The sequence below is a fragment of the Ranitomeya variabilis genome, chromosome 1 (assembly GCF_051348905.1).
Source record: "Ranitomeya variabilis isolate aRanVar5 chromosome 1, aRanVar5.hap1, whole genome shotgun sequence".
Lineage (NCBI taxonomy): Eukaryota > Metazoa > Chordata > Amphibia > Anura > Dendrobatidae > Ranitomeya > Ranitomeya variabilis.
In genome coordinates, this window is record NC_135232.1 from 610,591,453 (window position 1) to 610,663,541 (window position 72,089).

General features: G+C 48.2%; 1 protein-coding gene and 1 long non-coding RNA gene across 9 annotated transcripts; one reads left to right on the forward strand and one right to left on the reverse strand.

Moving 5' to 3' along the window:
• Positions 1-32,054: 32,054 nt before the first annotated feature.
• Positions 32,055-60,387, forward strand: TPM3 (tropomyosin 3). 8 transcript variants are annotated; one of them, XM_077260601.1, is made up of 9 exons: positions 32,055-32,168; positions 32,238-32,363; positions 49,079-49,212; positions 50,375-50,492; positions 50,567-50,637; positions 51,689-51,764; positions 52,362-52,424; positions 52,512-52,581; positions 59,632-60,387. In XM_077260601.1, exons 1-9 carry the CDS (start codon positions 32,055-32,057, stop codon positions 59,712-59,714), a joined length of 855 nt encoding a protein of 284 aa, XP_077116716.1. In that variant the 3' UTR covers positions 59,715-60,387. The 8 variants fall into 8 exon arrangements, with proteins under 8 accessions (XP_077116716.1, XP_077116717.1, XP_077116721.1 ...); XM_077260602.1 differs by lacking the exon at positions 51,689-51,764 and adding an exon at positions 52,000-52,075; XM_077260605.1 differs by lacking the exons at positions 32,055-32,168; positions 32,238-32,363; positions 51,689-51,764 and adding exons at positions 45,902-46,111; positions 52,000-52,075; positions 52,671-52,749.
• LOC143809852 (uncharacterized) lies at positions 42,837-43,437 on the reverse strand. Its single transcript, XR_013222508.1, has 3 exons — positions 43,283-43,437; positions 43,123-43,192; positions 42,837-43,041 (listed from the first exon to the last, which is right to left on the reverse strand). It is a non-coding gene; the product is annotated as an uncharacterized LOC143809852 (long non-coding RNA).
• Positions 60,388-72,089: the final 11,702 nt, after the last annotated feature.

Sequence of the window (72,089 nt, forward strand, 5' to 3'; positions counted from 1 at the left end):
TACTGAGCCGCTGCTGCAGTATGTGTCCCTATTACTGCACCTGATACCCCAATACAGAGCCGCTGCTGCCGTATGTGTCCCTATTACTCCCCCTGATACCCCAATACTGAGCCGCTGCTGCCGTATGTGTCCCTATTACTCCACCTGATACCCCAATACTGAGCCGCTGCTGCCGTATGTGTCCCTATTACTCCCCCTGATACCCCAATACTGAGCCGCTGCTGCCGTATGTGTCCTTATTACTGCTCCTGATACCCCAATACTGAGCCTCTGCTGCTGTATCTGTCCCTATTACTGCACCTGATACCCCAATACTGAGCCGCTGCTGCCGTATGTGTCCCTATTACTCCACCTGATATTCCAATACTGAGCCGCTGCTGCCGTATGTGTCCCTATTACTGCACCTGATACCCCAATACTGAGCCGCTGCTGCCGTATGTGTCCCTATTACTGCACCTGATACCCCGATACTGAGCCGCTGCTGCTGTATGTGTCCCTATTACTGCACCTGATACCCCAATACTGAGCCGCTGCTGCCGTATGTGTCCCTATTACTGCACCTGATACCCCAATACTGAGCCGCTGCTGCCGTATGTGTCCCTATTACTGCACCTGTTGTGCCTCTGATACCCCAATACTGAGCCGCTGCTGCAGTATGTGTCCCTATTACTGCACCTGATACCCCAATACAGAGCCGCTGCTGCCGTATGTGTCCCTATTACTCCCCCTGATACCCCAATACTGAGCCGCTGCTGCCGTATGTGTCCCTATTACTCCCCCTGATACCCCAATACTGAGCCGCTGCTGCCGTATGTGTCCCTATTACTCCACCTGATATTCCAATACTGAGCCGCTGCTGCCGTATGTGTCCCTATTACTGCACCTGATACCCCAATACTGAGCCGCTGCTGCCGTATGTGTCCCTATTACTGCACCTGATACCCCGATACTGAGCCGCTGCTGCTGTATGTGTCCCTATTACTGCACCTGATACCCCAATACTGAGCCGCTGCTGCCGTATGTGTCCCTATTACTGCACCTGATACCCCAATACTGAGCCGCTGCTGCCGTATGTGTCCCTATTACTGCACCTGTTGTGTGGTTCTCTGTGCCCTATAAATTCTAAAGTACCCTTATAATATAGCAATACTGCGTGCAAGTGCCCTAGAAAACAGTGCCCATATTTTGCCCCCTAGAAAGTAATATTGCCCTGTATGCCTCTTTGATAGCCACAGTAACCTGAGTTCCCCTATAACAATAAGTGCCCACTTTACATTTAATAATGTCCCGAGTCTCCCCCCTGTACAGCTCCCCTATACACAGCATGATGCTTTCTTATACACAGTATAATGCCCGTCATTGTATAGTACCACCAACACATTATACTGACCCCTTAGTAGCCCCCAAACTGTTTGATGGCTCCAACAATGTAACTCCCACACTGTAATCTCCATACTGTATGATGGCCCCCTAGATAGCCTCCATATACAGTAGCATAATGCACCAAATAGTCCACAATATAGTATAATGCACTCCCCATAGGCAGACTCTATAGCATAAGGCAGCCACCATAGGCAGACACTGTAATAAGGCAGCACCCCCATATATAGGCAGACCCTGTAATAAGGCAGTGCCCCCATAGGCAGACTCTGTAGTATAAGGCAGCACCCCCATAGGCAGACCCTGTAATAAGGCAGCACTCCTATAGGCAGACCCTGTAATAAGGCAGCACCCCCATAGTCACACCCTGTAATAAAGCAGCCCCCATAGTCAGACCCTGTAATAAGGCAGCAACCCCATAGTCAGACCCTGTAATAAGGCAGCCCCCATAGTCAGACCCTGTAATAAGGCAGCACCCCTGTAGGCAGACCCTGTAATAAGGCAGCCCCCATAGTCAGACCCTGTAATAAGGCAGCCCCCATAGTCAGACCCTGTAATAAGGCAGCCCCCATAGTCAGACCCTGTAATAAGGCAGCCCCCATAGTCAGACCATGTAATAAGGCAGCCCCCATGGTCAGACCCTGTAATAAGGCAGCCCCCATAGTCAGACCCTGTAATAAGGCAGCCCCCATAGTCAGACCCTGTAATAAGGCAGCCCCCATAGTCAGACCCTGTAATAAGGCAGCCCCCATATTCAGACCCTGTAATAAGGCAGCCCCTATAGTCAGACACTGTAATATGGCAGCACCCCTATAGTCAGGCCCTGTAATAAGGCAGCACACCTATAGTCAAACCCTGTAATGAGGCAGCCCCCATAGTCAGACCCTGTAATAAGGCAGCCCCCATAGTCAGACCCTGTAATAAGGCAGCACCGCTGTAGGCAGACCCTGTAATAAGGCAGCCCCCATAGTCAGACCCTGTAATAAGGCAGCCCCCATAGTCAGACCCTGTAATAAGGCAGCCCCCATAGTCAGACACTGTAATAAGGCAGCCCCCATAGTCAGACCATGTAATAAGGCAGCCCCCATAGTCAGACCCTGTAATAAGGCAGCCCCCATAGTCAGACCCTGTAATAAGGCAGCCCCCATAGTCAGACCCTGTAATAAGGCAGCCCCTATAGTCAGACCCTGTAATATGGCAGCACCCCTATAGTCAGACCCTGTAATAAGGCAGCACACCTATAGTCAAACCCTGTATTGAGGCAGCCCCCATAGTCAGACCCTTAATAAGGCAGCCCCCATAGTCAGACCCTGTAATAAGGAAGCCCCCATAGTCAGACCCTGTAATAAGGCAGCCCCCATAGTCAGACCCTGTAATAAGGCAGCCCCTCCATAGGCAGACCCTGTAATAAGGCGGCAGATCCCCATAGGCAGACCCTGTAATAAGGCAGCAGCACCCATAAAAAAAAATAAATACTCACCTCTCTTCTTCCTGGCTCCTGCGCTACTCCCGCTGATCTCCTGACAGCGGGTGCCGGGCAGTGACGTAATCACGCCCGCTGTCAGTGTCGGCGACGTCAGACGCCGACACTGACAGGGGGATGATGGGAGAAGGAGCACAGCGCTCCTTCTCCCATCATTGCGATCAGCTGTATCGGCTAAATGCCGGTACAGCTGATCTTCCGGTGACGGCGGGGGGCCCACTGCTGGCACCGGGCCCCCCCGCCTGCTCAGGGGCCCCATAGCGGCAGAGCAGGGAGATCGATTCTCCTTGCTCTGCCGCAGAAGGTAACTGTATCGGCGCGCTGCGCACATGCCGATACAGTAACAGGAGCGTAGCTCCGGGTGGGCCCCCTCAGAGCACCGGGCCGGGGGCGCCCACACCCTCTGCCCCCCCCCCCCCCCCCCGGTAGAGTTACGCTACTGCAAGACTACAAAGTTTAGATATTTCTTTAAGTTTCTTCTTTTTGTTTTATAACTGTTTTGCATATTTGTATGTAACTTTTTATTCCCATATTTTTATATCCTTTTATTGTAAGCACTGTACCTTTTCTATTAAAGTTTAAAACTTTGATGGGTATGTTCTCCCCGTGTTTGAGTGGGTTTCCTCCGGGTAATCTGGTTTCCTCCCACATTCCAAAGACATACTGATAGGGAATTTAGATTGTGAGCCCCATTGGGGACAGTGATGATAATGTGTGTAAACTTTAAAGCGCTGCGGAATAAGTTAGCGCTATATAAAATAAAGATTATTATTTTATTATTTATTTAATAAGTTTGAACCCTGTAGGCTCTAAAAGAATCCATAGCCTTAGAGTGTGTGATCTGGTGATTGGCAGAAAGTAGCAGTAGTTCTTCCGGGACTCATCGCCCGGTGTGTTCGGTGAGTGGTGGCAGCTTGTGCGAAGCAGGGTAGTGTGTTCTGTGTCGGGGTGTGATTTATGCTGGCATTGCAGCATAGGCCAGAGGTTGAATGCTGGACTGGGTGAGAGGAGATAGATTAACCCTTACAGGTGCAACCCCAAGTCATGTGCTGAGAAGTAGGTATGTGACATGTAGTTTCAATGACTTGCAGATCAGTGACATCTCCATCCAGTGATCTCCACGATCCACACACTTTGTGCTGCAGAACGTGCCGTCACATGAGAGAGCAAACAGTGATGTCACGTCTGATCTCTGGTGATGGATAGGAGGCATTCTCAGTGATGTCACCGCTGATCTCTAGTGATGGATAGGAGGCATTCTCAGTGATGTCACTGCTGATCTCTGGTGATGGATAGGAGGCATTCTCAGTGATGTCACCGCTGATCTCTAGTGATGGATAGGCGGCATTCTCAGTGATGTCACCGCTGATCTCTAGTGATGGATAGGCGGCATTCTCAGTGATGTCACTGCTGATCTCTGGTGATGGATAGGCGGCATTCTCAGTGATGTCACCGCTGATCTCTAGTGATGGATAGGCGGCATTCTCAGTGATGTCACCGCTGATCTCTGGTGATGGATAGGAGGCATTCTCAGTGATGTCACTGCTGATCTCTGGTGATGGATAGGCGGCATTCTCAGTGATGTCACTGCTGATCTCTAGTGATGGATAGGAGGCATTCTCAGTGACGTCACCGCTGATCTCTAGTGATGGACAGGAGGCATTCTCAGTGATGTCACTGCTGATCTCTAGTGATGGATAGGAGGCATTCTCAGTGACGTCACCGCTGATCTCTAGTGATGGACAGGAGGCATTCTCAGTGATGTCACCTCTGATCTCTAGTGATGGATAGGAGGCATTCTCAGTGATGTCACGTCTGATCTCTGGTGATGGATAGGAGGCATTCTCAGTGATGTCACTGCTGATCTCTGGTGATGGATAGGCGGCATTCTCAGTGATGTCACCGCTGATCTCTAGTGATGGATAGGAGGCATTCTCAGTGATGTCACTGCTGATCTCTAGTGATGGATAGGAGGCATTCTCAGTGATGTCACCTCTGATCTCTAGTGATGGATAGGAGGCATTCTCAGTGATGTCACCGATGATCTCTAGTGATGGATAGGTGGCATTCCAGTGATGTCACGTCTGATCTCTAGCGATGGATAGGAGGCATTCTCAGTGATGTCACCGCTGATCCCTAGCGATGGATAGGAGGCATTCTCAGTGATGTCACCCCTGATCTCTAGTGATAGATAGGAGGCATTCTCAGTGATGTCACCGCTGATCTCTAATGATGGATAGGAGGCATTCTCAGTGATGTCACCGCTGATCTCTAGTGATGTATAGGCGGCATTCTCAGTGATGTCACCGCTGATCTCTAGTGATGTATAGGCGGCATTCTCAGTGATGTCACTGCTGATCTCTAGTGATGGATAGGAGACCTTCTCAGTGATGTCACCACTGATCTCTAGTGATGGATAGGAAGCATTCTCAGTGATGTCACCGCTAGTGTTGACCGATACCTTCCGATAGCGAGAAATATCGGATAGGATTGGATCGGACCGATACCCAAAAAATATCGGATATCGCCGCTTCCGATACCGGAAACCAATGCAAGTCAATGGGACACAAATATCGGAATGAAAATAAGCCCTTTCTTTCCTTGTAGCTTAATTCTACATGAAGGAAAACAACTAAGAATAATATAGAATGTATTGGGGGAGGTGGAGGAGACATTAACCCCTTTCTGACATTGGAAGTACTATCCCGTCGAGGTGGGGTGGGCCCGTATGACCACCGACGGGATAGTACGTCATATGCGATCGGCCGCGCTCACGGGGGAAGCGCGGCCGATCGCGGCCGGGTGTCAGCTGACTATCGCAGCTGACATCCGGCACTATGTGCCAGGAGCGGTCACGGACCGCCCCCGGCACTTTAACCCCCAGCACACTGCGATCAAACATGATCGCAGTGTTCCGGCGATATAGGGAAGCATCGCGCAGGGAGGGGGCTCCCTGCGTGCTTCCCTGAGACCCCCGGAGCAACGCGATGTGATCGCGTTGCTCCGAGGGTCTCTTACCTCCTCCTCCCTGCAGCAGGCCCAGATCCAAAATGGCCGAGGCGTCCGGGTCCTGCAGGGAGGTGGCTTCACAGCGCCTGCTCAGAGCAGGCGACGGGAAGCCTGGAGGAGCTGTGCACGTCAGATCGCCGATCTGACAGAGTGCCGTGCAAACTGTCAGATCAGCGATCTTACACTATAACATGATGCCCCCCCCCCCCCCCCCCCGGGGCTATGTTATAGTGTAAAAAAAAATATATTCACATGTGTAAAAAAAATGTAAATATTTCTTTATCTAAATTAAAAAAAAAACAATAAAAGTACACATGTTTAGTATCGCCGCGTCCGTAACGACCCGATCTATAAAACTTTCCCACTAGTTAACCCCTCCAGTGAACACCGCAAAAAAAAAAAAAAAATACGAGGCAAAAAACAATGCTTTATTATCATACCGACAAACAAAAAGTGGAATAACACGCAATCAAAAAGACAGATAAAAATAACCATGGTACCGCTGAAATCGTCATCTTGTCCCGCAAAAAACGAGCTGCTATACAGCATCATCAAAGAAAAAATAAAAGTTATAGTCCTCAGAATAAAGCAATGCAAAAATAATTATTTTTTCTATAAAATAGTTTTTATCGTATAAAAGCGCCAAAACATAAAAAAATGATATAAATGAGGTATCGCTGTAATCGTACTGACCCGAAGAATAAAACTGCTTTATCCATTTTACCAAATGCGGAACGGTATAAACGCCTCCCCCAAAAGAAATTCATGAATAGCTGGTTTTTGGTCATTCTGCCTCACAAAAATCGGAATAAAAAGCGATCAAAAAATGTCATGTCCCCGAAAATTTTACCAATAAAAACATCAACTCATCCCGCAAAAAAACAAGACCTCACATGACTCTGTGGACCAAAATATGGAAAAATTATAGCTCTCAAAATGTGGTAACGCCAAAAATATTTTTTGCCATAAAAAAACGTCTTTCAGTGTGTGACGGCTGCCAATCATAAAAATCCGCTAAAAAACCCGCTATAAAAGTAAATCAAACCCCCCTTCATCACCCCCTTAGTTAGCGAAAAATTAAAAAATGTAAATTTTTTTATTTATTTCTACTTTCCCATTAGGGTTAGGGCTAGGGTTAGGGTTAGGGCTAGGGTTAGGGTTGGGGCTAGGGTTAAGGCTACAGTTAGGGTTGGGGCTAAAGTTAGGGTTAGGGTTGGGGCTAAAGTTAGGGTTAGGGTTTGGATTACATTTACGGTTGGGAATAGGGTTGGGATTAGGGTTAGGGGTGTGTCAGGGTTAGGGGTGTGGTTAGGGTTACTGTTGGGATTAGGGTTAGGGATGTGTTTGGATTAAGGTTTCAGTTATAATTGGGGGGTTTCCACTGTTTAGGCACATCAGGGGCTCTCCAAACGCGACATGGCGTCCGATCTCAATTCCAGCCAATTCTGCGTTGAAAAAGTAAAACAGTGCTCCTTCCCTTCCGAGCTCTCCCGTGCGCCCAAAAAGGGGTTTACCCCAACATATTGGGTATCAGTGTACTCAGGACAAATTGGACAACAACTTTTGGGGTCTAATTTCAACTGTTACCCTTGAAAAAATAGAAAACTGGGGGCTAAAAAATAATTTTTGCGGAAAAAAAAAGATTTTTTATTTTCACGGCTCTGCGTTATAAACTGTAGTGAAACACTTGGGGGTTCAAAGTTCTCACAACACATCTAGATAAGTTCCTGGGGGGGTATAGTTTCCAATATAGGGTCACTTGTGGGGGGTTTCTACTGTTTAGGTATATTAGAGGCTCTGCAAGCGCAATGTGACGCCTGCAGACCAATCCATCTAAGTCTGCATTCCAAATGACGCTCCTTCCCTTTTGAGCTCTGCCATGCGCTCAAACGGTGGTTCCCCCCCACATATCGGGTATCAGCGTACTCAGGACAAATTGGACAACAACTTTTTGGGTTCAATTTCAACTCTTACCCTTGGAAAAATACAAAACTGGGGGCTAAAATATAATTTTTGTGGAAAAAAAAGAATTTTTATTTTCACGGCTCTGCGTTATAAACTGTAGTGAAACACTTGGGGGTTCAAAGCTCTCACAACACATCTAGATGAGCTCCTTAGGGGGTCTACTTTCCAAAATGGTGTCACTTGTGGGGGGTTTCAATGTTTAGGCACATCAGTGGCTCTCCAAACGCAACATGGCGTCCCATCTCAATTCCTGTCAATTTTGCATTGAAAAGTCAAATGGCGCTCCTTCCCTTCCGAGCTCTCCCATGCGCCCAAACAGTGGTTTACCCCCACATATGGGGTATCAGCGTACTCAAGACAAATTGGGCAACAACTTTTGGGGTCCAATTTCTTCTCTTACCCTTGGGAAAATAAAAATTTGGGGGCGAAAAGATCATTTTTGTGAAAAAATATGATTTTTTATTTTTACGGCTCTGCATTATAAACTTCTGTGAATCACTTAATGGGTCAAAGTGCTCACCACACATCTAGATAAGTTCCTTAGGGGGTCTACTTTCCAAAATGGTGTTACTTGTGGGGAGTTTCAATGTTTAGGCACATCAGGGGCTCTCCAAACGCAACATGGTGTCCCATCTCAATTCCAGTCAATTGTGCATTGAAAAGTCAAATGGCGCTCCTTCGCTTCCGAGCTCTGCCATGCGCCCAAACAGTGGTTTACCCCCATGGGGGGGTATCGGCGTACTCAGGACAAATTGTACAACTAGTTTTGGGGTCCATTTTCTCCTGTTACCCTTGGTAAAATAAAACAAATTGGAGCTGAAATACATTTTTTGTGAAAAAAAGTTAAATGTTCATTTTTATTTAAACATTCCAAAAATTCCTGTGAAACACCTGAAGGGTTAATAAACTTCTTGAATGTGGTTTTGAGCACCTTGAGGGGTGCAGTTTTTAGAATGGTGTCACACTTGGGTATTTTCTATCATATAGACCCCTCAAAATGACTTCAAATGAGATGTGGTCCCTAAAAACAAATGGCATTGTAAAAATGAGAAATTGCTGGTCAACTTTTAACCCTTATAACTCCCTAACAAAAAAAAATTTTGGTTCCAAAATTGTGCTGATGTAAAGGAGACATGTGGGAAATGTTACTTATTAAGTATTTTGTGTGACATATCTCTGTGATTTAATTGCATAAAAATTCAAAGTTGGAAAATTGCGAAATTTTCAAAATTTTCGCCAAATTTCTGTTTTTTTCACAAACAAACGCAGGCAATATCAAAGAAATTTTACAACTATCATGAAGTACAATATGTCTCGAGAAAACAGTGTCAGAATCACCGGGATTCGTTGAAGCGTTCCAGAGTTATAACCTCATAAAGGGACAGTGGTCAGAATTGTAAAAATTGGCCTGGTCATTAACGTGCAAACCACCCTTGGGGGTAAAGGGATTAAAGGCATAGAGGTTTAGCCCAATCAAATGGAATAGCAGGAATTAAAAATTTTTTTAAGACGTTCGGAGTTACAAAGATATTGACTATGTTAAGCTTTTTTATATTTTGTCAGATATTTATGTTTCACTACTTCCATGCTCTTCACCTTCTTTTTTACGTCTCCCACACTTTCTGCTTCATCATCCTCAGGGGGATATTCCTGCCATCTTATCAGATATTGGAGCCGATTCCTGCGAATCCTGGAATCAACAATCTCCTCCACCACAAATTGTTCTTGCCCATCAATCACCCCAGGCTGCGGAGGTGGCACAACACGTCCCTGAAAGGTATTAGGAGATACAGGCTTTAGTAAAGATACATGAAAAACTGGGTGTACCTTAATAGTCCTAGGCAGCTTCAGCCGGCAGGCCACAGAGCTCACAATACCGTTGATCTTGAAAGGGCCAATTAATTTCTATCCAAGTTTTTGTGAAGGAACGCTTAACTTCATTTTCTTAGTTGCTAACTACACGGAATCTCCTACCTTGAACATGGGTGCAGGTTTACGGAATCTATCAGCCGATCTCTTATAACGTTCTTGAGCTGTGGTCAGGGATTCCTTCAGAACCTCCAGATTTTGCCTCATCGCAGTCAGCCTTTCCTCCACTGCCGGAACCGGAGAATTAATTGGAGACCTAGGTAAGATACACGGATGATAACCCAGATTGGCAAAGAAAGGTGTAAATTTAGTGGAGGCGCTCTGAGAATTGTTATATGAAAATTCGGCTAACGGCAGCAACTCCAACCAATCATCCTGGAGATGGCTGACATAGCATCTTAGATATTGTTCCAGCGTCTGGTTGGTACGCTCAGTCTGACCATTTGCCTGGGGATGGTAAGCGGAAGAGAGACAGACATTAATATTGAGTGCAGAGCAAAACCCCTTCCAGAATCTTGAAGTGAACTGCACTCCACGGTCAGAGATGATCTCATCCGGAACCCCATGCAACCGAAAGACATTCTGTAAAATCCAGTTCACTGTATCTTTAGCTGAGGGGAGGCCGGTGCACGGAAAAAAATGAGCAGCTTTAGTCAGGCGATCAACTACCACCATGATTGTATTCATGCCCCCTGATGTAGGCAGCTCCACAATAAAGTCCATTGATATAGACCCCCAAGGGTGGGACGGAACAGGTAATGGTAGTAGAAGACCCGTAGGTGCCACATGAGGAGTCTTGTAACGAGCACATACCTCGCAAGAGAGAACATAGTCCTTGGTATCCTTCAGGCAAGTTGGCCACCAGAAGAATCGGCTCAGGAACTCTTGTGTCTTCTGTACCCCCCTGTGACCAGCCAACTTGGAGTCATGTACCAACTTGAGGATCTGCAGACGGATGACCTCAGGGACGTAGATACGTCGATCTCTGAACCACATGCCACCCTTAAAGACAAGATTAATATCCACAGGTGGGTTGGCCAGAAATACATCACCATCATAGGCCTCCCTGCACTCCTTCCACAAGTCCTGATCGTGGATAACTCCGATGAAATTGGCATCAGATAGAATGGTCTTGGACGGGGCTCCAGGTACGGAATCCGCAGCATGGATTCGGGATAAAGCATCAGCCTTCCCATTACGACAACCTGGACGGTACGAGATAACAAAGTTAAATTGATTTAAAAATAAGTTCCAACGAGCCTGACGAGGGGAAAGACATCTAGCGGATCTAAGGAACTCTAAATTGTGATGGTCAGTTAGCACTATGATCTGTTGTGCAGCTCCTTGCAGATGATGCCTCCATTCTTTGAAAGCCGCTATAATAGCCAGCAATTCCTTGTCTCCCACGTCATAATTCTTCTCTGCTGAGGTTAGTCTACGGGAAAAGAAAGCACAAGGATGTAGCAGACCCTTCTCTCCAGTTCTTTGGGAGAGAATAGCCCCCAAAGCATTATCAAAAGCGTCCACTTCCTCAATGAAAGAAAGTTTTGGATCTGGGTGTATCAACAGCGGTGCTGATGTGAAACAGATCTTAAGCCGATCAAAAGCTTTTTGAGCCTGTGATGACCACTTAAAGGGCTTTTCCTTCTTTGTCAAGGAAGTAATGGGACGGACAATATCAGAAACATTTCGAATGAAGAGTCTGTAGAAATTTGCAAAACCAATAAAACTTTGGACCTCCTTAACGTTCTTGGGTACCGGCCAGTCAAGGATAGCCTAAATCTTACCAGATTCCATGTTCAGCCCCTGGGGAGAGATGATATAACTTAAGAACTGTATCTCAGAACGATGGAACTCGCATTTCTCCGGCTTAATATACAGATGGTTCTCTTTCAGACGTCTTAAAACAGTTTTGACATGTTCTTCATGTTCCTGTAGAGAGTCAGAAAAGATTAGTATATCGTCCAAATAGATCACTACAAACTGGTCCAACAAATCTCTAAAAATGTCATTAGCAAGGTGTTGAAATGTTGCAGGGGCGTTACAAAGCCCGAAGGGCATCACAACAGATTCAAAGTGTCCATACCGGCATCTGAATGCTGTCTTCCACTCATCCCCTGGACGAATACGCACCAAATTATAAGCCCCACGAAGATCCAGTTTAAAGAACACCTTAGCATGGCGGACTCTTTCCAGTAATTCGGGAATCAGAGGCAAAGGGTAACGGTTTCGTACGGTTACCTTATTGAGTTCCCGATAGTCAACACAGGGTCTCAGGGTCCCATCCTTCTTTTTTACAAAAAACATAGGTGCCTCTGCTGGTGAGGAAGAAGGACGTATGAAGCCTTTGGCAAGATTTTCATCAATATACTCCTTTAAGGCTTGAAGCTCAGGTGCCGCCAAAGGGTATACATTACCAAAAGGAATAGCTGCCCCAGGAAGCAACTCAGTGGGACAGTCATAATGCCTGTGTGGAGGAAGCTGATCTGCATTCTTCTTGTCACAGATGTCAGAGAACTCTTTATATGCTGGAGGTAAAGAAAATACCTGTACATGTGGTTCCGTAGCCGTGGACTCAGGGACAACTTCTGTTAACGCTGAGTTGCTCCTTGTTGGAAAGATAATCTCCTTGGTCTCCCAGTTGATAATTGGGTTCTGAGAACGCAACCAAGGAATGCCTAAGATCACAGGAAAATGAGGAGAAGAAATTAGCAAGAACGAAAGTTGCTTCTGATGATTAGGCTCCAACAAAATTTCAAGGGGTACGGACTCCTGATCCACAGGCCAAGAGATTAAAGGTGACCCATCCACTGTTTCCATGGTAATTGGAGAGGCTCTTTGCTGAATTTCAATACCATGTTCCTTGGCAAATGCGATATCCATGAAATTGCCACCTGCACCAGAGTCAATCATAGCTGCACTGGAAATCCACTGTCCTGAACACAGGATCTTAATAGGGGAGAACAGTGAGAGTTCTTTTCCTTAAGCTCCTTGGGGGGTGAAGTCATAGAAAGTGAATGGAATACAGTGTTTAAAGGCAGGCTACATTCAGAGATGTCAGATTCATCATCACAGTTGTCATACTCCCCTACTGCTGCTAGCATCTTGTTAGGCCGTCTAGGACACTTAGCACAATTGATCAAGAAGTGGTCAGACTGGCCGCAGTAGAAACATAGACTTTCACGAAGGCGATGCTCCCGACGCTTATTGATCTCGCGCCTCTGAAAGGAATCAATTTGCATGGGCACCTCCTCCACCTCCCGAGATGTTTTACCTGCAGGCTCTTTGGAAGGAAGGGAAAAGTTAGAAATACGGTTATATGCAGCAAACTTCTCCTGCCTACGCTCAGTAAGGCGAATGTCAATGCGCATACAATGCTGTATAAATGTCTCTAGCTCTTGTGGTGACTCAGAGCGAGCTAGTTAATCTTTAAGAATACTAGACAGACCCCTTTTAAAAATAGGCAATAGTGCATAACTGTCCCAATTGGTATCTACCACCAATCTCCTGAATTCAGTAGCATACTCAATAACAGAACGTTTTGCCTGGCGTAAAGACAATAAAGCAGATTCAGTGGTTGCACAGCGATTAGGATAATCAAACATTAATGCCATAGCGGCCAAGAAATCATCCAAGTTATTTAACAGTGAGTCACGAGACTCAATCATCGGATTCGCCCAGGCGAGCGCTCGTGCGGTCAGCAGCCTTATTACACACAATACTTTGGATCTATCATTAGGAAAACGGTCAGCATGCACATCAAAATATAGCATACATTGATTCACAAAGCCACAAAATTTGTCGCGATCAACATTAAATCTGGATGGGGGCTAGCTGGTGGAGGTTGCCCAGAGGGAAAAGTTGCTTGTGCAGCTATTTGCGTGCTTATGTCCTGAAAAGCCCATGCATACTGGGACTCTATGCCAGCAAGTTTGTTTTCCTGGGCTGCCATGCGGGTGCTTAAGTCCTGCAAAGTCTGTCCACACACTTGTTGATTGAGTTCAAAGCTTCCAAACTTCTTTTGCAGACCTTCCACATCTTTCTGCAGTGATCTAATTATGGAAAACACCTGCTCTAGTCTGCTTTCTGCAGTCATTGTTCCAGCAGTCTCCTTTTTGTTTTTAGGCTAGAGTATCCTGTAATAATTATAGGGGATAACTCAGGAGACTCTTTGTGTGGAACAAGACAACTACAGGACACAGTTTTATAAGTGGTAAAGTCTATATTATCACACGGTGATTCAAACAGGGGCAGAGAGAAACTCAAGTCCACAACACTTGGTGCAAATATCAAATGCAGCTCAGCAGTCTATAGGAAACTTCAGAGGAAAATGCAATCACACAGAAAGTCTATGAAGCACAATTATTCTTGAGGATACTTGACACGAATAAGTCCTTGCTTAGTCCAAAACCCAGATAGATATGCTTATAAGGCAGTTCAAATAATATCTTAGCTCAACCAGGGAGGTCTGGGTAATAGTCTCAGGTTCTTGCAGAGCAGAAACAGCTTACATGTCCAGCAAATGCAGATGGAAGCAAACACGAGCAGCAGATGAAGGAGTATTACTGGAACTGGTGTATGCAGCAGGAACTCAGAGCAGAGTAGCAGGATAACCCCACAGGTTCACAGGAGCAGGTATATAGCCAGGGAGTCACCAGAGGTCAGGAGCTGGATGCAAGGCAGAATACTCTAGCACAGACTGAAGGTTGGGGTGGAGTTTTATAGCAGGAAGACACAGTGCACATGAGACCAAAGACGCCATCTTGGAAAAGGGCAGTAATGGACAAAAAGGTAATAAAAAATGTTCAGAGTCCTGACACAAGTTTAAAATCAGTAGTAGTATGAATGTGGACAGAGCAGGAGAAATTGCCAGACACACAGCAGGGGATCAGCTGACGTTACTGAACCCCAATAACACTGGAGCATGTGTTGACTGTGCAGACGGCACTTCTGAGCAGCAACTGGCGGTGTTGGAGCCCAGGGTAAATACTAGAAACAGAGTGGAGGCAGAGGTCTAATTGGAGCAAGTTTAAAATCAGTAGTAGTGTGAATGTGGACAGAGCAGGAGAAATTGCCGGACACACATCAGGGGATCAGCTGACGTTACTGAACCCCAATAACACTGGAGCATGTGTTGACTGTGAAGACGGCACTTCTGAGCAGCAACTGGCGGTGTTGGAGCCCAGGGTAAATACTAGAAACAGAGTGGAGGCAGAGGCCTAATTGGAGCAAGCTTAAAATCAGTAGTAGTGTGAATGTGGACAGAGCAGGAGAAATTGCTGGACAAAGCAGGGGATCAGCTGACGTTACTGAACCCCAATAACACTGGAGCATGTGTTGACTGTGAAGACGGCACTTCTGAGCAGCAACTGGCGGTGTTGGAGCCCAGGGTAAATACTAGAAACAGAGTGGAGGCAGAGGCCTAATTGGAGCAAGCTTAAAATCAGTAGTAGTGTGAATGTGGACAGAGCAGGAGAAATTGCCGGACACACAGCAGGGGATCAGCTGACTTACTGAACCCCAATAACAATGGAGCATGTGTTGACTGTTGAGACGGCACTTCTGAGCAGCAACTGGCAGTGTTGGAGCCCAGGGTAAATACTAGAAACAGAGTGGAGGCAGAAGCCTAAGTTTAAAATCAGTAGTAGTGTGAATGTGGACTGTTATGATCCGGTGACCTTGGAGCCGCATGAAAACTTTCTCTGGAGTCGGTGGAACCTGTCCTGACCGCAAATCCTGAACTAACACCGCAACTAGAAGTAGCTGTGGGGTGTGCCTAACAAACCCTAGACACCTCGACACAGCCGGAGGACTAAATACCCCTATAGATGGAAATAGGAATGCTATCTTGCCTCAGAGCAGACCCCCAAAGGATAGGCAGCCCCCCACGAATAATGACTGTGAGTAGGAGAAGAATAGACACACGCAGGTAGAAAACAGGATTTAGCAAAAGAGGCCACTCTAGCTAAATAGGAAAGGATAGGACAGATTACTAGGCGGTCAGTATTAAAACCCTTCCAAAAATATCCACAACAGATAATACAAAAAGTTCCACAATCTAACTAAAGACATGGAACGTATATCTGCCACTCCAGAGAATCCAGCAAGACTGAGAAAATACTGACACAATCTAAGCTGGACAAGAAAACACAAAGAATAGCACTGAATTGTGAAGCACACAGCATGTGTGCCACAGGAAAAAAAAAACAGACACTTATCTTTGCTGATTTGGCAGAATGACAGGAGGAACCAGGCAGAGGAACAACACCTCCCAACAACAATTGACAACTGGCAAGGACTAATGAATCCTGCACACCTAAATACCCCAGTCAGAACTGCAATCAGCAGACACACCTGACCAGGACTGAAACCCAGGGACAACTGCATTACCACCTACTACCACCGGAGGGAACCCAAAAGCAGAATTCACAACAGTACCCTCCCCTTGAGGAGGGGTCACCAAACCCTCACCAGCGCCCCCAGGCCGATCAGGACGAGCCAGATGAAAGGCACGGACCAGATCAGCAGCATGGACATCAGAAGCAAAAACCCAAGAATTATCCTCCTGGCCATAACCCTTCCATTTGACAAGGTACTGAAGCCTCCGCCTCGAAAAACGAGAATCCAAAATCTTCTCAACCACATACTCCAACTCCCCATCAACCAAAACAGGGGCCGGAGGATCAACAGAGGGAACAACGGGCACCACATATTTCCGCAATAAAGATCTATGGAAGACATTATGGATAGCAAAAGAGGCCAGAAGCGCCAATCGAAAAGACACCGGATTAATAATCTCAGAAATCCTATAAGGACCAATAAACCGAGGCTTAAACTTAGGGGAAGAGACCTTCATAGGAACATGACGGGAAGACAACCAAACCAAATCCCCAACCCGAAGCCGGGAACCAACACACCGACGACGGTTAGCAAAACGTTGAGCCTCCTGAGATAACACCAAATTGTCCACCACATGAGCCCAAATCTGCTGCAACCTGTCAACCACAGAATCCACACCAGGACAGTCAGAAGGCTCAACCTGCCCAGAAGAAAAACAAGGATGAAAACCAAAATTACAAAAAAAAGGCGAAACCAAAGTAGCCGAACTAGCCCGATTATTAAGGGCAAACTTGGCCAATGGCAAAAAGGCCACCCAATCATCCTGATCGGCAGACACAAAGCGTCTCAAATAAGTCTCCAAAGTCTGATTAGTTCGCTCGGTCTGGCCATTTGTCTGAGGATGAAATGCAGAAGAAAAAGACAAATCAATGCCCAGCCTAGCACAAAAGGCCCGCCAAAACCTAGAAACAAACTGGGAACCTCTGTCGGACACAATATTCTCCGGAATACCATGCAAACGAACCACATGCTGAAAAAACAACGGAACCAACTCTGAAGAGGAAGGCAATTTAGGCAAAGGCACCAAATGAACCATCTTAGAAAACCGGTCACAAACAACCCAGATAACCGACATCCTCTGGGAAACTGGAAGATCAGAAATAAAATCCATAGAAATATGCGTCCAGGGCCTCTCAGGGACCGGCAATGGCAAAAGTAACCCACTAGCATGGGAACAACAAGGCTTGGCCTGCGCACAAGTCCCACAAGACTGCACAAAAGAACGCACATCACGTGACAACGAAGGCCACCAAAAGGACCTACCAACCAAATCTCTGGTACCAAAAATACCAGGATGACCAGCCAACACAGAACAGTGAACCTCAGAAATCACTCTACTAGTCCATCTGTCAGGAACAAACAATTTCCCCACAGGACAGCGGTCAGGTCTATCAGCCTGAAATTCCTGAAGAACCCGCCGTAAATCAGGGGAAATGGCAGAAAGGACCACTCCTTCTTTCAGAATGCCGACCGGTTCAAGGACCTCAGGAGAATCAGGCAAAAAACTCCTAGAAAGGGCATCAGCCTTAATATTCTTAGAACCCGGAAGATCCGAAACCACAAAATCAAAACGGGAAAAAAACAAGGACCATCGAGCCTGTCTAGGACTCAGCCGTTTGGCAGACTCGAGGTAAATCAAATTCTTATGATCGGTCAGGACCACAATACGGTGCTTAGCTCCCTCAAGCCAATGTCGCCACTCCTCAAACGCCCACTTCATAGCCAACAACTCCCGATTGCTGACATCATAATTGCGTTCAGCAGGCGAAAACTTGCGGGAGAAGAAGGCACACGGTTTCATCAAAGAACCAACAGAATCCCTTTGAGACAAAACGGCCCCTGCCCCAATCTCAGAAGCATCAATCTCAACCTGAAACGGAAGAGAAACATCTGGTTGGCGCAACACCGGAGCAGAAGTAAATCGGCGTTTAAGCTCCTGAAAGGCAGAGACAGCCGCAGAGGACCAATTTGCCACATCAGCGCCTTTTTTCGTCAAATCAGTCAAGGGTTTAACCACGCTGGAGAAGTTAGCAATGAACCGGCGATAAAAATTTGCAAAACCCAAAAATTTCTGAAGGCTCTTCACGGATGTGGGTTGAATCCAATCATGAATGGCCTGAACCTTAACCGGATCCATCTCCATAGATGAGGGAGAAAAAATAAAGCCCAAAAAAGAAACCTTCTGCACCCCAAAGAGACACTTAGACCCCTTCACAAACAAAGCATTGTCACGAAGGATCTGAAATACCATCCTGACCTGTTCCACATGAGACTTCCAATCATCGGAAAAAATCAAAATATCGTCCAAATATACAATCAAGAATTTATCAATATAAGTCTGGAAGATATCATGCATGAAGGATTGAAAAACAGATGGAGCGTTAGTGAGCATGGCATCACAAGGTATTCAAAATGGCCTTCGGGCGTATTAAACACAGTTTTCCATTCATCACCCTGCTTAATACGAACAAGATTATATGCCCCCCGAAGGTCAATCTTCGTAAACCAACTAGCCCCCTTAATCCTAGCAAACAAATCGGAAAGCAAAGGTAAAGGGTATTGAAACTTGACCGTGATCTTATTCAAGAGGCGATAATCAATACAAGGTCTCAAGGAGCCATCCTTCTTAGCAACAAAAAGAAAACCTGCTCCCAACGGTGAAGAAGATGGCCGAATATGCCCTTTCTCCAAAGACTCCTTAACATAACTCCGCATGGCGGTATGTTCAGGCACAGACAGGTTGAAAAGTCGGCCCTTAGGAAACTTACTGCCTGGAATCAAGTCAATCGCACAATCACAGTCCCTGTGCGGTGGAAGGGAACTGGACTTGGGCTCATCGAATACATCCTGAAAATCAGACAAAAACTCTGGAATTTCAGAAGAGGAAGAAGAGGAGATTGACATCAAAGGAACATCATTATGAACCCCCTGACAACCCCAACTAGTCACAGACATAGATTTCCAATCCAACACAGGATTATGTACCTGCAACCACGGGAAACCCAGCACGATAACATCATGCAAATTATGCAACACCAGAAATCGACAATCTTCCTGATGGGCTGGCGCCATGTGCATGGTCACCTGTGTCCAAAACTGGGGCTTATTTTTAGCCAAAGGTGTAGCATCAATCCCCCTTAAAGGAATAGGGTTCTGCAAAGGCTGCAAGGGAAAACCACAACGCCTGGCAAACTCAAAATCCATTAAGTTCAAGGCGGCGCCTGAATCCACAAACGCCATGACAGAAAATCATGACAATGAGCAGATCAAGGACACCGATAACAGAAATTTAGGTTGTACAGTACTGATAGTAAATGAACTAGCGATCCTTTTTGTCCGCTTAGGGCAGACTGAAATGACATGAGAAGCGTCGCCACAATAATAACACAACCTATTCTGACGTCTGAATCCTTGTCGTTCCGTTCTAGACAAAATCCTATCACACTGCATTGGCTCAGAACTTTGTTCTAAGGACGACGCCACAGCGCGCACAGTTTGACGCTCCGCAAATGCCGATCAATCTGAATGGGCAGAGACATAGAATCACTCAGACCGGAAGGCGTGGGAAACCCCACCATAACATCTTTAACGGATTCAGAAAGACCCTTTCTGAAAATTGCCGCCAAAGCATCATCATTCCATTTAGTCAACACAGACCATTTTCTAAATTTCTGACAATACAATTCTGTCAGAACAAATAAATGATCCACAATCAATATGTGCTAACTTCACTATAACACCCTATCAGTATCATCCTAAATGCCAGAATTGGTAATGACACCGAAAAAGCACACCAAATTCCAAGTATAAAATATAATTTTTATTAATCCCATCTAAAATTACAAATACAACACAGATCTTAATAAGAAAACCAAATTATCTCAGATTGTGAGGGACCCAGATGATCACTATTCACATGCAGCATATGGTACAAGCAAAAATATTATTGTCTGAAAGGGCTATAAATTGTCACCCAATATAAAACCACTCTATACAGACTGTCTCGCAGCCTAATAGGGGTAGTGGGTTTAAGCCCAATAACTACCTGGTTAATAGCTATCCGGAGCGTATGAAACATCTATCAGCAAGCAATATATTAACCAGAACGGCAAGAGCACAAATAAAATATGCAAAGCGCTTGACTTACATAGCTCAGTGAAGAGTCCCGGTCCCTCCAACCCCGATGCGCGTTTCGTCAACACTTCTTCAGGGGGCGTGTCAGGGTAGAGGGAAATCCGGTCTCTTATACTAGCTCCTATCCAATCAGCGTGCCAAGTGCTGCAGCGTTCACAGGTCGTCTAGGCAACGTAGCGCATCGGTCTGTTCCCCCGCCGCAATGAAGTGACTCATCATCCCCGGTCAAGACACCGCCAGAACACGTGGTAGCTATAACCATCCACGTGTCTAGCAAACGCCTAAAGAGACCGGAGATTTCCGAATCCACGGTCGGAGAGAACTAGACCAAAGCGCTCACCCAGACAAGATCGAACGCCGCAGACTAGCCGCAGCCAATCTTGATGAAAAATATATTTATACATAGCCATTATCAATTGCTTTATAATAAATAAAAATATAATCTAAGTGATATAGTAACCCCAAAACTAGACTAAATTAATGTGATAAATATACATGTCAAAAACTGCATAATATAGTAGTGCAAAATATATAAGTTCAGTGATATTTAAACATAACACTATATCAAGTGACCATGAATTACATTTATAAAAATTATTCTTATATTTACAACAAGAATAACAGCGATACTTATATAATAGGTAGTTATTGGGCTTAAACCCACTACCCCTATTAGGCTGCGGGACAGTCTGTATAGAGTGGTTTTATATTGGGTGACAATTTATAGCCCTTTCAGACAATAATATTTTTGCTTGTACCATATGCTGCATGTGAATAGTGATTATCTGGGTCCCTCACAATCTGAGATAATTTGGTTTTCTTATTAAGATCTGTGTTGTATTTGTAATTTTAGATGGGATTAATAAAAATTATATTTTATACTTGGAATTTGGTGTGCTTTTTCGGTGTCATTACCAATTCTGGCATTTAGGATGATACTGATAGGGTGTTATAATACAATTCTGTCGCCTCTTGACCCTGAGACAGGGCCAACAAGGTTTTCTCCGCTTGATCCACAAAATTCGGTTCATCATATAATAATCCTAAAGCCTGAAAAAAGGAATCTACATTAAGCAAGGCCGGATTCCCAGATTCCAGGGAAAATGCCCAATCCTGTGGATTGCCACGCAGCAGGGAGATGACAATTTTAACCTGCTGAATGGAATCACCGGAGGATCGCGGTCTCAGAGCAAAAAACAGTTTACAATTGTTTTTAAAACCCCAAAATTTGGACCTATCACCAAAAAACAAATCAGGAGTAGGAATCTTTGGCTCTAAAGCAGGAGTCTGAACAATATAATCAGAAATATCCTGTACCCTAGCAGCAAGCTGGTCTACACGAGAAGCTAATTCCTGAACATCCATGCTGGCACAAGACTCCTCAGCCACCCATAAATAAAGAGGGAAGAGAAGACAAAACAGACTGCAAAAAAAAAAATGGCTCAACACCTTTCTTCCCTTCTTCTGAGATGCATTTAACTCATTATTGGCCAGTTGTACTGTTATGATCCGGTGACCTTCGAGCCGCATGAAAACTTTCTCTGGAGTCGGTGGAACCTGTACTGACCGCACATCCTGAACTAACACCGCAACTAGAAGTAGCCGTGGGGTGTGCCTAACAAACCCTAGACACCTCGACACAGCCGGAGGACTAAATACCCCTATAGATGGAAATAGGAATGCTATCTTGCCTCAGAGCAGACCCCCAAAGGATAGGCAGCCCCCCACGAATAATGACTGTGAGGAGAAGAATAGACACACGCAGGTAGAAAACAGGATTTAGCAAAAGAGGCCACTCTAGCTAAATAGGAAAGGATAGGACAGATTACTAGGCGGTCAGTATTAAAACCCTTCCAAAAATATCCAAAACAGATAATACAAAAAGTTCCACAATCTAACTAAAGACATGGAATGTATATCTGCCACTCCAGAGAATCCAGCAAGACTGAGAAAATACTGACACAATCTAAGCTGGACAAGAAAACACAAAGAATAGCACTGAATTGTGAAGCACACAGCATGTGTGCCACAGGAAAAAAAACCCAGACACTTATCTTTGCTGATTTGGCAGAATGACAGGAGGAACCAGGCAGAGGTCCAACACCTCCCAACAACAATTGACAACTGGCAAGGATTAATGAATCCTGCACACCTAAATACCCCAGTCAGAACTGCAATCAGCAGACACACCTGACCAGGACTGCAACCCAGGGACAACTGCATTACCACCTACTACCACCGGAGGGAACCCAAAAGCAGAATTCACAACAGTGGACAGAGCAGGAGAAATTGCTGGACACACAGCAGGGGATCAGCTGACGTTACTGAACCCCAAAACACTGGAGCATGTGTTGACTGTGCAGACGGCACTTCTGAGCAGCAACTGGCGGTGTTGGAGGCCAGGTAAATACAAGAAATAGAGTGGAGGCAGAGGCCTAATTGGAGCAAGTTTAAAATCAGTAGTAGTGTGAATGTGGACAGAGCAGGGGAAATTGCCGGACACTCAGCAGGGGATCAGCTGACGTTACTGAACCCCAATAACACAGGAGCAAGTGTTGACTGTGCAGATGGCACTTCTGAGCAGCAACTGGCGGTGTTGGAGCCCAGGGATTACAATTCAGGTGGTAGAAACATGAACACAACAGGAGACCTGGATACTGTTGCCAACCAATTATTTAATCTGGAAGAGGACTGGCAAATTCCTGCGAGATCCAGGCCTTGTTCATTTTCAGAAAAGTAAGCCGGTCAACGTTATCGGAGGATAGTCGCATGCGACGGTCTGTTAGTACACCACCTGCGGCATTAAAGACGCGTTCCGATAATACACTAGCAGCAGGGCAAGCCAGCACCTCCAATGCATACTGGCTAAGCTCTGGCCATGTATCCAGCTTAGAGACCCAAAACTTGAAGAGAGAGACCCAAAACTTGAAGGGAGAAGAGCCGTCTGGGAGTACAAGACTGTACCGAGACAAGTACTGAGAGGGCAAGACATGTAGTCTGTCACCATCTGACGGAAACGTTGCCTCCTGCTGACTGGAGCTGTCTGTGATGGTGTAGATATTTGTGGCGGGGACACAAAACTGCCACATTTGGGCCATACTGGTCTTGCCTTGTGCTAAGGCTGCTTCTGCTCCCTCTTTGTGCAGAGCTTCCTCCACTGCCACGATGCACTGAGCTGCTTTGAAAAGCACTAGCAGCACTGCTCCCGGGTGGAATGGAGAACATGATGGAATGCACCAGTGTGTCTTGGTACTCCCGCATTTCCGGTTCATCAGTGTTATGAGGCTTTGTAAGTTGTCCCAGTAGCGAGGATCTAGGAGGGTGGACACCCAATAATCAGCCGTGTTGACAATGTGAGCGATGCAGCGGTCGTTTAAATCAATCATGAAATCAACCATGTGCTGCAGATTGCCAACTGGCCAAGAAATGCTGTCCCCTGCTTGAGGCGTGATCTCTGCCTGCTCTGCATCACCCCACCCTCGCTCTACATACTGACTACTAGAGCATTGTGTACCTCCCTCCTCTGGACAGATGTCTTCCTCCTCCATTGACTCCTCCTCACAAAGTGTCCCCTGCCTAGGCCTTTGTGAGGAACCACGTTGCGCAGACGGTCCAGAAGCAGATGGCATTTGTGACTCCTCATCCTCCACCTCTTCCAAAACCTCCTCCCTTAGTGCTTGCAGTGTTTTTTCAAGCAGGCAGATAAGGGGGATAGTCATGCTGACTAGTGCATTATCTGCACTCGCCATCCACGTGGAATCATCGAAGGCACGCAAAACGTGGCAGATGTCCTTCATAGAGGCCCACTCAGTGGTGGTGAAGTGTGAACGGCGCGCAGTGCGACTTGTTTGCTCCTGATGTAGCTGGTACTCCAATACTGCTGCCTGCTGCTCACACAACCTCTCCAACATATGTAACGTTGAATTCCACCTGGTGGGTAGGTCACATATGATGCGATGTTCCGGAAGGCGGAATCGGCGCTGCAGAGCTGCAATGCGCGATCTTGCCATGCTGGAACGCCGCAAGTGAGCGCACTCATGCGGACCTTGTGCAGCAGTGCATCAAGATTCGGATAGTCCCTCAAAAAACTCTGCATGACCAAGTTGAGCACATGTGCCAGACATGGGATGTGAGTGAGGTTCCCTAGGCCCAGAGCTGCCACCAGATTTCTGCTATTGTCACACACTACCATGCCTGGCTGGAGATTCGCTGGCACAAACCACACGTCGCTCTGCTGCTTGATGGCATTCCAGAGCTCCTGCGCTGTGTGGCTTCGATTCCCCAAAGAAATTAATTTCAATACAGCCTGTTGACGTTTGGCCACGGCTGTGCTCATATCGGTCGTAACAGGTAAGCGTTCACGGGTCCTTGTGGAGGTAAACCGTGACGGCTCCTACAGTGCTGATTCAGAGGAACTGGAGTATGAGGAGGAGTCAATGTGTACAGACTTGATTCCGGCAATCCTTGGAGTTGGCAGAACACGTACAGCGCCACTCTCAAGATCTGTACCCGGCTCCACAACATTTACCCAATGGGCAGTGAGGGAAAGGTATCGTCCCTGTCCATGCTTACTGGTCCACGCATCGGTGGTCAGGTGGACCTTGCTACTGACGGCGTTTCGTAGCGCATGTTTAATTTTTCCCTCCATATGCTTTTGAAGGGCAGGGACGGCTTGCCTGCTGAAATAAAAGCCGCTGGGCACGTTGTATCGTGGGACTGCCAATGCCATGAAGTTACGGAAGGTGTCAGTCTCCACCAGCCTGAATGATAGCATTTCAAGGGACAGTAGTTTTGCAATGCCAGCATTCAGAGCCTGTGCTCGGGGGTGGTTTGCCGAGTATGGGTGCCTTTTCTCCCATGCCTGTGCTACCGATGGCTGTAGACTGGCCTGGGAGTGTGAGGATAACAGGAAATGTGGTGCTGTGGGTGGAATGACACTGTGTCTCTGTACAACAGTGCCAGAGGTTCTTCCATGGCGATCCTGTGAGGAAGCCGAACCAGCTGTGTGTGAGCTGGAGGAAGAGGCTACAACACGAGCTGAAGTGGTGGTAGGTGGCACTGTAGGTTGGCCTAGGTCTTCAGTGTGTCTTTGTAACTCCACCACATGCTTGGTCCGCACATATTTCCACATATTTGTGGTATTGAGGTTGCTGACACTTTTCCCTTTTCACTTTCTGATTACACAGCTTGCATTTGACAAAGCAAATGTCATCTGCAACTGTGTCAAAAAAGGACCAGGCACTGCAAGTCTTGGGAGCGCCCGTTTTGGGTTTTGGAAGATGCATGCTCCCAATGGGTGCCGAAGTGGAGGCTACAGGCAACACAGTCTGCCCCCTCCCTTTCCCTCCTTTTTTGGCCGTTCGGGGAATCTCTTCCTCAGAGCTGCTCCCACAACCTTCCTGTACCTCACGCCATCATGGGTCAAGGACCTCATCATTTACACTACCCTCTTCAAACAACTGCTTCTCCTGGGTAGTCTCGACAGCACAGTACGCACCAGAAAGTGGCACCTGAGTCTCATCATCAGATGCGTACTGAGGTGTGGTGACCATAGGCACTGGCCCACCCGCCTCTTTAGATTCAGAGAGACAAAGCTGTTGCGCATCACTGCATACTACCTCTTCTACAAATTCTAGAATGCTGCTTGGCTGGCTCCCTCTTTCCAAGCGAAGAGATTCAGAAAACAGAAGTAGAGATGGCTCCTATCCAGGGCTCCCTGACTGCCTGGGCAATTTGGCAGGTGGTGAGGAGACAGGTGGGTGCTCTTCAGTGCTCAGTACCTGAGAGGATCTGGAACTAATTGAAGTCGATGCGTTAGCTGCCATCCATCCGACAACGGCTTCAATTTGGTCCTCCCGCAGCAGTGGGCTACGGCGAGCTCCTACAAAGCTGCACATAAAGGACTGTTCCCTGGTAAAACTGGGGGATGCTGAGTCACTCGTGCCCGCAGCAGGCACAGAATCCCCACGTCCTCTCCCTGCAGAAGCTGCCTTCTTCGTCTTGGTAGACTGATAAAGATAGGCAGAAAAGTACTAAGGGCTTAGTGTGCTTATTCCTGAACAGCTGCTAGCAGGTATAAGAAACACTAATTTTATAAAGTGTGGACTAGACTTTAATATGAGCTAATGTGGCCTACACAACTGTAAAGTGGAGTGTTTGGTGAACTTTATTTCCTTTTTTTTCACAAAAAGACACTGGATGTGCCCAAAGATGTAAAACAGATGGTATCACAAACTTTTTGCAGCTATTACAATGCAGGAAGGTAATCTACAATGCAATAGATGAGGCTCCAAAAAATAGGCTAATACTAATCTGGCTGGGGCTGCAGGGCACACTAATAGGAGAAATCAGGAAAAATGAGCAGCACTAATGCAATAAAGGACAATGTATGAGGCAGTGACGAACGCTGAGTGGACTACAACCGGAGGTGGCTGCAGAACACACTACAGCGTGAGCTGCACTCACACACAGAGACCTCGCAGACAGCCGTGAACAGTGCAGAGAACTGTACACTAGCGCTGCAAGGCTGCAGAAAGGCTCCTCTATCTACTCCTATATAGTGTTTGTAAGCAATCTAGCTGGATACGGATGGAATCACACTAATAGGAGAAATCAGGAAAAATGAGCAGCACTAATGCAAAAAAGGACAATGTTTGAGGCAGTGACGCACGCTGAGTTGACTACAACCGGAGGTGGCTGCAGAACACACTACAGCGTGAGCTGCACTCACACACAGAGACCTCGCAGACAGCCATGAACAGTGCAGAGAACTGTGCACTAGCGCTGCAAGTCTGCAGAAAGGCTCCTCTATCTACTTCTATATAGTGTTTGCAAGCAATCTTGCTGGATACGGATGTAACCACACGAATAGGAGAAATCAGGAAAAATGAGCAGCACTAATGCAAAAAAGGACAATGTATGAGGCAGTGACGCATGCTGAACGGACTACAACCGGAGGTGGCTGCAGAACACACTACAGCGTGAGCTGCACTCACGCACAGAGACCTCGCAGACAGCCATGACCAGTGCAGATGGAGCGCCCCCACGCAAGGGCAATGGGGTACTCAGCACCGGGTCCTTTGGTTCTCAGCGGGGATGTCACGGTGGCCCGACCCGGTCCGTGGCCCTTTGAGGGACGTCCAATAAAGAAAGGAGTTTTTATGGTTTTAGGAAAGGTCTTTAAAGGGGAAGTGTTCGTGATGCCACCTGTGGTATTCGGTCGGGGTGACCGACGCTGCTTAGGGGTCCGCTGGTTTGATGTTATGGCAGCTTGATGGTATACCTTCCCACAGGTGAAGTGTATCCCCAGGGCTTCCCAGAGTGTAGATGGTGGATGGTGTGAGGCGCAGTGAATAATGAGGACACAAGGTTGCAGTCTCTCTACCTTTACTGAAGGCTTCAGTGTCCTCAGTCCAGGGCACCGGATCACAGGGTAGGCAGAGTCCGGCCGGTCTAAAGGCAAATCCAGAGTCCTCTTATCCAGGTGGAATTCAATAGCCTTCCTATGCGCACAGTAACACAGTAGGTCCCTACTTGCATAAGCTCCAATAAGGTCCTCACTGTTATTACTCTTCTCACTGTTCCCTGTGGTCGGATAGAACAAAACACGTATGACTGGTGGCCTGAGGCTTTTTATAGGGACCCTAGAGACACCCCGGCCCCCACAAGTTGCCACCGTGTCTCCTGTGTACAAAGGTCGGGCAGCCAGCGTAGAATCAACTGTCCTGCCAGTCTCTGAAGTAAAGCATAGAGATCCTTACTCCCTCGGTATTCTGGCCACCGGTATTCCTGCGCTGCAGAAGGAGGCAGCCTCTCACAGGACAGAACTCCTTCTGGTTTCCTCTACTTTTGCTATGACTTCGTTTCTCACTCACTGCAATACACTTCTCTTCAATATCTCTTTCTTAGGATGCTGCCGCACGTGGGGCAGGCGCAGCTCCGTGGACCCTCGTCCTCCCCAGACCGCAGTCTGGATCTGACTGGAACTCGCTCCAGCCAGCTTGGTCTGGAGACCTTTCTCTCTCGGTCCCCAGCCAGGAACTCCCTAACTTTCCCTCCAACTACCAGTTTTACCTGTGAGGAGTGGCCTAGTAAATAGAACCTTTTGCTCCCCCTGGTGGCTGGAGTGTGAAGTGTGTTGTGTGTGGTTGTGATACCTGGACAGAAGATCTCCTTTATTGCCTTCGGACGTAATATCACTCCCCCTGGTGGAAGAACAACATTACTGCAACGACCAGGATTCTGGGGCGCTGCACAGAGAACTGTGCACTAGCGCTGCAAGGCTGCAGAAAGGCTCCTCTATCTACTCCTATATAGTGTTTGCAAGCAATCTAGCTGGATACGGATGGAACCACACTAATAGGAGAAATCAGGAAAAATGAGCAGCACTAATGCAAAAAAGGACAATGTATGAGGCAGTGACGCACGCTGAGCAGACTACAACCGGAGGTGGCTGCAGAGCACACTACAGCGTGAGCTGCACTCACACACAGAGACCTTGCAGACAGCCATGAAAAGCGCTGCAAGGCAAAAGAAAGCTTTTCATACAGCGGTTGCTAAAGTAGCCTGGGTAAAGCACAATGAAGCAAATCGCTAGCTCAAACTGTCCCTCAGAGTCAGAACAACAGCGTCCTGTCCCTAAGTAAATTCACAGCAGAGTGAACCCAAAATGGCGGCGGCGACTTTTATAGTGCATCATGACACCATTTCAGCAGCCAATCACAGCCATGCCATTAGTTAACATGCCTAACAGGATGTGCCCACACTTCTTAGGATCCTCATTGGCTGAATGAAATAAAACTGGCTCATTGCATTATGGGAACTTCCGATTCCGGTATTCGATATTCTAAATGTATCGGAACTCAGTATCGGAACTCTGATACAGCAAATATAGGTCGATACCCAATATTTCAGTATCGGAATGCTCAACACTAGTAGTGGGATCCCTATGAATCACCCTCACTAAACTGGTGATTGGACTCGCTCTGACCCTCGGTGGCTTTTGAGCCCGCCCCTGAGGACGCTCCGAGTCAGATGCAGAGTCCAAGCGGGAATTCCCACCCTACACTGACAAGCTGTCAGGAAAGCGCACGGTGCAGTACAGGCACTGCAAATAGACGCTGTACGTGTGCTAAGTGTGCAGGTACCACTGTCGGGCACTAGGTAGCTTCCACCAATCGCGAACATCCATCAACACAAGGAATGGGAATGATTAAGGAGCTTTCATCCATCGACAGACATACATCTACACACACACGTAATCAAGTTTATACTAGCGCATGACCTTCCTAGTGGTCCAATAGGAGCTGCTACAGGACCTGAGCATGTGACCCCCGACCTCCAATGAGAGGTTGTCCCTTGGGCATGCTCAGTAGAAGAAAAGCAGGATTTAGGCCCAGACTCACCGCTGATCTCTAGTGATGGATAGGAGACATTCTCAGTGATGTCACCGCTGATCTCTAGTGATGGATAGAAGGCATTCTCAGTGATGTCACCGCTGATCTCTAGTGATGGATAGGAGGCATTCTCAGTGATGTCACCGCTGATCTCTAGTGATGGATAGAAGGCATTCTCAGTGATGTCACCGCTGATCTCTAGTGATGGATAGGAGGCATTCTCAGTGATGTCACTGCTGATCTCTAGTGATGGATAGGAGGCATTCTCAGTGATGTCACCCCTGATCTCTAGTGATGGATAGGCAGCATTCTCAGTGATGTCACCGCTGATCTCTAGTGATGGATAGGAGGCATTCTCGGTGATGTCACCGCTGATCTCTAGTGATGGATAGGAGGCATTCTCAGTGATGTCACCCCCAATCTCTAGTGATGGATAGGAGGCATTCTCAGTGATGTCACCGCTGATCTCTAGTGATGGATAGGAGGCATTCTCAGTGATGTCACCGCTGATTTCTAGTGATGGATAGGTGGCATTCTCAGTGATGTCACCGCTAATCTCTAGTGATGGATAGGAGGCATTCTCAGTGATGTCACTGCTGATCTCTAGTGATGGATAGGAGGCATTCTCAGTGATGTCATTGCTGATCTCTAGTGATGGATAGGCGGCATTCTCAGTGATGTCACCGCTGATTTCTAGTGATGGATAGGTGGCATTCTCAGTGATATCACCGCTAATCTCTAGTGATGGATAGGAGGCATTCTCAGTGATGTCACTGCTGATCTCTAGTGATGGATAGGAGGCATTCTCAGTGATGTCATTGCTGATCTCTAGTGATGGATAGGCGGCATTCTCAGTGATGTCACCCCTGATCTCCAGTGATGGATAGGAGGCATTCTCAGTGATGTCACCGCTGATCTCTAGTGATGGATAGGAGGCATTCTCAGTGATGTCACCCCCGATCTCTAGTGATGGATAGGAGGCATTCTCAGTGATGTCATCGCTGATCTCTAGTGATGGATAGGCGGCATTCTCAGTGATGTCACCCCTGATCTCTAGTGATGGATAGGAGGCATTCTCAGTGATGTCCCCGCTGATCTCTAGTGATGGATAGGAGGCATTCTCAGTGATGTCACCGCTGATCTCTAGTGATGGATAGGAGGCATTCTCAGTGATGTCACCGCTGATCTCTAGTGATGGATAGGAGGCATTCTCAGTGATGTCACCGCTGATCTCTAGTGATGGATAGGAGGCATTCTCAGTGATGTCACCCCTGATCTCTAGTGATGGATAGGAGGCATTCTCAGTGATGTCACCGCTGATCTCTAGTGATGGATAGGAGGCATTCTCAGTGATGTCACCGCTGATCTCTAGTGATGGATAGGCGGCATTCTCAGTGATGTCACCCCTGATCTCCAGTGATGGATAGGAGGCATTCTCAGTGATGTCACCTCTGATCTCTAGTGATGGATAGGAGGCATTCTCAGTGATGTCACTGCTGATCTCTAGTGATGGATAGGAGGCATTCTCAGTGATGTCATCGCTGATCTCTAGTGATGGATAGGCGGCATTCTCAGTGATGTCACTGCTAATCTCTAGTGATGGATAGGAGGCATTCTCAGTGATGTCATCGCTGATCTCTAGTGATGGATAGGAGGCATTCTCAGTGATGTCACCCCTGATCTCTAGTGATGGATAGGAGGCATTCTCAGTGATGTCACCGCTGATCTCTAGTGATGGATAGGAGGCATTCTCAGTGATGTCACCGCTGATCTCTAGTGATGGATAGGAGGCATTCTCAGTGATGTCACCGCTGATCTCTAGTGATGGATAGGAGGCATTCTCAGTGATGTCACCGCTGATCTCTAGTGATGGATAGGAGGCATTCTCAGTGATGTCACCGCTGATCTCTAGTGATGGATAGGCGGCATTCTCAGTGATGTCACCGCTGATCTCTAGTGATGGATAGGAGGCATTCTCAGTGATGTCACTGCTGATCTCTAGTGATGGATAGGAGGCATTCTCAGTGATGTCACCCCTGATCTCAGTGATGTCAGTGCCGATCTCTGGTTTCCCTCTGGTCGCTGTTTGTCCTCTGCTCTCTGTGCCCATGAGCGGGTGGGGGTGGGTACAACTGGTCTATCGTGTACAGGGGATATTTGTGGCACTGACTGTTGGGGGGACAGTGGATCGGTGACAATGGTTTCATCATATCTCAATAATCCCGTCCATCATACCAGCCCCATATTATCAGCTGCCGCATGTACCCTGAGGCCCAAATATAGAGGTTCTCCCGAGAACAATGCTGGAGCGAGGTCTGGGGTGGGTCTGCTCTGCGGCCAAGGATGGGGGTTTCTGGCTAATTTATAATAGAGCACAGATAGCTTCTGCGTCCATATGAGAGACCACCACAGACCCCAACATGGAAGGCATCAAGAAGAAGATGCAAATGCTCAAACTGGACAAGGAGAATGCTCTGGACCGGGCCGAGCTGACAGAGACTGAGCAAAAGCAGGTGGAGAGCAAGGGCAAGCAGGTAACAAGGGTGTGAGTGGATGGCCCTCCGGACCCCTCACCTGTCCACTGACCTCTGTGCCCCTCACAGCTGGAGGACGAGCTCCTGTCCATACAGAATAAGCTGAAGGGAATGGAGGAAGAGCTGGCCAAGTACTTGAAGGCCCTGAAGGATGTCCAGCAGAAGCTGGAGGTGGCCGAGAAGAAGGCAGCTGATGTACCTACTGGCCTGGGAGTTTCTTTACACAACCGTGCATTATATACAGTAGCGACCAAAAGTTTTGCTTTTTTTTTTTTTTAAAGTGTGATTACTTCTGTCTGGTTGTTATGATGCCATGTTCCTGTTGATTTTTGTAAACCGGAAGCGAATGGTTGTCAGCTATAGGGATGAAAATTGTGTTTGACATTATTTTATCCCTTTATGTGTTAGTTCTCAACATGTGCTGGGCCAAATGTTTTGCATATTTTCTCATGAGTTGTCAAATTTTGCCTACTTTTTTTAATGTTTGTGTATTTTTGCTTAACTCATGGCAAAGACAAAGCCAAATTTATCACTAGATGTCAGGAAGCTTATTATTCTGTGAAGTCAGGCAAAAGCCAAAAAGAGGGAACTATGGAAGTCAACTGCTCTCAAAGTCAAGAGTCATGTCACGTATAATAAAGAAAGAAAAAGAAGGTTATGGAACAGCAGACAAACCTAGAAGTGGATAACCATGGAAAACATCCTCCAAAGTTGATCACATTATTAAGAAAAAGTCAGTATCTGATGTCCATAAAGCGATGTACAGATTTTACACAAAATTAACAAAGAATCTGGGGTGAAAGAGAGTCATCAAACTGTGGGGCGACAGCTAAGAGCAGTAGGGTTGAATGTATGTGTAGCGCCCCCACTGCCGCAGGGCCGAGGGGTACCCGGTACCGGGCCTCTGGGTCTCTGCTCTGGGGTTGTCACGGTGGCTAGACCCGGTCCGTGACCCTGCTGAGGGGCGCCCAATGAAAGGTGTGGATGGTGGTGGTAGTGCGGTGCAGTGCTGGTCACAGTAAATAACGAGGACACCAGGTTGCAGTCTCTTTACCTCTTTACTGAAGGCTTCAGGATCCTCAGTCCGGAATACGGTTAACCAGGCTGCGCAAGTCCGGCCGGTCCGATGGCATCTCCAGAGTTCCCTTTGCAGGTGGAATCTGTGCCTACCTTCTAGCGCTTGTGTGTTGCGGTCCTCCCCTGCTGTGCTTACGGGATAGTCCCCACAACTGTTGTGTCTTTTTCTCGTGTTCCCTCACAACTCGATTCTGATGTTCTTCTTCGTCCCCCAGATGATATGGCTAGGACGCACCCGTATGACGGGTAGGCTCGGAGCTCTTCCTGGACCCTAGTGTCGCCGTTCTCCTGTTGTTGCCCCCTGTGTCTTCGTAGGTGATTTGTGTGAGACAGCCCGCCTATAGCTGACTGTCCCGCCGTAGGTTTCAAGTATTGCTTGGAGCCTAGTACTTCCTTGGCGTTCCGGCCACCGGCTACGCGCCTCAGTAGGATGTTGCCTCGTCTTACAGCACGACTCCTACTGGTAGTTCTCCTTGTTGCGTTGATCTCGTTTCTCACTCAGCACAATATACCTCGCTTCTTGTCCTTTCTTAGGGCACCGCCGCTATCTAGTGCAGGCGCGGTCCCGTAACGTTCTCTCTGTTCGCTAGGCCTCTGTCAGGATCCCACCCCTGACAGGGACCCCCCTGAGTCTCTCCCCGCAACACCCTCTGCCACAGGGTGTTGCCTGTTCGATTCCCAGTCAGCTTCTCCCTAACTTCCTATCCAACCCCCAGTTTTACCAGACTGTGAGGAGTGGCCTAATACATAGCACCCTTAGCTCCCCCTGGAGGCCAGACTGTGAAGTGTATTGGTGTCTGTGATACCTGGTCAGGTGAACTCCTTCAGTGCCATCAGACGTACCATAGCCCCCCTTAGCGGCGGAGCATCAGTACTGCAACGACCAGGACTCTGGGGCGCTGCATATGCATTCCAGTCAAGAAGCCTTTCATCTCAGCAAAGAACCTGAAGGTCTGACTTGAGTTTGCCAAGGCACACAGAAAATGGAAGGCAGATTGGTCTAAGGTGTTGTGGTCGGATGAATCCAAGTTCAATCTGTTTGGTAGTGATGGCAAGCATTATATACACTGCCCAATTGGAAAATGTACTGATGTAGGGTGTTCTGCCTTTCTCCAAGTATGATGCGGTGTGGATTCTAGCATACGGCTAAACCGTCATCCATTTCCTCAGTAAACAGACTGTATAGGTTCTTAAGTCTATATTTATTGAGATGGTGAACGATGAACAACAATAGTAGATGATATTGTGAGATATGCGATATAATGGATGATCAGGTAAAAACTATAAAGGAAATAACAGTGCATCAGTAATTGGCACATTACAGCATGTTACAGGATGCAATAACATAAATAACAGAGATTAGAGGACTAACACTGAACACAGGATAAGACAGATACACAGTTATAATGGCTACCCTAGGGCAAATTCAGGCTGTCAGCATTGTATTACTTTATACTACACACTCTGCTACACAGTGCCTCACCGGAATACGCTTATCAAGAGCAATGATCTGCAGGAAAAGAGCCATGAACATGTGTGTAAGACTCAAGGTCCGGGGGAAAATGGCTACCCTTGCCCGGGAAACCAGAGGGGCGGTTCTAGTCAGAACACAGGCTTAAAGGGAACCTGTCACCCCGAAAATCAAAGATGAGCTAAGCCCACCGGCATCAGGGGCTTATCTACAGCATTCTGTAATGCATTCTGTAATGCTGTAGATAAGCCCCCGATGTAACCTAAAAGATGGGAAAAAGAGGTTAGATTATACTCACTGTTGATTATACTTATACTGTCCGGTCCGGGGCTTCCTATCGTCATAGGATGACGTCCTCTTCTTGTGTTCACGCTGCGGCTCTGGTGCAGGCGTACTTTGTCTGCCCTGTTGAGAGCAGAGCAAACTACTGCAGTGTGCAGGTGCCAGGAAAGGTCAGAGAGGCCCAGCGCCTGCGCACTGCAGTAGTTTGCTATGCTCTCAACAGGGCAAAGTACGCCTGCGCCGGAGCTGCGGCATGAAGACAAGAAGAGGATGTCATCGTAAGAAGATGGGAGGACCCGGACTGCGACGGCCTTCGTATCGGATCCCCCCCCCAGGTGAGTATAATCTAACCTCTTTTTCTCATCTTTCAGGACACATCTGGGGCTTATCTACAGCATTCCAGAATGCTGTAGATAAGCCCCTTATGCCGGTGGGCTTAGCTCATCTTCGATTTTGGGGGTGACAGGTTCCCTTTAAAGCAAAATGCTCCTGGATACAGGAACAGGATAAATGTGTACCTAATGACCTCTAATGGTGACAACTGGTACTACATTGTGAATTAACTTGCTGCACATTAATGGGCAGAACATAAGGTACCTAACACCTTCAGGTAAACATGGTGGTGGCAATGTCATGTTATGGGCTACTTTTTTTCATCTACAAGTGCCCCTCTGCATAGAATCAATGGAAATATGAATGCTACCATGTACAAGGATATACTGGAGAATGTAATGCTGCCACATGGTAAAATCAAAGTAGGCAGGGGCTGCAAAATCCAGCAAGACAATGATCTTAAGCACACATCCAATTTAGTAAAAAATTGGTTAACTAAGAAAAATATTTGCCTGTTGCAATGGCCAAGCCAGTCACCTGAATTACATACACCCTTTGGCCATATGCACACATTGAGTATTTGGTGAGTTTTTTACCCCAGTATTTGTAAGCCAAAACCATGAGTGGGACAGACAGAGGGAAAGCATAATAGAACCATTAGCACCCTTTCTGCATTTATCACCCACTCCTGGTTTTGTCTTACAAATACTGAGGTAAAAAACTCACTAAATACTGAATGTGTGCATTTGGCCTTTAGAGCACCCTTGGGATGAGTTAGGGTGATGAGTTGGGCCCCTTCCCAGAGCAATAAAGATTAGTGATGACTGATGAGCGAATATACTCGTTACTCGAGATTTCCCGAGCACGCTCGGGGGTCCTCCGGGTATTTTTTAGTGTTCGGAGATTTAGTTTTCATGACCGCAGCTGAATGATTTACATCTGTTAGCCAGCATAAGTACATGTGGGGGTTGCCTGGTTGCTAGGGAATCCCCACATGTACTTATGCTGGCTAACAGATGTAAATTATTCAGCTGCGGTGATGAAAACTAAATCTCTGAACACTAAAAAATACTTGGAGGACCCCCGAGCATGCTCGGGAAATCTCGAGTAACGAGTATATTCGCTCATCACTAAGGCTAGTTTCACATTTGCGTTTAAATCCGCAGCGTTTAAAACGCATCCGCAAGTGGTGGAAAAAATGCATATAAACGCGTATGGAGTGGCCCCCAGACGCAGGGCAGCAGGGTACTCGGTACCGAGTCCCTTGGTCTCGGTTCTAGGGGTGTCACGGTGGCCCGACCCGGTCCGTGGCCCTGCTAAGGGGCGCCCAATTAAAGGTGTAGGTGAGAGTTTGTCAAGTGTTCGTGACGCCACCTGTGGTATTCGGTCAGGGTGACCGACGCTGCTAGGGGTCCGCTGGGGTGATGGAGTGGCAGCTAGAGTGTAACTTCCCACAGGTGAAGTATGTCCCCAGGGCTTCCCTTGATGAGTAGATGGTGGTGGTGTAGGTCGCAGTAAATAACGAGGACACAGGGTTGCAGTCTCTTTACCTCTTTACTGAAGACTTCGGCATCCACAATCCAGAGCACTGCTAACAGGGCTGGCTGAGACCGGCCGGTCCGAAGGCACATCCAGAGTTCCCTTTGCAGGTGGAAATCAGTACCTACCTACTAGCGCCTGGGTGTTGTAGTACCTCCCTGCTGAGCACCACGGGATAGTCCTCACAACTCTCGTGTATGTTTCTGTTCTCTCTCTCCGTCCCCCAGATGATATGGATAGGACGCACCCGTATGACGGGGTAGGCCTGGAGTTATTTTATAGGGACCCTAGAGACGCCCCTCTCCCACAATTGCCTCCGTTGTCTTGATTAGGTGTAAAGGTGAGACAGCCAACCTAAAATTAACTGCCCTGCCGTTGGTTTGAAGTAATGCATAGAGTCTATTACTCCCTCAGCGTTCCGGCCACCGGCTACGTGCCTCAGAAGGATGTTGCCGATCTCGGGGCACTACTCCTTCTGGTTTTATCTCCTTTGTGCTGTGATCTCGTTTCTCACTTCTCCACAATATACTTCGCTTCGTGTCCTTTCTTAAGATGCTGCCGCAATGAGGTGCAGGCACGGCTCCGTAACGATCTGTCCTTTTGCTAGGCCACTGTCAGGATCCCACCCCTGACAGGGACCCCCCTGAATCTTCCCAAGTAACGCTCTCCTCTCACTAGATGTTACCTGGGCAAAACCCAGTCAGCTTCTCCCTAACTTCCTATCCAACCCCCAGTTTTACCAGAGTGTGAGGAGTGGCCTAATACATAGAACCTTTTGCTCCCCCTGGTGGCCAGAGTGTGAAGTGTAATGTGTGACTGTGATACCTGGTCAGGTGAACTCTTTTAGTGCAATCAGACGTACCATCACTCCACTTAGCGGCAGAGCGACGTTAGTGCAACGACCAGGACTCTGGGGCGCTGCACGTACAAATGCGGCATTTTTTAGACGCATGCGGTATCGCATGCGGTTAAAAAAACGCCGCGTTTGTACGCGTTTATATGCGTTTTTTCCTGCGTTTGCGTTTTTGGTGCGCATGATGTGAAATTTCACAAGAGAAAAATCTAGACAACCAGATACCGCCAATGGGACTACAGAGGGCGTGTATTATGGAATCTCTATATATAGACCCTAGGGCTACTGAAATCTTAACAGTTTGCTAAGGTATCCTGTGTCATGATGGATCTTCGCATGGAGAGCTTTTATTTCAACCTGGATTTAAGCATCAAGCTGTTTCTTGCCTGTGCATTTGCTTGGGAGCAAGACAGAAATCGTGAAAGATGGAGAAGGAGACATCGTAGGCGTTTTTGGAGACACCCCATTATCGAACTACGTGAGAGCCGTGGAGCCTATCACACGCTGTATGGCGAGCTTAATGCCAACCCGGAGAAATTCCATGAATACACACGAATGTCGCAAGACTCGTTCCGGGATTTGCTTGCTCGTGTCCAAGGAGCCATACGGAGACAGGACACCCAGCTCCGTAGAGCGATTCCACCGGAGGAACGTCTGCTGGTTACATTAAGGTACGTTCCAAATCTAAAACAATGACAGTCCAAATTTTGTGTTTTCTGACATGTATGTTTTGGGTATTTTCCTTTCTTTCTTTAGCGTAACCACACCATAAATAGAATAGTTTGCAATTTTTGGGGGGTTTCTTTTTCTTACAGATTTCTGGCAACCGGAGAGAGTTTATTATCCCTCCACTTCCAATACCGGCTTGGAATATCCACCCTGTCCGGAATAGTTGCGGACACATGCCGGGCTTTGTGGAATGTACTCCGGGATGAGTTTATACCCCTACCCACCTTGGACATGTGGCTTGAAATTGCGGAAAAATTCTGGAGTGTGTGTGATTTCCCCAACTGTTTAGGAGCGGTGGATGGAAAGCACATTCACATTATCAAACAAGCCAGAACAGGATCGGAGTATTTCAACTACAAAAAATATTTTTCTGTTATGCTCATGGCAATAGCCGATGAGAACTGTCGCTTCATTGCCGTGGACACTGGAGCTTTTAGCCGTGGCAACAATTCCCAGACTTTCAAGAACTCGGATATGGGCCGCCGTGTGTATGGCAAAAATTTCAATTTTCCACCGCCACAACTTCTCCTCAACACTCAAGGTCCACCGATGCCATTTGTTATGGTTGGGGATGAGGCCTTTCAGATGTGTGAAAACCTACTGAAGCCCTACTCCAGTCGGGACTTGAACCACACTAGAAGGATCTTTAACTACAGACTGACCAGGGCCCGAAGAACAGTAGAGTGTACCTTTGGCATTCTGGTCTCTAAATGGTGCATTCTTGCATCAGCCATAAATCTAAAAGTGGAAACAGTCGACGAGGTGGTCAAAGCCTGTGTGGTTCTGCACAATTATATAATGGCTAAGGAGCAACCCAACATTGAACTGGATGAACCAGTTGTACACCCACTGCCCGATTTCCAGCATCATCCGATGCGGTCAACTGCAGCAGTTGGTCACATGCGGGACCAATTTGCTGCCTTTTTTGATTCAGATATTGGACGTGTGTCATGGCAGGACAATGTTGTGTAAATGTCCTTTTGTAATTCGATCTGAACCAGTAATTTTCTGCAATGATAATAATATTTCTCATTAATAAACTTTATTTTTGGTTGTGTTGACCGTGTCTCCTATGTATTTCCTCTACAAACCAAGGCTGTCCTAAAACTAGCAGTATTTGGTCTGTATTTAATATCAGTATTTGTAATCCAAAACCAGGAGTGGGTGATAGAGGCAGAGGTGCTAGTTATTATATTAATATCAGAATTTACTTCGAATTGTTCCACTCCTTGTTTTTGGCTTACAAATACTGATATAAAACAGTGGCCACATATTGCTAGTGTGGCAGCCATGTTGCTTTATTGGTAAGCTTGTTGACGTCATTGCGTCCTGATTCTATTCTGCTGTATCCATTGGACACAAACTGAAAAGACAATGAATGTCACACTGAAGAGATCTATACTCATCAAGTCAGGTGTCAGAAATAATGAATTCATGATGCTCATATAACAGCTTCATGAATTCACTATTTCTGACACCTGTGCAGGTGAGCATAGATATGCCGTGTGTGATCACCATCGTCCCTTCAATTTGTGTGTAATAGATTATGTACAAAGAAGAGAAAATGGTGGTTATACAAGGCAGTTCTCTACTCACCAGGTCAGGTGTCCCAACTAATGAGTTTTTTTTTACACCTGACCTGTTCAGTAGAGGTCTGCACTGTATTTCCACCATTTTCTCTTCAGACTGCCACACTAGTCACAGACTAAGCAGAAAGAAGAGATTATGGAGATAATACATCTAATATTTTTGGGCCTACCTCATATCTGTATACTAAAGACACACAAAGCTGCAGTCTTTTTTTTATAACTACTGGAGATATGATGTGGCCCAAAAAGTAAGTGTGTGGCGAAGTTTCTTAGTTGGCGCACGGTGAGTGTTGCCGGTGGCGATAGATACAATAAACCAAACCTAATTTGGGCAAATCAAATTGTATTTATTTTTTTACAACCAAAAAACTTTATTTAACTGCGCCGGCTTGGGGTAGAGTGATGTAAACGTGGAGTGTGAAGCACTGAGGCCTGGCTAACCGTGGACGACGCAGAGGTGGCAGGAGAAGGGGCTATGAAACTACTGGGGTCTGGTAGTTCGGGGATGGGGCTTGACACATGAGAGGCTTGAGACGCACTGGAAGGGTGAGACAAACCTAACATTACAGACACATTGGGAGGTGAAGGGGGAGGAATACTAAGAGTCCTCTGGTTTTTTTTTTGTGTGGTTTTTTTTTTGGTTTGCCTGGTTGTGGGAGGTCTTGGTGGGCTCATATGGCGTGGCGTGGTGGTGGGTGACCTTTCAGGGTCCGGCTGCACCATGCCAGAGTCCATAGTGCTCGTAGATCTTGCAGCCATGCCAGAGTCCATAGTGCTCGTAGAGCGTGCAGCCATGCCAGAGTCCATAGTGCTCGTAGAGCGTGCAGCCATGCCAGAGTCCATAGTGCTCATAGAGTGTGCAGCCATGCCAGAGTCCGTAGCGCTCGTAGATAGTGCAGCCATGCCAGAGTCCATAGTGCTCATAGAGTGTGCAGCCATGCCAGAGTCCATAGCGCTCGTAGAGCGTGCAGCCATGCCAGAGTCCATAGTGCTCGTAGAGTGTGCAGCCATGCCAGAATCCATAGTGCTCGTAGAGCGTGCAGCCATGCCAGAGTCCATAGTGCTCGTAGAGCGTGCAGCCATGCCAGGGTCCATAGCGCTCGTAGAGTGTGCAACCATGCCAGAGTCCATAGCGCTCGTAGAGCGTGCAGCCATGCCAGAGTCCATAGCGCTTGTAGAGTGTGCAGCCATGCCAGAGTCCGTAGCGCTCATTGAGCGGAAGGCCATGCCAGAGTCCATAGCGCTTGTAGAGCGGAAGGCCATGCCAGGGTCCTGCTGCATCGTGGTGGCGGTACGGAAGGCCATGCCAGGGTCCTGCTGCATCGTGGTGGTGGCGGTACGGAAGGCCATGCCAGGTTCCTGCTGCATCGTGGTGGTGGTGGTATGGAAGGCCATGCCAGGGTCCTGCTGCATCGTGGTGTCAGTGGAGGAGGTCCAAGCAGGAGCAGTGGTTGTCATGGTGGTGGCTGTGGGATGTCCAACTGCACTTGGCATGGTGGTGGTGCTGTAGTGGTGTCCGGCTGTGGAAGGAATTGAGGTGGCCGTGCAGTGGTATGCAGCAGAGGTCGGCATTGAGGTCAATCGTGACAGTGAAGGCACAGGTGGATATGCCGACACTGTCTGCTGGAAATACCGACTCTGCTGCATAGCCTGCACATAAGCAGCATTGCAGGCCTGCATGACACTCAGCTGGAGATCAGGAGTAAGGTGTTCCGACATGCCCTGCTCAATTTGGTTAAAAAAATTATGTGCTGGCCTCTGGAGGTCGGCTTTCACTTGGTCAAGGCTTTTGCTGACCTCCTGGATACGTGCATTCAAGAGGCTATGTGAAACATCCATTCGGTCACCCAAAGCCTTGGTTGCTTCGTGTAAAACTGAGCTCAAGTGCAAAAACTCCGGCATGAGTGACCTGTCCGAAGCCCTCTGCCGCTGCCGGGATGAGCCCCAAAAAAAGGGGCAGTGGAAGAGGACTGCGAAAGGGGAAGACCTGATGGACCAGCTCCCTGGTCTCCAGTTAGTGTGGAAGGCCCACTTGCTGCTGCGCTGCTGGATGGCTGGGACGAGTCCGTGGCTGTTGGATGAAGGACCGCTCCAGAACCTGGGCCAACAGTAGTGCTGTATGTGCTGTGAAAAAAGGAAAAAGAAAATCAATACCAAATATTAACCAGATGCAGAATCCTGTGGAATATAAAAATACAGATTATGGCAATACAATACAACCTAATGCACGTGATACTTACGTTCTCTGGGCAAGGACCGGTCTTAAAAATGCCAGAACTCGATGGTATTTGTATCTTCTGATCCTTGCTCCTGAACCACTGGGAACACGGCTCTCTTGATGCAGGTCCTTGTTGAAGCGGTCCTTCATCGAACGCCAACGTGTTTTGGCTTTGGCCACTGTTAAAAAAAAATTGTGGTCAGAAAAAGGACTTTTGGCCGTGCTCACACAACTGTGTGTGATGAGAGAAACTCCTGAGAGTTTCTTTCATCACACACAGTTGTGTGAGCACGGCCAAGGTCTCTGCTGCTTCACACTGCAGTGCAATACTTACCAAATGCATTTTGGACCCGTGTCGGGGCGTTATCCCAGCCATCCCACATCGCTTGGGCCACCTCATTCCATAACCGCCGGATCGTGATGTTGTTCGAGTGCAGTGGATCCCGGGTGTCCCACAACGGGACTCACTCCTGGACCAGGGTGATAAGGAGGTCATTCTCAATAAGATCATCCTCCCGTTGTGAAACCTAAAAATTAAAGAAAATCATTAAAGTTTGCTCAATTAACATAAGGAAAAGAAAGAAAAAAGATGCTGAGAAATGGCATGAATATGAAAGTCAACATACAAAAGGATTCCAGAAGAAAAAAGTTAAGAAATACGAATAGAAAGAAAGGAAGATTCAAGATAACAGTCAGCCTTGTATACGTACCCGCTGCCGTCTTTCCACCAGACCTTCACTCCGCTGCTCCTGCCCTGTCTCTGCCGCAGTAGAAGAAGAGCTCTAAAAAAAAGAAAAATTCAAATTGTCACATGTGTCGATGTGACAGTGAACACTTACCAATCTGACGAGGCAAGTACTCACCTCACTGACATGCTCCACTTCAGATGGCCCAGGAAGAAACTCCTCATGGGAAGAATCCGAAGAAGACATTCTGATGCATGTAGAAAGAAAGAAATGGCAGAAATTAGGACATGTAGAGAAAAAAAATAGAAAATAAAGGCATTGACTAGGATATACTCACATTGTTCAGAGGCTTGTTTTCTCCAAGGTGCTGTGGTCTGTCTGCTCTGCTTGGCTGTCTGGTGAGAAGTGACCTGCAACTGTCCACACCCTCCCTTTATCACCTTGTATGTGGAGGGTGGCTTATCAGTGTCTAGACATTTATATAGTAGAATATAGGTCACCGTGCTACCTTACTCCTGAAAAAGGTTAAATGAATAGTACCCCCAAAAAGAATAGAGTAAAAAACTTACTTAATCGCTGTAGTGCCGGTACTGTGTCTGTGGAAGCAGTTTTTATGACGAGGTGGAGCTGGAGGGGAACAGCTGCTCTTCCGTGCGTCTGGAGTTGAGGGTCCGATCGGCGGTGTGGGATGGTAGGTAACACCGCCGATCGGACCCTCAACTCCAGACGCACGGAAGAGCAGCTGTTCCCCTCCAGCTCCACCTCGTCATAAAAACTGCTTCCACAGACACAGTACCAGCACTACAGCGATTAAGTAAGTTTTTTACTCTATTCTTTTTGGGGGTACTATTCATTTAACCTTTTTCCGGAGTAAGGTAGCGCGGTGACCTATATTCTACTATATAAAGTTCTTCCTTCTACATATGACAGGCTTGGCACAGTAGCCGTCTAGGCACCAGCAGCTTCCCTCACCTCCATCGCTCAACACTTTGTGGAGCGCCGGTGTATCTACTACATATACTTCTTTTCAGTGTCTAGACATGTTTTTCTCTTGTGGAACGCATGCGTTCATGAACGCAACCAAACGCATGTGCTTGTAAACGCATGCGTTCATATAGACAGCAATGCGTTTTTTTGGCGCAAACCTTGCGCAATCGACCGCATGCGTTTCCAGGCGGCAAATTGACGCCTCTAAAAATTACTACATGTTGCATTTCCGCGCCAAGACGCAAACGACAAGACGACGCATGCGTCGTCAAACACGGCAAAACACGAAAAAGCAAAAACGCATGCGTCCCTAATGTTAAATATAGGAATACAAAATGCATGCGGATATATGCGGTACAAATGCTGCGGACACAACCGCAAATGTGAAACCAGCCTAATAAAGATGAATTGTTTGCAGATTTGCAAATGGAATGGAGCAAGATTCAAGATGGAGCAACCAGAGAGAAGGAATCACACTTTAAAAGAAATGCACAACTTTTGGTCACCACTGTAGATCACATGGGGCAGACCAGGAGTTTAGGGATTTTTTTTTCCCTGCATTTTATTTTTTTCCTGTCTTCTTCCATGGGCCATAACTTTTACACTTTTCCGTCTCCATTCTTCATTGCGGGATGAGTTGTAGTTTATAATGACGTCATTAATTTTACCATATAATTTACTGGAAAATGGGAAAAATTCCAGGTGCGGAGAAAAGGTGGGAAAAACTGAATTATGCCAGGGTTTTTGGAGTCACGTTTTTACGGTATTCGCTGTACGGTAAGAATAGCGTTCAGTATATGGCATAAACATTTAGAGATTTATTTATTTAGAAACAAGGTAAAAACTTATTTTTTTTGTTTTAAATCTTTATTTTTTTCACATGAATATATTGGATTTTATATTAATATATCGGAATGTTTACATTAGATTTTACACTATTGATATATTTTATATTACTATTATATTTTGCATTAATATATTCGCTTATTTTAAAATGTTTGCATATTCTTTTCTGTATTTTATAGGTTTTTATGTATTTTTAGTCTTGTAGGAGACGTGACGCCCATATAATAAACTGTACTATTTTCGCCTATTGTGTTTTTGTGACATAGAGGACCTCCTGTAGGGCGGCGTCACACATCGGACATGCGGGTGTCCCAACAGGACCATGGGCTACCATGGCAACCCACTAGTATCCACATAATTGATGGCAGACGTCTGTCAAAAGTGAGGGCCACCACATTGAAGTTTAAGGGTCTGTGCACACGTTGCGGTTTTGACGCTGCGGATCTGCAGCAGTTTTCCATGCGTTGTACAGTGCCATGTAAACCTATGGAAAACCAAATCCGCAGTGCACATGCTATGGAAAAAAATGCGCGGAAACCCTGCAGTTTATTTTCCGCAGCATGTCAATTCTTTGTGCAGATTCCGCAGCAGTTTACACCTGCGCCTCAATAGGAATCCACAGGTGTAAAACCGCAGGTGAAATCCGCACAAAAACCGCGGTAAATTCGCAGAAAAACCGCAGGGAATCCACAGGTAAAATGCAGGTCAGCATGGAAAAATCCGCAATGGAATCTGCAAAGTGTGCACATACCCTACAATGGCATTTAGGAGGTTAATACTCTGTCACACGGCATCATAGTTTAAATTGGAAAACTTGAGATGCTTGGCCCTGAAACGTCCAATATGTGGCATAATTCCTAAACCGTGCAGGAGCCTCCTGAAAATGTGCCGACAGTCTGTAGTCCAATAGTTCGGCAATGGGCTTCACTTATCAAAACCATCAACGGGTAATGAACCAATCACAGAGCAGTTTCGTTTTTTAAACTGCTGTTAGAAAATGAAAGCTGAGCCGTGACAGGTCAGTTCTGCGTTGCTGGCACTGGGTGCAATGCTGGCTTTCGACCGCCAGGTGGCAGCAGCGCTCCTCCGCGTTCTTTAGCTTCCTGGATATAAGGGAGTGGCGGCGGAAGTGCGGGGCGCGCGGGGAGCGGAAGTGTCAGGCATTCAGTCACTGAGAGAGAGGGAGGAAGAGAAGATGTCCGGCGGCGGGATGACCAGTATCGAGGCCGTCAAGAGGAAGATTCAGGTCCTCCAGCAACAGGCAGACGATGCGGAGGAGAGAGCCGAGAGACTGTGCCGGGAGGTGGAGGGAGAGAAGCGCGCCCGGGAGCAGGTGAGGCGACACCGGGCCGTGGGTGGGGCCCGAGACAGTGGACCCCGGAGAGCTTGAGATGGGGCCCAGAGCTGACAACTCACAAGGAGGGTCCCCACGGGAGTTGTCGCCCATAAGGGGTGGGGGCCCGTCCTGGGAGCTGGGCCCCTCAAGAGATGAAGCCCCTCCAGGGAGCTGGGCCCAGCAAGAGGTGGTACCCCTCTGGGAGCTGAGCTGTCTTCCGCAGGAGGCGGTGCTACCCCTCTGGGAGCTGAGCTGTCCCCCGCAGGAGGCGGTGCTACCCCCCTGGGAGCTGAGCTGTCTTCCGCAGGAGGCGGTGCTACCCCTCTGGGAGCTGAGCTGTCCCCCACAGGAGGTGGTGCTACCCCTCTGGGAGCTGAACTGTCCCCCGCAGGAGGCGGTGCTACCCCCCTGGGAGCTGAGCTGTCTTCCGCAGGAGGCGGTGCTACCCCTCTGGGAGCTGAGCTGTCTTCCGCAGGAGGCGGTGCTACCCCTCTGGGAGCTGAGCTGTCCCCCGCAGGAGGCGGTGCTACCCCTCTGGGAGCTGAGCTGTCCCCCGCAGGAGGCGGTGCTACCCCTCTGGGAGCTGAGCTGTCCCCTGCAGGAGGCGGTGCTACCCCTCTGGGAGCTGAGCTGTCCCCTGCAGGAGGCGGTGCTACCCCTCTGGGAGCTGAGCTGTCCCCCGCAGGAGGCGGTGCTACCCCTCTGGGAGCTGAGCTGTCCCCCGCAGGAGGCGGTGCTACCCCTCTGGGAGCTGAGCTGTCCCCCGCAGGAGGCGGTGCTACCCCTCTGGGAGCTGAGCTGTCCCCCGCAGGAGGCGGTGCTACCCCTCTGGGAGCTGAGCTGTCCCCCGCAGGAGGCGGTGCTACCCCTCTGGGAGCTGAGCTGTCCCCCGCAGGAGGCGGTGCTACCCCTCTGGGAGCTGAGCTGTCCCCCGCAGGAGGCGGTGCTACCCCTCTGGGAGCTGAGCTGTCCCCCGCAGGAGGCGGTGCTACCCCTCTGGGAGCTGAGCTGTCCCCCGCAGGAGGCGGTGCTACCCCTCTGGGAGCTGAGCTGTCCCCCGCAGGAGGCGGTGCTACCCCTCTGGGAGCTGAGCTGTCCCCCGCAGGAGGCGGTGCCCCACCTCCGGGAGCTGAGCTGCCCCCCCTCAAGAGGTGGCCCTCCCAGAAGCTGCAGGAGTGTCTTTTGTATCAGTTCCCCCAACTCCTCCTAGTTTGTGGAGTTCCCTTTATGGCCGCGGTTGGCAGTGTTGTCCCTGCAGCCCACTGATCATCACAGGATGATGCTTCTACACATTGGGTACTACTCTCCTCCTCTGCAGGGAGTCGTAGTGGTGTACTGCAGTGTGTGCTCTGGGCGGCTGCCTCACTGGGTTTGGTGGTGGTGGTTACTTTCCCTTGTTCCACCCTCACTCCTCCAGCTGCACACAATGCCCTGACTGATGGCAGCACTGACGCCCAGCTGTGTCATGCCAACTGCTGCTGCCTGGTGTGTTTGCTCTATTTTTTTTGGAGGGTAGAGCCGGTGCTCAACTTCCATTATCCCTGGAGATGGGTGTATTCATGCCTCAGTTATCAGGATCTCTGCTTGCTGTTCCCTATCGTTGTCAACTGGGTCCGAGGCCCCAGACTGATAATGTAATGGACCTTCAGCCTCACTGAGGGACTAGGACTGCATACAATTGTAGCAAACCCTCAGCTGTGTGCAAAGTGACTCACTGACAGCAAGTGGCTTCTGTGTTGCAGACCATGTTGGCTATGATCTACCGCGACTGTGTAGGTATTAACACTGCTCCTCGGCTTCTCTGTGCTGGCAGCCGTCTCTGTATATCAGTCGCACGTGTCTGCTCTTCGGAGCAGTAAGAGGATTCCTCCTGCTGCCATGGGGGAACAGAAGGGATGGCACCTGGTGAGTTCTGTGGGCAGCGCCGTGGCTGGGTCTGGCATCGTTTGGTGCAGGCTAGACTGTGGTCGCAGTTTATACGCTTTCGTTCTATGCATCGGTCAATGCAATGTGGAGAGTGGGGTGGCTATGGAGGTGGCCACATTGGGGTGCTGGGACATGGCTCCTAAGGCTACTTTCACACTAGTCCGTTGGTACGGGCCGTCGCAAACCGTCGGCCCGACGGACAGTGTGTTAAGTAGCACAACGGGGGCAGCGGATGCAGTTTTTCAACACATCCACTGCCCCATTGTAATGTCCGGAGAGGAGGGGGCTACCCTGGCATGTGCAATCTGCTGCCGGCCTCCCTATCCCCGTGTGTATAATCTGCTGCAGACTACTCCACCCCGTGGGTATGATTTGCCGTCGGCTGCTTCCTCCATGGGCATGATTTGCCTTCAGCTGCTCCCCCCCAACCCTCCCATGGGCATAATCTGCCGCTGACTGCTTCCCCTCCGTGGATATAATCTGCTGCTAACTGCCCACTTCCCCTTGGGTCTAATCTGGTGACGACTGCTCCCCCCGTGTGTATACTCTGATGCCGACTGCTCTACCTCCGTGGGTATAATCTGCCATCGGCTGCTCTGCCCCCTGCCCCTCCGTGGGTATAATGTATAATCTGCCATCTGCTGCCTTCCCCCCCCTTGTGGGTATAATCTGCTGTCGGCTGCTCCTCACAACCCCCCCCCCCCCCCGTGGGTATGATCTGCCGACGGCTGCTTTCCCCGTGGAAATAATCTGCCATTGGCTGCTTCCCCCTCCGTGTGTCTAATCTGACATCGACTGCTCCCCCTCCATTGGTATATTCTACCACTGACTGCTTCCCCCTGAGTATAATCGGTCCCTGACTGCTCTCCCCCCCCCCCCCCCCCCTTCTCCTGTGGATATAATCTGCTGCTGACTGTTCCACCTCCATGGGTATAATCTACCACCCACTGCTCCCCCATGAGTATAATCAGCCGCCAACTGCTCTTCCTCTGACACCCTTCCCTGTGTGTATGATCTGAAGTTGATCTCTCCCCACAGGCTGAATCGGAAGTTGCCTCGCTGAACCGCCGCATCCAGTTGGTGGAGGAGGAGCTGGACCGTGCTCAGGAGCGTCTCTCCACCGCCCTGCAGAAGTTGGAGGAGGCTGAGAAGTCAGCGGATGAGAGCGAGCGGTGAGCACCCCCTGTAGGATGTCCTCAGCACTGTTCGGTCTTCCCAATAACAACATAATCTGTAGATCGCAGGCTATCGCACGCCCTGTAGGATGTCTTCGGCTCTGTTCCGCCCCCCAATGACATCATAGCCCGCATCTGCAGATTATCACTCCCTGTAGCTGCCGTCCTGATTTTTGGAGAGGGAAGCTGCAGAGAGGTATTCACTGCCGGTAGCTAGGCCTCTTTCACACTTCCATCTTTTTCCTCCAGTCGAAATCCGTTGAGTTTTGAAAAAACAGGATCCTGCAAATTTTTCTGCAGGATCCTGTTTTTTTTCCCATAGACTTGTATTAGCGACGGATTGTGATGAATGGCCATCCGTTTCATCCGTCGTGCACTGGATCCTTCGGAAAATAGCGGTCCGTCGTGCGGAGAAAACGTTCAGTGTAACGTTTTTTCTGCACGTCAGAACACCGCTCAGCGGCGGGTCCTGCGCTGCCCGTGTTTGGCTACAATGGAAGCCTATGGACGCAGGATCCGTAGCTGACCGTCAAACACTGGAATCCAGCGACCTATCCTGTTATTTCATTTTGAGCATGCCCGGAACCATTATCCAAGTCAGGGGAAAAAAAACCTCCCTCTCCTCGTTCGACACATCCAATTTTATGACTGATGCGTTCCACACGTTTTTCCCTATTTTCACAACATCCGTCGATACGTCACTTCACTGCATTAGGAAGTACCCCGAACGACGGAGGTGTGAAAGAAGCCTAAGACCACGGTGTTGGATTATGTGATTACCGTACTGTGTATGCGATACTGGGGGGAAGGGGCTGTGAGGGAGCAGCGGTTCCAGCCCCCGGCAGATGCTTTGATGCTGCCTCTAATCCTCTGTCAGCTCCTTGGGAACAGGTTTGGAGACGCTGATGTCATCTGTAGATTTACGACCTAAGCAACCACCAAACCAGTTGTTTCTACGGCGTATCCAGACTCGTAGAGGGCGAGTCTGGGATGATGGGAGTACCTGCTTGCGGGGATGAGCCCCTGAATTTTGGGGATCGCACTGAAAGCCTCCCTCTCTGGACCACGTGATGTCTGGCTGCACGCCCTTCCCCGTCCTGTGGAGGCAACACAGGCTCTGCTGACATCCTGACCCGTGTGGTGACATTCTACTCTGCAGGGGGATGAAGGTGATCGAGAACCGAGCCCTGAAAGACGAGGAGAAGATGGAGCTGCAGGAAATCCAACTGAAAGAGGCCAAGCACATAGCCGAGGAGGCGGACAGGAAGTACGAGGAGGTGAGCGGGGGCTGGCCTATGGGGAGGGGCTACACCGCCAGGACACAGGCTGACCCCGCCTCCTCTCTACACAGGTTGCCAGGAAGCTGGTGATCATAGAGGGTGACCTGGAGCGCACAGAGGAGCGGGCGGAGCTGGCAGAATCGTGAGTATTGCCCCAATCCACCTGCCTGCACATGTTACACAAGGCCTGAGGAGGAGGGCGGAGGCTTAAATATATGCACACTGGCGGAGGGACGGCCAGGATAGGGAGCGCAGCTCTGGCATATACAGGATCAATAATGTATGTACACGGTGACTGCACCAGCTGAATAGTGAATGCAGCTCCAGGGTATAATACAGGATGTAACTCAGGATAAGTAATGTATGTACACGGTGACTGCACCAGCTGAATAGTGAATGCAGCTTCAGGGTATAATACAGGATGTAACTCAGGATAAGTAATGTATGTACACAGTGAGTGCACCAGTAGAATAGTGAGTGCAGCTCTCGAAGTATAATACAAAATGCAACTAAGGATCAGCACAGGATAAGTAATATATGTACACAGTGACTGCACCAGCAGAATAGGGAGTGCAGCTGTAGAGTATAATACAGGATGTAACTCAGGATCAGTAATGTAATGTATGTACACAGTGACTGCACCAGCAGAATAGTGAGTGCAGCTCTGGAAGTATTATGCAGGATGTAACTCAGGATCAGTAATGTATGTACACAGTGACTCCACCAGCAGAATAGTGAGTGCAGCTGTGGGGTATAATACAGGATGTAACTCAGGATAAGTACAGGATCAGTAATGTATGTATACAGTGACTGCAGCAGCAGAATAGTGAGTGCAGCTCTGGAGTATAATACAGGATGTAACTCAGGAATCAGTAATGTATGTACACCGTGACTGCTCCAGCAGAATAGTGAGTGCAGCTCTGGAGTATAATACAGGATGTAACTCAGGGTCAGTACAGAATCAGTAATGTATGTACATAGTGAGTGCAGCTCTGGAGTATATGTGGGGGGGATTACGGAGCGCAGTCCTAGCTTTTCAGGCCTTGTTTAACCTCTTCCTCCTTGCATGAATTGAATTTGATGTTTCTGTTTTTACCCCTCCTCCCGCGTGTTCTATGTTGCTGCCGCCTCTCCCCTCCATCCTTGCACGCACACAATTTCCCCCCCACACCTCTCCTGTGATCGCCGTGCAGCCGGGGCCGTGAGCTGGAGGAACAGATCCGACTCCTTGACCAGAGTCTGAAGTGTCTGAATGCATCCGAGGAAAAGGTACAGTAAAGGTGGCTGCTCCTGTCCCGGCTGCCCTCCTGTGTCGTCTCCCTGTGCTCCGCCATGTCCTGCTGAGTTAGGTCAGTGTTGTCATTGTACCCGGGGTGTGCAGAGCAGGATGTCCCGGACCCCTCTGTATCTTCCGTCAAGGCGGAGTCCACTCTTCTCATTCCTCCACTCTTTCTGTCTCCTCTTTCTCTCCTCCTGTCGCTCTCTCCTCGGCCTCCATCCTCAGTAAATGTGCCGAGCTCGAGGAGGAGCTGAAAAATGTCACCAACAACCTGAAGTCTTTGGAGGCTCAGGCCGAAAAGGTAAGGGGAGCTGGACAACCCCCGAGGGTGCGTAGATGGACCCATACTGCTCGGAAGTCACAACTGTCAGGCTAGAAATTAGTCATATGACCTATAATGGCCAATAGGAGGCTTTCTTAGAGGGGGTCTCCTCTGATACGCGTGCCCTAATACGACGTATGTTTAATATTGATCTTTTCACAGTCTACCCTAAGGTACAAAAAGTCTGTCTCCTGTGGTTAGTGATGAAAACGGGATTAATTCCTCATCGGATGTGATTTTACTTGTCTTGTCTCTCTATTTCCAGTATTCACAAAAGGAAGATAAATATGAAGAAGAGATCAAGATATTGACGGACAAGCTAAAAGAGGTGGGCGTGGCCTGCTGGCACTATGGGAGGGGCCTAACATGGGCATCGTAGGGGGGTCACCGTCTGACTCACTTCCTCTCCTTTCAGGCCGAAACCCGGGCAGAGTTTGCAGAGAGATCAGTTGCCAAACTTGAGAAGACTATTGATGACCTGGAAGGTAGGTGCCTGCATAAATATCTGCACCCCTGTGTGCCCGGAGTGCTGCAGCCTCCACCTCACCCGTTTCCTTCCCGTCTCCTCACCCAGACCAGCTGTACGCCCAGAAGCTGAAGTACAAGGCTGTTAGTGAGGAGCTGGACCACACCCTCAGTGACATGACCTCCATGTAAATACCACGCTGTGTGCCCGCCTCACTAACCGCACTGTGCAGCGGGTGGGAGGAAAGGAGTCCTGCTTGTGTGCGATCTCGGGAGCTCTGCATCTACTGCATGTAGATTGCTGTGTGACTAGTGCAGAGGGAACACACGGCTTGTGTGTGATCGCAGGGTCTCTGCACCCACCACAATGCGCAGATTGCTGTGTGACTTCTGCAGGGGGGGGGGGGCATCCTGCTTCTGATCACAGGGTCTGTTCACCATTGCACCATGCAGATTGCTGTGTGATTTCTGCAGCAGGGGGAGGAGGGTATCCTGCTTGCGTGTGTGATCTCAGGGTCTGCACCATGCAGATTGCTGTGTGATTTCTCCAGTGGGGAGGGGGGTATCCTGCTTTTGACACCAGGGTCTCTGCACCTACCGCATTGCACAGATTGCTGTGTGACTTGGGCAAAGGGGGTGGGCATCCCACTACTGATCACAGGGTATCTGCACCCACAGCACTATGCAGATTGCTGTGTGAATTCTGCAGCAGAGGGAGTGAAGGCATCCTGCTTGTGTGTGTGATCTCGGGGTCTGTGCACCCACCGCATTATGCAGTTTATTGTGACATTTGCAGTGGGTGACAGAATGGCATCTGCTGGTGATCACAGGGTCTCTGTACCCATCGAGCACTGATTTCTGTGACTTTTGCAGCAGAAGGGAAGACCTCCTGGTTCTGATCTCGGGTTCTCTGCAGCCTGCACCAGGCAGATTACTATATGACTTCTGCAGCGAGCAGGGATATGGCATGCAGCTTGCGTGTATGATCTTGGGGTCTCTGCACCGAGCGCACCACCCAGATTATGGTGTGTCTTATGCTTTGGGCAAGAGTAGGATATCCTGCTTGTGATCACAGGGTCTCTGCACCCACTGAGCACTGATTGGTGTGCAGCGAGCGGGGTTGAGGGCATGCTGCTTGTGTGTGATTTCAGGGTTTCTACGCCCACCAAGCCCTGACTGCTGTGATTTCTGCAGCTGGGGGAGGGCAATCCTGCTTGTGTGTGATCTCGGGGTCTTTGCACCAACCGAGCTTTGTTTAATGTGACTTCTGCAATAAGCAGGGGGGGTGGGGGTCCTGCTTGTGGTATTTCAGTGTGTCTGCCGTGTTAATAACTAACCCCCTTCATGGATTCCTGCCGTCTCTGCTTCCCTCTACCAACTCTTGTCTCTCTCTCATAGATGACCACAGCGAGTTTCCCGCAGCCGCTCCTCTTCTTCCTCCCTCTCTCTCTGACAAATTACACCAGATTTCTATACTTGCCTGTCTCCTCTGTTTTTCTTTTCTGCGTCACTGAGTGCAGGGTCTGATGTACAGTACAGTCGCTCAAATGGTAATTTCTGAATACATGTGAGGTTAGCTCGGGTCAAACTGCAACTCCCAGCATGCCCTGGAGCAACGATCTCGGAGACCATCTGTTATGACCTGGTCTCTGCTTCCTGTTTGCACTTGACACTGGAAATGACCGCTCAGCCAATCATAGGCCAGCATGGGCAGTGATTTTCTGCAGTGGTAACATGTCCCTAGTGCAAAAGGAAATACAGAGAGGGCAATCACTGAGGTCAGTATCGTGCCAATGGACGGCTCCCTAAAGGCAAAGTGCAGCAATTGTCACCTTCCTAGTCTGGGGTAGAGGTGCTCACATCATCGATTGGCACCTTCTGTTCCTGTCTGACCAGGTGCTCCAGACGTGTCGAGGCAACAACGCCAGGGTCTCCACAGCGCAGCAGAAGCGGGAGCCACATTCCTAAGGTACCGTCACACTAAGCGACGCTGCAGCGATACAGACAACGATGCTGATCGCTGCAGCGTCGCTGTTTGGTCGCTGGAGAGCTGTCACACAGACAGCTCTCCAGCGACCAACGATGCCGAGGTCCCCGGGTAACCAGGGTAAACATTGGGTCGCTAAGCGCAGGGCCGTGCTTAGTAACCCGATGTTTACCCTGGTTACCAGCGTAAAATGTAAAAAAAACCAAACAGTATATACTTACATTCGCGTCCCCCGGCGTCCGCTTCCTGCACTGACTGAACGCCGGCCCTAACAGCAGAGCGGTGACGTCACCGCTGTGCTGTACTTTCACTTTCACTTTACGGCGCTTAGTCAGTGTGGGAAGCGGACGCCGAGGGACGCGAAGGTGAGTATGTAGTTTGTTTTTTTTACATTTTACACTGGTAACCAGGGTAAACATCGGGTTACTAAGCGCGGCCCTGCGCTTAGTAACCCGATGTTTACCCTGGTTACCAGTGTAAAACATCGCTGGTATCGTTGCTTTTGGTGTCAAACACGACGATACACGCCGATCTGACGACCAAATAAAGTTCTGAACTTTGTTCAACGACCAGCGATATCACAGCAGGATCCTGATCGCTGCTGCGTGTCAAACACAACGATATCGCTAGCCAGGATGCTGCAACGTCACGGATCGCTAGCGATATCGTTTAGTGTGACGGTACCTTTAAAGGGGTGCCTTCATGTACAGTTGTGCTCAAAAGTTACATACCCCAGCAGAATTTTTACTTTCTTGACCTTTTTTCAGAGAGTATGAATGATAACACTAAAACTTTTTCTCCACTCATGGTTAGTGGTTGGGTGAAGCCATTTATTGTTATGTATTTGATCCTAATCAAATCTTTACATATCCTGGTTATTTTGGCCTGATAACATGTACAGAAGTTGACACAAATGAGTTTGAATGGCTACTAAAGGTAATATCCTCACCTGTGACCTGTTTTCTTGTAATCAGTGTGTGTGCATAAAAGCTGAGTGAGTTTCTGGGATCCAGACAGACTCTTGCATCTTTCATCCAGCCACTGACGTTTCTGAATTGAGTCATGGGGAAAGCAAAAGAATTGTCAACGGATCGACAGGAAAAGGTAGTTGAACTGTATAAAACAGGAAAGGGATTCAAAAAGATATCTAAGGAATTGATAATGCAAGTGAGCAGCGTTCAAACTGTGATTAACAAATGGAAAATCTCAAGTGGGGGGGATTTCGGTAGATCAATGGGAGTCAATAATGCAAATGATCCCTAAGTTGTCCCTAAGTGAGCCTAACCGTCTGTCTCAACTATATATCCTTTATAGGACTCCTAAGTGGCTGTTTGATTTAGGTCTAAGGCCAAATTCAAAATGTCCCAAATGTACGCTCGATAATACAGATATCCTACACATGTTCTGGACGTATATATGGCCACAGAGCAGGATATTCCCAGAGATCCTATTGTCTGTGTGCTTGGATATGTTGAGGAGGCGGGATGAGATGATTATTCACAAATAGCTGTTGCCAGAATGCTTTTTACTGCTAGAAAATTAATAGCATATCACTGGATCTCAGATACAGTTCCCACGAGGAAAGAATATGTAAATAAGCTAAACCTCATACTATGCAGAGAGAAGGCCATTTATCTTAAACGGGGTAGACCGGCAGTGTTTGAGAAAATTTGGGCAGGATGGTTGATACCATGTTTATATCACCCTGAAAGTGATTTAGTTGTACTCCATGACTGGTGCCTTGGGATATGTGCCTTATCTATGTCTGTATTTTTCTTGTGATATATTTTATCATTGGACCAGGGTTGGGTAGGGGGGGAGCGGTTGGGAATGGGGAAAAGATTGTGGGGTATTTTGTAAAAAATTCTGTTATGTTCTGAAAACTTTAATAAAAAATATCTGATTAAAAAAACAAATGGAAAATCAGGGGCTCTGTAAAAACAAAACCATGGTCAGGTAGACTAACAAAAATGTAATCTATGACTGCCGGGAAAATTGTTTGGGATGCAAAGAACAACCCACAAATCACATCAGCTGAAATACAGGACTCTCTGAAAACTAGCGGTGTGGCTGTTTCAAGATGCACAATAAGGAGGCACTTGAAGAAAAATGGGCTGCATGGTCAAGTGGCCAGAAGAAAGCCATTACTGCCAAATGGCACAAAGTATATCTGCTACAATATGCAAAACCGCACAGAGACAAGCCTCACTTCTGGAACAAGGTAATTTGGAGTGGTGAACCAAAATTGAATTTTGGCCACAACCATAAACGTTACATTTGGAGAGAGGTCAGCAAGGCCTATGATGAAAGGAACACCATTCCTCCTGTAAAGCATGGAGGTGGATTGCTGATGTTTTGGGGATGTGTGAGCTACAAAGGCACAGGAAACTTGGTTAAAGCTGAAGGAAAGATGAATGCAGAACGTTATGGAAGCTGAGCATGGGAAGTACTTGGAAGTTCCAACATGACAACGATCCAAAACACAAGGCCAAGTCGACCTGTCATTGGCTACAACAGAACAAAGTGAAGGTTCTGTAGTGGTCATCTCAGTCTCCTGACCTCAATAATTGAGCCACTCTGAGGAGATCTCAAGTGCACAGTTCATTCAATTCAATGAATTTACAGGAACTGGAGGCTTTTTGCCTAGAAGAGTGGGCAGCTTTTACAGAGAAAATAAAAAACCTCGTCCACAACTACCACAAAAGACTTCAAGCTGTCATTGATGTTAGAGGTGGCAATACACGGTATTAAGAAATGGGGTATGTGAACTTTTGATCAGTGTCATTTCGATACCTTTGGTTGTCATTATGATTTAAAAAGAGAAAACACAGTAGTTTGGCAATAAATGGCTTCACCCAAACACTAACCATGAGTGGAGAAAAAGATTTGATGTTATCATTCATATTCTCTGAAAAAAAGTCCAAGAAAGCAAAAATTCTGCTCATGTCACAGCATTTGCATGTATAGCAATTCCCTAATGAGCAGTAGGTAAGGGGGGAAACTAAGGAAACGCCCTGAGTCTTCCTCTGAGGAGTCCTTTAGGTTGGGTTACTTCCGTTAGTAGAGAGCCTTATGTCTACAGATCCTTATTCCTCTGTGCATGTGACCAATAAAGGCCCCTAGGTTCAGCCTGATGGGTCAGATAGTTCCTGCAGATCCTCGTATCTTACATTCCCTCTTGCGTAACAAACCCTCAGCTGTGAGCAGTAATGGGCAGCAAGGTGAGGAATAGGGATGCAGCTGCAGAGCCTGGTGATGATCCATCCCTGGGGTATCTCGGCTCCCCTATCAAATGCCCTCTGTGATTTACTCTCTGCTGTGTGATTCCTCCTGTCGCCTGCAGGGGCAGTGCAGTATAGCCACATAACCTACAGCCATGTTGGATCTGTGGGAGTACAGGCACTGGGGTGACATTCTGGGGGTCGAGCCGTTAGTCTGAATGGGATATGACGACTTGAACTTCAGTCACATCCAGGGCTTTAGAGCCGTGCAGTTCACTAATATATCCAGCAGATGGCAGCAGTGAGGATGGGTACAGCTCTGGTTGTAACTAGAGATGTTTTCAGGTGGCCGAGGTCTCTCCTGCAATAACACATGCTGTCTCTTCTCTCTCTCCTCCCCGTCCGCCTCTTTCCCTCCCCTGTCTCTTCTGCCCTCCCCCGCAGAACGTCTCTACAGCCAAATGGAGAAAAACCGTCTCCTCGCTAGTGAGCTGAAGGTGACTCTCCATGACCTGTGTGACTGAGGGGCGTCCCCGGTCCGTAAACACCGTCACCACCAGCGCTGCCCCCTGTGGAGCGGAGGACTGTACCCAGATCTGTAATGCAGCCATCAGCTATGACACTACAACTCCCAGCATGCCATGCCCAGAATGGAAATGCTGGGACTTATAGTTCACCTCATCGGGGTCCTGTCGCTCTCCTGTAAATAAAGCTTGGTTTCAGTTCCCAAGACCTCAGTTGTGAGACGTATCGGGTCCTTTACTGACAGCAAGCAGAGGCCTCGTTGCACTGTGTCTGGTCCGTATAGATGCTCTGTAACCGACCCTCGTGTTATGCGATGTCTGTCGTAAGGAACCCGCAGCAGTGAGAACATTATACACGGACTGGGCTCTATTTACACCAGTGTGGTATTCTGGGCTGCTGCACCGCTGCTTGTAGGGGGACACCTGCACCATGGCTGCATTATTTCTTGTATCTAATAAATCTCCATGTTGTCACTCGCTGTGTGCAGCCGCCTCTTTTTTTCCCAGCCGCGTCGTAACATCTGCAGAACACAACTGCGTCTCATCCCTGTCTGTGGTGTTGTGTACTCTGGCCACCTCCAGAGCTGCACTCACTCTTCTGTTACATCCTGTCTTATACTTCACTCGCCTCCAGAGCTGCAGATACTATTCTGCTTTTCTTCTCGTCATCTCACTATTTCCTGTTATCCTCCAGTCCCCTGAAGAGATGCAGGGATTATGCTTTCCCAGGTCCGGTCTAACTCTGTACACGGCTCCAGCGCTTGTCTCCTGACCCCAGCGGTGTCCCCACTGTCCTCCGTAGGTCTCCGCACTGCTGCGGGCTCAGGAGCCGCAGCGGAGACAACTGTGATGGCATCTGCTACTCTCTCTCTGCAAGCCATGAACCGTGCTGATCCTGTACCCCCCAGTGTGTCCTCTGCCTGCCGCATGGCCTCTCCTTGGTGTAAATCATAGGCCTTTCAGTCTTTCCTGCTCTAGTCACATCCAGAGCTGCTGTTAATACTCGCTGACTGCAACTGTCCCCTGTACTACTGATGGTGAGCACAGCTCTAGATAGGTGGAGTACAGGGCTCAATGTGTGTGGAGTATAGGCCCTGATGTGGCCAGTGCAGTTCCATGTGTGTGGAGTATATGCCCCCTATGTGGCCCCTGCAGCTCTGGATGTGTGTGGAGTGTGATGTGCCCATATACAGTGCCCCTGGCTCTTAGCTGCTGGCCGAAGACTACCTCACGCTGAGACTATGTGCAGCTGAGGCCTCTCTGGCGCCACCTGGTGTGTGGCCAGAGAGCTGGGAGTTGTAGCTCCCACCCCCTGACTTCTCTCTCTTCATCCCACAGATAAGCTGAGGATCACCAAGGAGGAGAATGGGAAGATGCAGAAGATGTTGGACGACACTCTGCAGGAGCTGCACAGCTTGTAGACCCCGTGTCACTGCCTGATGTTCCCCACCACTGCCAGCGGCCGCCCACCTGCCCGAACTGCCCTCCACCCTTCTTCCCCTGATGCTGGTTATAAGGACCATTTGTCACCATGCTACAGCCAGTGCCATATTGTGTGGTCGGGGTCCTCCCGCCGCTCTGCCGCATGGTGGTGACCACTTTATATTCCGGAAGCTTCTGGCTGCTCTTGTGCGATTTTCAGTATTTTCCTGTGACTGTAGATGATGAAAGTTATTGTTCTATAAGGACGGGCACCTTATACCTCCACAGTTATGTGGGGTCACCTTACTGCTAGGATTGGGGGTCAGGAGCCTGCCAGGCTTGCTGGGAGTTGTAGTTGTGCAGCAGGCTGCTGACCCCTGCTTCAGTCAACATGTGGTGGGTTTGAACGTTTCCCCTCCCCCGCTCTCAGATCATGTGGTCTGTAAATTACTGTAGTACTACAACTCCTCTCATCTGTGCTGGGGAGTGGTTGGGGATGCCTCTTATTTTTCCACCCAGCCAATAAATGCCACTTGTGTCCTGTCTGTGGTGGTCAATGGAGGTCCCCCTATGGTGAGGTGGGGAGGGAATGGTGGGATGACAGTTTTTTTTCTGACTGGTTTTAAACAAATTTTTTAAGCTTTCAATAAAATAAGGCTGCTACGAGAAGGATACCGCTGCTCTGTGCTCATTCCACTGACAAAGGGAGCGTAGTGGGGGGAGCAGTATCTGTCAGCCCAACTCCATGAAATTGCTGCTTTGATCAGTATCTCCCCCTGGTGCTTGGGACAGGAGTGTTTTAATATATTCTGACTGCTCTGAGCAGTTTTGCTGCAAGGATGCATCTATACTAAACCTCAATGATCCAGAATTAAAGGGAACCTGTTGCCCCCCCCCCCAGGCGTTTGTAACTAAAAGAGCCACCTTGTGCAGCACAAATGCTGCATTCTGACAAGGTGGCTCTTTTAGTTATGATGCCTGCACACGCTGAAATAATCACTTATAAAATGTGACCCTCTTACCCTGAAATCGACAGGGAGGTGGGTCTTTCCTTCCTAATCAGACGCAACACAGCCGTCACTCCGAGCCTGTGTGCGCCGACTCCTCTTGCTTCATTATCGTCCCTGGCGCCAGCACATTAAAAAAAATTTTCGGGCGTGTGCAGTTGCGCTGCCCTTTGTACTTACAGCGCAGGCGCCGGGGCCGATAATGAAGCAACAGGAGGCGGCGCGCACAGGCCCAGAGTGATGGCTGTGCTGCGTCTGATTAGGAAGGAAAGACCCGCCTCCCTGGCGGATTCAGGGTAAGAGAGGCACATTTTATAAGTGTTTATTTCAGCGTGTGCAGGCATCATAACTAAGAGCCACCTTGTCAGAATGCAGCGTTTGTGCTGCACAAGGTGGCTCTTTTAGTTACAAATGCCTGAGGGGGGTGACAGGTTCCCTTTAAAGGGGGTTCTAGTGCAAATCTATTTGCTGCTGGTGTGACTATTTTGGGGAATTTTTGTCTTCACTGGTGACTATACTGGTATAGGGGTGCAGGTACGTGGATGCCATAGTGTAAGATGAAGGTGCCAACTGACAGGGAAGGTAGGTATGGATCTCAGTACAGGTGTGGTCCATTTTTAAGACACACTGTGGGTATGTGCACATGTAGGTGGGATGTCTGCGGATTTTTCCGCACCTGTTTTTGTAAATCCGCAGGTAAACAGCACTGCGGACTACCTGTGGAATTACTGCGGATTCCTGTTATGGAGTAGGTGGAATCTGCACAAAGAATAAACATGCTGCGGAATAAACAATGCAGTGTTTCTGTGCATTTTTTCAGCAGCATGTGCACTGCGGATTTTGTTTTCCATAGGTTTACATGGTACTGTAAACTCATGGAAAACAGCTGCAGATCCGCAGCGTGTGCACATAGCCTAAAAGGGAAAACACCAAGGTTACTTACCGGTAGCCGTTTTTTCCGGAGCCCATGACAGCACACCTGAGAGAGGGGATCCGCCCAGTCAGGACAGGAAACCTACTGAAATAAAAGGGCGGTACCTCTCCCTCGCTTCAGTTGGTTTTCAGAGCATGAGAGGCCCCCTTGGTTAGTTCACATGGCAAGCTACCACCACATTATAATAACAACAAAAAAACACCCAATTAAAAGTGCGCACCAAAGGGTGAAAAAGAAGGGAGGGAATATACAGGTGCTGTCATGGGCTCCGGAAAAAACGGCTACCGGTAAGTAACCTTGGTGTTTTCCCATCTCCCATGACCGCACACCTGAGAGATTTTTGGAGAAAGGAACACCTTAGGGAGGGACCACCGCTTGCAGCACCCTTCTACCAAAGGTAAGGTCAGTAGAGGAAGATAAATTCAGTCGGTAGTGTTTAAAGAAGGTAGACGTGAGGACCAGGTAGCGGCCTTACATATCTGATCAATCGATACCCCTGCTTTTTCAGCCCAGGAAGTAGCCACGTCCCTGGTGGAGTGAGCCTTGATGCCTTCAGGGATCGGAACGCCACATGCATAGGATAAGCTAATGGCCCCCCTAATCCACCTGGCAATAGTACCTTTGGATACCCCATGACCTTTCCTGCTACCCTGGAAAGCTACGAATAGAGACTGATCTTTCCTCCACTGACTGGTTAAGGATATGTACTGTAACATAGACCTCCTTACATCAAGAGTATGAAACCTTTCCTCATCTTGATTTCTAGGATTAACACAAAATGAGGGTAATACAATCTCCTGACTCCTATGAAATTTAAGAACTACCTTAGGTAGATAAGCCGGATCTGGTCTTTGAACCACCCTGTCATCATATATCTGTGTGTATGGAGGACAAACGGACAGGGCTTGCAAGTCACTCACCCTACATGCGGATGTTAAAGCTACCAGTAGCACTGTTTTTAGAGTGAGAAATTTTACCGATAACTCTTGCAAAGGCTCAAAAGGACTTTTAGTTAGAGCATCTAAAACCAGATTCAAATCCCAGGGAGGAATTTTCTGAATTACTACAGGTCTAGACCTACTACATGATTTAATGAAACGGGCTACCCACTTATTGGAGGCTAAATTACAATGATATAAAGCTCCTAACGCTGACCCTTGAACCTTAAGCGTATTGGTTGCCAACCCTAGTTGTAAGCCTGCTTGTAGAAACTCTAAAATAGCACCCACAGGAGCCTCATCCGACAAAGGTTGTCCTAAAAACTATAGAAATCTCTTCCATGTCCTACCATAAATTCTCGATGTAATCGACTTCCTACTTCTCAACAGGGTGGAGACTAGCTCTGGCGAGAATCCCTGTCGGCTTAGTAATGCCCTCTAAAATTCCAGGCTGCCAGCTGGAAGCCCTTCACTTGAGAGTGGCATACTGGACCCTGGGTAAGCAGGTCCGGAACCTCTGGTAGGATCCAAGGATCGGTTACTGACATTTGTCTTAGGAGAGAAAACCATGGTCTTTTCGGCCAAAATGGAGCAATCAGAATCACTCTTGCCTGCTCCATTCTGATCTTCCTTACTACTACCGGAATTAATGCTATCGGTGGAAACACGTAAGCGAGGCTGAATTTCCACGGTATTTGAAGGGCCATCTACTGCAACCGGGTTCCCCCTCGGGTCTAACGAGCAAAACCTCTCCACCTTCCTGTTGTGAAGAGTGGCAAATAAGTCTATTACCGGTTTGCCCCAGGCCTGCACTATCTGTTGGAAGACCCTGGGACTCAGCGACCATTCTCCCTGTCTTAGCTTTTTGCGACTTAAGTAGTCCGCTTTCGTGTTTTCGACCCCCTTTATGTGCAGAGCTGTGAGGGACAGTAGGTGAGATTCGGTTAACTGAAGAAGCACAGATGTTGCGCCCATAAGTGAAAGGGACCTTGTTCCCCCCTGATGGTTGATATAGGCTACTACTGCATAATTGTCGGACATAACTCTGGTATGACGACCCTGAAGGATAGGAAGGAAATGTATTACTGCCCTTTCTACAGCCCATAACTCTTTTACATTGGATGTCTGATGTGTTTCTGTATGGGACCAGGATCCCTGTATCGAAAGGGTCCCTAGATGTGTACCCCATCCTGTACCACTCGCGTCTGTTGTAATCACGTCTTCTATCGGAGTTAGCCACTGAACCCCTGAGCTCAAGTGATCCCTTACTGACCACCAGATTAGGGAATCTCTGACGCCTACTGAAAGGTGAACTTTTCCCTTCCAACGCCCTTCTAACAATCTTTGTGTTGACAGGACCTCCCACTGTAATTGCCTCCAGTGAAACTGCCCATTTTACAGCGGGAATACAGGATGTTGGTGACCCCAGCAGGGACATCGCCTTTCTCAGTGTCATTACAGGCTGATGTATCGCCAATTCCACAAGACTTTGTATTTTGGATACCTTGCCCTTCGGCAGGAGACAGAGTTGGCGCGTGGAGTCTAGAACCAACCCCAGGAAGGACTGAACTTTCTCTGTTGTTAATCTCGACTTGGCAACATTTATTTCCCAACCTAACACTGCTGGGGTCGTAGTTACCTCTTCTATTTGTGCAAGACAGAGATCCACTGATCTGCCTATTACAAGGAAGTCGTCTAGGTATGGAACAATGACTATGTCCCGGGAACGGAGGAAGGACATGACCTCTGACATTAATTTTGTAAATATTCTTGGCGCTATCGATAGACCAAATGGAAGGGCAGCATACTGGTAGTGTTTGAGTTGCCCTTGGACAAACACTGCTACCCTCAGAAATTTTTGATAGTCCCGATGAATTGGGACATGGTAGTAAGCGTCTTTTAAGTCTATAGCTGCCATGAAGCAGTCCGGGAACAGCATCTTTATTGCTGAGTTTACCGACTCCATCTTGAAAGAGTAATTTATTACTGACCGATTGAGTTTTCTTAAGTTGACAATAGTCCTTAGCGAGCCATCTGGTTTTCGTATCAAAAAGAGAGGGGAATAAAAACCTTCTCCCTCCTCTTCCCTTGGAACTTCTACTAGGACCCGTTTTAGAACTAGCCCCAATACCTCTGTTTCCAGAGCTAGCTGTTCCTCCGGAAGTTTTCTGTGTGGTGTCAACACAAAAGTCTGTCGAGGTGGATGAATAAATTCTATTTTTAGTCCGTTGCTGACAACACTTAACGCCCAATGGCTGGGGGAAATACTTATCCAGGCGTGAAGAAAGAAAGAGAGCCTTCCCCCTACTTCTGGCTTGGCGTCATTGGGAGGGCTTTTTTGCAGATGTGGAGGGTCCTTTAAATATGTACCCAGATCCTTTTCTATCTCTATAGTCCCAGTTCCTTCTATCTCCCGGAGGGCAACCTCTATTAAATTTTCCCCTCCGAAGATAAGGCCTTCTTATATCCACCGGAAAGCGAGGAAAACCTTTTTTCTTGTCGCCTGCTTTTTCTAAAATGTCCTCCAGCTTCTGACGAAAGAGGAATTTGCCGTCGCACGGAATGGAACAAAGTCTATTTTTTGAGGGTAAGTCCCCTGGGCACCCCTTTAACCACAAGGCACGTCTTGCTGCGTTAGACAATCCCGCTGCCCTAGCTGCTAGTCTTAGAGTCTGCTGAGGAATCTGCTATGAAAGCTGCCGCTCCTTGTGCCATTGCCATATTGGCTAGGACCTCTTCTCTTGGCACTTTAGATTTCAACTGATCCTCTATTTGTTGCAGCCAGACAATAAGGGAGCGGGCAACACATGTTCCGGCTATTGCTGGTTTTAGACCTCCTGCGGCTGCCTCCCAGGTATGTTTCAAAAAAGCATCCACTTTTTTGTCTAAAGGGTCCCTTAGGACACCCAAATCCTCTAAGGGTAGGGATGACTTTTTAGATGACCTAGCCACCGCACCGTCAATCTTAGGGGCTTTATCCCATACTTCTGAATCCTTTTCCTCAAAAGGATATCGTCTCTTAGAAGCTGAGGGAAGGCTTCCAGACTTCTCAGGCTTCTTCTACTCTTTTTCTATAAGGGCTTTTACTTTAGTATTAACTGGGAAGGTACGCTTCCTCTTCTCCTCCAAACCACCAAACATAACGTCCTCTACCGATCTAGACGCTTTCTCATCCTTAAGGCCCATTGTAGCCCTAAGGCTAGGTTCACATTGCGTTAGGGCAATCCGTTTAGCGCATACGCTAGCGGATTGCGCTAACGCAATGTCCCAAAAGGGATCGCATTTGGCGATCCCGCTAGCGCAGATGCCCGATCTGTGCTAGCGAGGAACGGACCTCGGACGCTGCAAGCAGCGTTCGAGGTCCGTTCGAAAATAACGAGACATCGCTAGCGCATGCCAAAAATTGTATGCGTCAGTGACCCGCTAGCACATTGCGGTCAATGGGTGCGCCGTTACATAGCGTTAATTGCGACAATTGCGCCATATAACGGAGTCCGCTAGCGGACACCCATTAACGCAATGTGAACCTAGCCTAACTGATTTCACCAGTTTATCTGTGTTCTCAGTTAGAAAGCATGGTCGACCCCCAACATCGCAAACTGAAGAGGAGCCAGAGAACACAGAAGAGGATGAAAAGGGAGACAGGTTCCTCTTGATATTCCTCGTCAGACTGAGAGGCACCAGAATCCGAAACAGTCTCTAGGGTTTTGCTACTTTTCTTTTTTAAGGACTGATTTTAAAGACCCTTTAACCTCTGCCCTAATCATGGCCCTGAGGCTAGAGGCAAAGCCAGGGGATTCAGTCTGGATAGTCTTTTGGATACAGTCCGCAGAGGCTTTTCTGCCATTGGACTGCTAGCGGGGCTTTACAGAGGGCACATTCTTTGTTCTTTGACTTGGCACTAGCCTTCCTCGGCGCCGGATTTTGAGACCGATCTGGAGTACGGACAACGTCCCTCCTAGAAGCTGAGGAGTCCTGCGACTTTCGATCCGGACGACTGCCGCTTCTCCTCTTAGTATGCTGGTGAGCAGACATAGCACCTGGTAAGATCTCTTGCTGCTGTAGCAATGGCTGTTGTGGGTGCTGCTCCATACAATCCTCCATAGTGGAGCTCTGTAGATGTGAGCACTTCCACTGTGGACTCACCACCTTTTGAAGGCTGATCCACTCTGCTCACCACCTCATCCGGTTCAGGAATCGCCCCTCCCCCGCCTCTGCGCCCACCAGGAGACCGCCAGAAGATCCCTGTGACCCGGCCAGCGTTAGTCTATGGGCGCCACCATCTTGGATCCGGCGCGCAGCACTGACGTCACGCGGGCACACCCATTCACAGCGTGCCCTGCGTGCAACGCCTGCCGCACACCCGGAAGCTAGGCCCAGGGCCGAAGGCAGCAGCAGAGGGGGCAGAGAGCAGCGTGGCAGCCGCAGAAGAGCCCCAGTATTCCGGACTGCGCTGACCCGACGCCCGCAAAGGCCCCAGGAACTGCGAACTGCGCTTCCACAGCCTGAAGGTCGGCATACAGGCTCTCTGCCTGTTCTTCCAGTGCCGGGACAGGAGTGGGTGAGTCTTCAAAACCGCCGTGATTCCAGAACTAGGGCTCCCATCAGGACAGGAAACCCAACTGAAGCGAGGGAGAGGTACCGCCCTTTTATTTCAGTAGGTTTCCTGTCCTGACTGGGCGGATCCCCTCTCTCAGGTGTGCTGTCATGGGAGACGGGGAAAAAAACGTTACATGGAAGGTTTTTTTTTTGTGCCGACAGTCCGCCAAAACATGACGCATCCGTCACTATTGTAAGTTTATGGAGAAAAAACGCATCCTGCGGGCAACTTTGCAGGATGCGTTTTTTTCTCCATAACGCATTGCAACGTCCGTCACACAACGCAAGTGTGAAAGTAGCCTTACTGTTCGTTCAGAAAGATATTTTTGTGCGTCGAGCCCACCATTTTTGACTGCGCATGCTCGGCCGAAATTCCGCCCCCTCCTCCCCAGACATTACAATGGGGCAGCGGATGCGTTGTAAAACTGCATCCGCTGCCCATGTTGTGCTACTTTAACACACTACGTCGGGCTGACGGCCCGTACCGACTGACTAGTGTGAAAACATTAAGCTACTTACGGGTAGCGGCATTTCTCGGAGGCCCATGACAGCACGACAAGAGAGGGAATCTGCCCATCAGGAACAGGAAACCTACAGATACAAAAGGGCGGCACCTCTCCCCTGCATCAGTTGTATTTCAGAGCCTTGAGAGGACTACCGCGGTTAGTGGCACGCAAAAATATACATTATATACAGTTTATATACAAAATTTTAACCAATATATTGGAACTGGGTATCATACGTGAGATATATACATTATAGGAGGTGCAACCCCCACGTGAATAGGGAGGGAACTAAGGGTGCTGTCATGGGCCTCCGAGAAATGCCGCTACCCGTAAGTAGCTTAATGCTTTACTCGGACTCCCATGACAGCACGACGAGAGAATTACAGAGATGTAAGGTACCTTAGGGAGGGACTATGGCCTGTAGCACCCTTAACCCGAAGGTGAGATCAGAGGAAGCCCCCAAATCCAACCTACAGTGTTTAAAGAAGGTGGACGGGGATGACCATGTGGCCGCCTTACATATCTGGTCGATTGATACTCCAGATTTTTCCGCCCAGGATGTAGCCATGGCCCTGGTGGAATGCGCCCTCAGATTCTGCGGAGTCGGACCCCCACCTGCAGTATAAGCCAAAGAGATAGCCTCCCTAATCCACTTTGCTAGTGTGTACTTTGATACCCTGAGGCCATGTGCACACGTTCAGGATTGTTAGCGTTTTTTTCGCGTTTTTTCGCTATAAAAACGTGATAAAAACGCGAAAAAAAACGCTTACATAAGCCTCCTATTATTTACAGGGTATTCCGCATTTTTGGTGCAAATGTTGCGATTTTTTCCGCGAAAAAATCGCATAGCGGAAAAAAAAGCAACATGTTCATTAAAAATGCGGAATTGCAGGGATTCCGCACACCTAGGGGTCCATTGATCTGCTTACTTCCCGCACGGGGCTGTGCACACCATGCGGGAAGTAAGCAGATTATATGCGGTTGGTACCCAGGGTGGAGGAGAGGAGACTCTCCTCCACGCACTGGGCACCATATAAGTGGTCAAAAAATAAGAAATAAAATAATAAACAGTCCTATACTCACCCTCGATGTCTTGCCGCCTCCTCGCACGCTGCCGTTCGGTTTCTGTACCTGGTGTGCGCTGAAGGACCTCGCCGAATGACGTCACTGTCCTGTGATTGGTCGTGAGCGGTCATGTGACCGCTCACGTGACCGTGACGTCACGGGAGGTCCTGTGCGCACAGACCAGCTATACGGAACGGACGCCGGTGAGATGTCTGGGTGAGTATAAGCATTTTTTTATTTTTTTTATTATTTTTAAACATTCTATCTTTTACTATAGATGCTGCATAGGCAGCATCTATAGTAACAAGTTGGTCACACTTGTCAAACGCTATGTTTGACAAGTGTGACCAACCTGTCAGTCAGTTTTCCAAGCGATGCTACAGATCGCAGGGAAAACTTTAGCATTCTGCAAGCTAATTACGCTTGCAGAATGCTAAAAAAACGCGAAAAAAACGGAAAAAAAACGCAAAAAAAAAAATGCGGATTTCTTGCAGAAAATTTCCGGTTTTCTTCAGGAATTTTCTGCAAGAAATCCGCAACGTGTGCACATACCCTGAGTCCCTTTCTAGGACTTTGGAAAGATAAAAATAACGCATTATCTTTCTTCCATGTATCGGTAACAGAGATGTATTCTAGCAGGCATCTCCTAACGTCTAACGTATGGAGTAGCTCTTCTTTAGGGTTGGAGGGATTGGGAAGGAAAGACGGTAAAACTATCTCCTGTGACCTGTGAAACCGTGATGATACTTTTGGTAAATAGGCCGGGTCCGGTCTGAGGACTACCCTATCCGGCAGAAACTCTGTATAAGGGGGAAGCCTGGAGAGAGCTTGTACGTCTCCCACCCTACAGGCAGATGTAATTGCTACCAGAAATGCTGTCTTAAGGGATAAGGCCTTAATTGAAGCTGATTGTAATGGTTCAAACGGCTCTCTAGTCAATGCTGACAGGACTAGGTTGAGGTCCCAAGGCATAGATCTATCCTTATGTATGGGTCTAGCTCTACTAGATGCTTTAATTAACCTTGAAATCCAATAATTATTGGTGATGTTACAGGAAAATAGGGCCCCTAGGGCCGAGACCTGTACCTTTAGAGTACTAGTGGATAGATTTAGCTCTAAGCCTTTTTGCAGGAATTCTAAGATCTGTTTTATAGGTATTCCCTCTTCTAAATTAAAATCAGAAGAGGCCAGGAATTTCCACCAGGTTCTAGCGTAGATTGTTGTCGTAATCTGTTTCCTACTTTTCATAAGGGTCTCAATTAAATTTGGGGAGAACCCTTTGTCTTTCAGTAACGCCCTCTCAAACTCCATGCCGTCAAAATGGAGACTCTTTACTTGTGGATGGCTGATCGGACCCTGGTAGAGTAAATCTGGAATGTCCGGAAGCACCCAGGGGTCCTCCACTGACATGATCCTGAGCCAGGTGAACCAGGCCCTTCTGGGCCAGAATGGGGCAATCAATATAACTCTTGCCCGATCTTCTCTTATTTTCCTGATTACCAGAGGTATCAGGCCTAGCAGGGGGAACGCATACGCCAGCTGAAAATCCCAATTGATCAGAAAGGCATCTACCGCCAGAGGATTCTCCCTGGGATTTAGGGAACATAATTTTATTGTCTTTCGGTTGTCCCTGGTGGCAAATAAATCCACCTCTGGATGTCCCCATTTGTGGACAATCTGGTTGAACACGAGACTGTTTAGAGACCACTCCCCTTGTCTTAAGGTGTTACGGCTTAGAAAGTCCGCTTTCACATTTTCTTTTCCTCTTATATGCAGTGCGGTTAAAGATAGAAAATGGTTCTCCGCTGTCTGGAATAGAGGATCCGCCACTCTCATCAGTGATTCGGAATGAGTTCCACCCTGGTGATTTATGTATGCGACCGCCACCTGGTTGTCCGAGAGAATCTTGACATGGTGACCCTGCAGATATATGAGGAATTTTTTAACTGAAAGTTCAATTGCCATTAACTCTCTTTGGTTGGAGGAGGCTGATGTTAGGGGGTCCCATAGACCCTGAACTATCATGTCATCCATGTGTGCTCCCCAACCCGAAGGGCTTGTAGGCACCTGTACCTTCAGGAACAGGAAACCAACTGATGCAGGGGAGAGGTGCCGCCCTTTTGTATCTGTAGGTTTCCTGTTCCTGATGGGCGGATCCCCTCTCTCGTCGTGCTGTCATGGGAGTCCGAGTAAAGTAGCCTTACATATGGCATGGAAGGGGACTGGGGTGGTCACAGCCCTTCTGCTTAAAGGGAACCTTTCACCCCCACAATCGATGGTGAGGTAAGCTCACACTCATCAGGGGCTTATCGACAGCATTCTGTAATGCTGTAGATAAGCCGCCGATGTATCCTGAAAGATGAGAAAGCATTAAGCTACTTACGGGTAGCGGCATTTTTCGGAGGACCATGACAGCACTACGAGAGAGGGGATCCGCCCTTAAGGAACAGGAAACCTACAGATACAAAAAGGGCGGCACCTCTCCCATGCATCAGTTGTATTTCAGAGCCTTGAGAGGACTACCGCGGTTAGTGGCATACAAACATACATTATATACATTTTGAAAATGAAAAATTATTTATTAAATTGAAGCTAGACACCATACGTGAAATCTACATACTATATACAAATTAGGAAGTGCAACCCCCACGTGAAATAGGGAGGGAACTAAGGGTGCTGTCATGGTCCTCCGAAAAATGCCGCTACCCGTAAGTAGCTTAATGCTTTATTCGGACTCCCATGACAGCACTACGAGAGATTTACAGAGATGTAAGCTACCTTAGGGAGGGACTATAGCCTGCAGCACCCTTAACCCAAAGGTGAGATCAGAGGAGGACCCCAAATCCAACCGATAGTGCTTAAAGAACGTGGAAGGGGATGACCAAGTGGCCGCCTTACATATTTGTTCCACCGACACTCCAGATCTTTCTGCCCAGGATGACGCCATGGCTCGGGTGGAATGTGCCTTTAGATTCTGCGGAGCTGGCCCCCCACCCGCTGTATAAGCCATAGTAATAGTTTCCCTAATCCATCTAGCCAGTAAATATTTTGACACTCTACACCCTTTCTTTGGACCTTGGAAGGAAAGAAGCAGTGCCTCATCCTTCTTCCAACTATTGGTGACTGAAATATACTGTAGGAGAGATCTCCTAACGTCTAGAGTATGAAGCTCCTGCTCTTTAGGATTGGATGGATTAGGAACAAAAGATGGTAAAACTATTTCCTGCGACCTATGAAACCTTGTTGCTACCTTCGGTAGATATGCTGGGTCTGGTCTAAGGACTACTCTGTCAGACAGGAACTCTGTATATGGGGGAAGCCTGGA

Bases quoted from the DNA above. Each gene is read 5' to 3' on its own strand.
- TPM3 (XM_077260601.1), top strand. From the start codon at position 32,055: ATGGAAGGCATCAAGAAGAAGATGCAAATGCTCAAACTGGACAAGGAG. The intron at 50,638-51,688 runs GTGAGTATTGCC...ATCGCCGTGCAG, and splicing joins CGGGCGGAGCTGGCAGAATC to CCGGGGCCGTGAGCTGGAGG. The intron at 52,425-52,511 runs GTGGGCGTGGCC...CTCTCCTTTCAG, and splicing joins TGACGGACAAGCTAAAAGAG to GCCGAAACCCGGGCAGAGTT.